Below are 72,089 nucleotides of genomic sequence, written 5' to 3'. Positions count from 1 at the left end.
TTAAACTTAAAATGGGTCAAATATGGTTAGATTTCATGTCTATTTCTTTGTTTGGATTTGATATTATAATCTCATATCTCATATCTTGTTAATTTGAAGGAATGCAAATTTTTATCTTATGTTTTGCTTGCTTTTTCAATTGAAAATTGGGGTTTTTTTCTTGATTGATTTTTCGTCAAAAAAGTCAACATTTTCGACAAACCTGGGAGGCTACGTTTGACGGATTTTATGTCAGTTTTCCGTCACTAATCCGTATTACTGACGGAAATTCCGTCAGGAACGCGGTTTTAGTGACGAATTATAGTGACGTCCATTCCCGACGGTTTTTCCGTCAGGAACCCGTGTTTTCTGACGGATAAAGGCCATTATTGACGGATTTTGGCCGTCAGTTTCGCGCATTTATTTTGTAGTGATCGCTCTTCAGTTTGTTCTCCCAATAATTGCAGACTCGGGTGAAATCCACCATGTAAAGCCTAGTCCTCATTGCAATGGAACGATCATGATAGGAAGGAACATGAATTGGGGGCTCGATCAATCGGAGCCGTTCCATAAGCCAAACCTACCAAAAGCGGGTATTAGACATAAAAAAAAAAAGAAAACAAAAAAAAAAGAAAAAACGAAAAAAAAAAAAAAAAATCGAAAAGAAAACGAAAAAAAACGAAAAAAAAAGAAAGAAAAAAAAAAGAAAAGAAAGAAATGTCTTTTACCTGCAGAATGACGGGACTTCCCAAATACGGTAGGTCACGATTGGCTTTCCTATTATCCAAGCCCAACAGGATCTCTCCTAATCATAAACAAGCTGGGCTCCTACGTAGCTCCATTTGCTCAACAAGGCCCAGAAGACAGGGATCACCTCTCAAGTCTTCATCAACATGCCCTTGGAAGACATACACATGCAACAAGCAAAAACCAAATGCCCTCCGCCTAGCAACATAAGAAACGGTGGGGTCGGCCCTGTTGATGAATCGATCTATGAAGTCCAACATTCGCACTCCCTTCGAGGTCACTAGACGGTCCACCTCAAGTCTAGTCAACCCAAGCAAGTCTCTAAATTTTCTCTTGTACCCTTGCGAAATAGAAGAAATGGCGGGCAAGTGTTCAGGGTCCCACCCACCAATAGCGGCAATTTCTTCAGGAAATGGGCAAATATCGCCTCCAGGAAACGCAAAAACATGGTAATTCGGGTCCCAATAATCAAGACAAGCATCCAAGAACGGTTTGACAACCTTGATGAGTTTTAAAGTCAACAATGATCCAAGATTATACGCGCCCATATCATATTTCTCCATGTTCGAAAATTCGTTGGTCCATTTCTTCAAGCGAATCTCCAAAGTATTCATGATGAAGAGTTTATGTTGAAAATTTTATGTAATAAGACGAAGAAGAGACGGAAGAATTGTGTGAATAAAAGCTCCATCGACGTTTCTATTTATACTAATTTCTGTTTCCAAAAATCTGCGCGAAACAGAACCACACGGAACAGGCGCAAAGACATGTCTTTGTGCCTCTTCAAAGGGACGCAGCTCATGCTGCGCCTCTTCCTCAGCTTAACTTCCGTGATTTTCCGCGTTGGATCTTTCCTAATTCCATGACGAATAATTTCCTATTCCTATGGGTTATTATTTTGGTAAATACGTGAAAATTACCATGTTTCAGGTTTCCTAATTCCGCGGGCACGCATTTCGAGGCGACATCGACATTTTCGCCATTTTACCACACTTGCACATTTTCATTTTAGGAAATAATTTTCATTTTCATTTTAGGAAATAATTTTCATTTTCATTTTAGGAAATAATTTTCATAATTCATTTTAGGAAATAATTCTCATTTCGATTTACATTTATTTCATTTCTTCTAACTTATAGATTTCTGTTTTTTCCTTTTTTTAGGGGGTAACCCTCCCTACCATCCGGTCATTTCCGGCAAAATTTTTTGCAAATTTTTTTTTTGAGTCTTTCGTTTTGCACTAATTAAGGCCATATGTATATACAAACGTACGTTTTGCGTGATTTCTATGTAGATTTCGGCGGCATGACGGCGTAAACCGTCATCTACCAAACCTGTTCAAAACTAACCTGCAGGTACAAGCAACGCAACCCAGCAGCAAAGGCACTCAGACCATATTATATACACCCAAAAAAGGAAAATGTACAATAAACTAGGGGCTCGAGCCCCAAAGAAAGTCCAGAATGTTCAAAATAAAGGTCCAAATGTACAACTGTGCAAAATACAGCCAAAAAAAAAAAAACTACACAAAGCTACTGCTGGTCGCCCTCCAGCTCCGCAACTCTTGTCGCAAGAGCGGCAATCTCGCCGTCTCGAACCTCGAGCTCCCTCAACAAGTGAGCTGTCTCCTCCCGAGACTGGGTCAACTCTCGCTCCAGCTCGCGGTCACCCTGTAAACAACAAATTGGCTCATGTCAATCGTTTCAAGAAAAATCGAAAAATCAAAATTCAAAAATAGAACACCCACAAGGTTCGTACCTGACGGCCTCGACCACCGATAAGTGCTTCGACGGCAGTAGCTCGCAGCCGGTTGGCCACCCTCCATAACGCCACGAACCGAGACGGCGCGACCTGCATTTTCAAAAAGAAGTTCTCAATAATTGAACAAACTCAATCAAATGTGTTCTTACACAAAAAGTTATGCAAAATTAGAGGTTTACCCTCCGAAGCAGATGCTGCCAGTCGTCCAGGCCAGCATCCGTCACAGCCACGTCAAAGTCCCGCAGCTCGGAGATCGTCGTCCTCCCGGTCGCGTCAGTGTACTCGAGGGTCTCGGGGTACTCTGGGGGCTCGATGCCCGCCGCCTCAACCTCCTGCAAAGTCAAATGTTTCTCATTAATCGATGATCTTTCATCATAGTTCTCAAAAAAATCAAGTAAAGAAGGAAGAGTGAAATGCTCACCACTACCGGCCAGTACGCCAGCCTCCCGTAGAGGAACACCGAGTAGTCCTCGTCAGGAAGAAAGAGGGCGTCACCACTAGCGCCAGCCAAGTCCGCCTCCCTCTCTGCCTCAGAAGGCTCCCTGAACATCGTCCTAGGAGGATTGATAGGAACCGTCAACACGTCCTGAAAGCACTGACGAGCCAAGCGCTCGCCCAAGTACCACACATGACCCATCAACGTCCTCAACAGCAGCCGGCTCGAGCTCCTAGGTCGAAGGACCTCAGCCACAAAAGGAGGCGTCTCAGCGTACTCCGCCCAAGGCCTGGGCACCCACTGGGACAAGATAAACAAAGGAATCATTTTTATGATCAATTTAAAAGCAATATAGGAGCAAATGAATATGAGATGCTTACGTTGTCTAGCTGAAGAGCGTTCACGTCCCGCCGGTAGACACCGTGAGAAGAACGCTTGCTCTTCGTCCTACACATCACCCAATCCCTCACCACGGGATAGGCCTTCTCCAGCGGCTCCGTCCTCTTGGGCGCGAGGTCCGGGAAGTAGGAGTACACCCACGCCTGCGAAGCAAGATAGTCAATGACGATCTTTCGTAATTTGATAAGGAAAGGAATTGATTTTGGTCTAAATGAAGGTTCATACCTCCAGCAGTAGTCCAGGTCCGACAACGCCAGGAGAAGTCCCCTTCTCCATCAACTCCGGACGAACTATGGCCCTCATGAAGCGGATGAGGACCGCAAAACCAAAGCGATGACCCGGTCCCAACGCCCTAGGGAGCTCGGGTCGAAAAGGAAGGAAGAAGCTTCGTGACCTCTCGCCCTTGTCTCCGAGGTAAATCGAAGACAAAAACCACCGAGCTACAAACGGACCCTCCGCTCACCAGTACAGGAGGAGGAGCCGTCTCCCTCCCGTCAATCATCACACCGGTAGCCGGATCTTTCCCGCAAAGTAGTCTCGAACGTAGGAGCTGGGCACCAAACCCGACATCTGTGACAGCCCTCGGCGACAAGTTCCGTACCGATCAACCTCCTAGCCTCGGCCGAGTCCACCCTCATGGCAGTCTCCGGCCACTCCACAGCCTCAGTCCCACACGGCAGACCAGAAATCATGCCCTAGTCCTCCAGAGTGACTCCCACCTCACCAAAAGGCATATGAAACGTGGAAGTCATATCCCAGAATCGGTCCAAGAAAGCGCGGACCAGGCTAAGGTTAGCCCGCAGCTTCCTCTTCGCGATACCCCTCCAGGCCTGCACTAAAGAACCGAACGCTCCGCGATCGATCATGGCGCGCTCCTCCGCCGACAGCCGCTCGTAGCACTCCATCGCTGTTGTGTAGCCCGAGAACGACCTGATGTTCCCGACCTCCTATTATTATTTGAAACAAAAGCTATCTTTAGTTTTGAATGAAAATTGAAAGAGATATGAACAAATGAATGAAAGAAGAGGGGTGATGAGTAGTGAATTCCTATTTACCAAGCTCTTCACCGTCCTGTAGGACAGGTGACCCTCTGCAGCCCACAGCCAGTGCCTACTCTCCCAGGTCTCAGCCCACGCAGGAGCTCCTCTCAGCTGACGACCTCCTCGTCCAACGTTGGCCCGTCTCGGGGCCTCCTCCTCCTCAACAGCCTCCTCCTCATGGACCTCGTCTCCAGCAGCCATCACCGCGGCGGTGAAGGCCTGCTCTAAAGCCTCCTCAACAGCAGCAACGTCTATCTTAATGGGAGTCCTCCCAGAAGTAGAAGCCTCATCACCTGCAACATTAAAGCAAATTTAGGCCGCGTCACGTGACGACAAGCCTTGGTTAAGGGATTTTCGAGCCTTTGGAAGCCCTGAAACCGCTCTTTTCTCGCCATCTTTGGCCACATTCTCGCCAACCCGATCACTCATGTGGTAATTTGGGTCAAGTCAAGCCTAATTTGAAGCCTAGTCTTGGGTTCGAGTCGAAATTTCGGCAGCATTTCGTTATAACGGCAATTATGCCCTAGAAAAGTGTCCTGAAAAAGCTGTCACAAACCAAAATTCCGAGATGGTAGGAAGTTTACCCATCATTCAAGGATCAAAATATCAAGTTTCATAGCAAATGGACAATCTTAAGGCTATTTTCGAAGCAATTTACGGTTTAGCTGTGAAACCGTCTCAAATGTCACCCAAAGGCTCAAAACTCAACGAAAATTCGAGACAAATACATGGTTATGTTACTTATACTACCAATTATCCATTTCTAATGTCAATATCACAAGGCAAATGCATTTGGGGGAAAAGCCCCAAATTTTCGATTAATTGGGTCATAAACCCTAATTTTTTTCGATCCAAAATTGAGCCAACACGGAAGATTAATGCAAGAATGAGACACATACCTCGATTAGTCATGATTAATGCAAGCTTTTGAATCAAACCTCGGCGGAAATGGTGAAGATTTGAGAGAGAAAGAGAGGATTTATGTTTCGAACAAATGATTTGTAAAACCTTTATATTATCGCGTTTTTACGCAGAAAATACACTTTGGGGAATAGACGCACCAGGCGCTGCGCCTCTTCCAAGAGACGCAGCTCTTGCTGCGCCTCTTCCTTGTGTTCCCTTCATACGAATTTTCAAAAATTCGTTATGAGTTCGTTATTTGTGGACCCATCTTTGGTTCGCCTCTTCCCCGATGCTATTTTATCCTTGTGGTCCATTTGACGATTTTCTTTCGTTCCGGCCCGCATTTTCCAAGCCAGCAGCAGACTATTGCATATTATTTATTTCTTCTAAGACCTTTGCTTGTCGCAACGAGCATTTATTCCTTCACAGGTGTTTCAACACGCCTTCATTATAACGAGAGTAAGCGGATATACTTTCCCTCTCACGACATGGAGATTAATTCCCGATCATGTTCCCCAACGAGAGTAAGCGGATACACTTTCCCTCTCAAGACATGGAGATCAACATTGTTTCCTCTCAGCAGTTCCCGCCTGTGTCCTGCTACTCGCAATTATTTCTCGAAGACTACCCAAGCAGCCTTCTCTCAGCAGTTCCCGCCTGTGTCCTGCTACTCGCAATTATTTCTCAAAGACTACCCAAGCAGCCTTCTCTCAGCAGTTCCCGCCTGTGTTCTGCTATTCGCAATTATTTCTCGAAGACTACCCAAGCAGTCTTCTCTCAGCAGTTCTCGCTTGTGTCCTGCTACTCACCTTATTTAGCCCCTATGCTTACCCTTAGCTCAATAGCTCCCATGCACCTCCGGAAGCATCTCGAGAAGAAGTCTCAGGTATGGTTTCTTCTTATGGCTGGCGAGCCTCCTTACGTAGTCTAATGGACTTTAAACGACCCTCCCCGATAGTCGGCAGACTCTAAAATGTTCCCGACGACGGGTCCTTGGCTCGGACCCTTGAGCGCCTCGCGTCGCCATAGTCTTCAGGTTGTAATCTTCGATTGACCTGATGGCTATACTTTGACTTTCGCCTTGTCCAAGCCTCAGTCAAAGTGGGGGCTCTGTAGATACCTCATTTCTGCACCTCTCGCAAACCACCCGGTGATGATTGGGCCGCATGTTTGCTACGGGGAACGATTTGTGACAGTTCGTAAGTTTATCGTCAAGTGATTGCTCAAACACTAATGTCTACCTCTTAGTTGTCATCTACGTGCCGTCTGTCGTTTTGTGATAATTAAAGTACATTTGGAGTCCGGGCCTAAAACCGTCTTCATTTTCTGATAACCGTAAAATCCCGAGTCAGAATGTTCTGGAATGTTCCGGATATTTCTATTCCATATTTTATAAATATTTCATAATCTTTATCCTTTGGTAAGCAATTTCCCGTAATATTCACATAAAATATTAAGGAAAACCAAATTATTCCGTCCTACCATAACTTAAACACGGAAATCTTTCTTCCGCAGGAGGAAACCACTTGGGAACAGACGCAGCAGGTGCTGCGCCTCTTCCAAGAGACGCAGTGGCTGCTGCGCCTCTTCCCAGGTCCTTTCCTGCGTAATTTTCGTATCTTTTTTATATCTTTCCGAGATTCACTTCCAAAGACTCTCTGAAACCCTAATTCCTTCACATGATTAGTATAAATAGGAGCCTTCGCTCCTCATATTTCTCACGCGAGTGTCCGCCCTTCTCTTCTCCCTTTGCATTCCAGACCTTTGTTCTTACTTTTTGGCGTCTACGTGCTTGAACATTCGACCACGTAAGCTCGGATCCTTCTGAGTACCAGCCTCGTTTGCATGACCGACCAATTTGACCAACTCCACAATCAATCAACTTAATTAATCTTAATCGTTTTCCTCTTACGAGGGCACTTTCTTTACATTCGCGTCGAGCATCACTAATCGATAACTTAGTTCATCTCGTTTCGTCAAACATCTAAGTCTGAGGGTGTATAATCTCTCTTTATTTATTGTTATTTACTTTTTGTATCATTATTGTAAGGTTTATGTCGAAAATACCAATTAAAACCGATTTCTAAATCCGTGCTTTAAAACCCCTTTTTTACGGATTTCCAGAAGACAAACCGTCGAGAAAGGATGCAACAACTGCTGCGCCTCTTCAAAGGAGCGCAGTTCCTGCTGCGCCACTTCGTGAGGCTGCCGCAGTTCCTGCTTATTTTCTTCTTCATTCGTCCTCTGTAAATTCGTTCGTCTTTTATTTGTTTTCGTTTGCTTTCGTTAATTCTTTGTTACAATCACATAATTATCTCACATTTATATTATTCATCATCATTAACATGTATAATTCGTCATTAAACCCGACTTAAATCCCTTATAATCCAATATTTGCGGGTTTTCGTCATTAAAATCAATCCGGGTTGTAGAAATTCGATTTGTTCATATTGAGTTTCTGGAATTCGATCTTTGATAAATTTTCATCTGTCTATTGTCATATTCGTCATTAATTTGTCGTTAATCCATCATGTTTAGTTTATTTCGTTCACCCATGTCACTAATCAATCGTTCATTCATGTAAATAATCCGTTTAAATCCGTTTCATCTATGTTTTATTGTTTTATGACCCCTCAATCACATGTAAATAACCTATTAATCACTTTCATCCGAGTAAATAATTTAATCAATCATTAAATTTACCAATGAGTATTAACAACACGCAATTAAACTTCACGCGATTCGGTCGAGAACAGACGCGGCAAGAATCTGCCGCGCCTATTCCAAAGGGCGCGCTCTCTGCTTTGTTCGAGGTTGATTTCTGCCTCTGAACTCCGTTGTTGCTTGACCTAGTTTAATTAGCTTACGTATAATTGACTATTATTCGTATTATCACCTTCTGACTTGTTCGTTAATTCTTTCTTTTATTCGTTTTCTAAAATTATCCGTTTTAAAGGTATTTTCGACATAAATCGCCTATCCCAATGTAATTTTCATTATTGTAATTTTCATTATTGAAATTTTCCTATTGTATTTATCATTATTCCTTGTATCATTTGTATGTTTTCACATGTAATTGAACATTAAATCCTACTTCGACCCAATTGAATGCTAATTACTTGTTCACCGACTTAGCCTAATTCTCACATGTTAGGATTAAAACTTGGATGTTGCATTGCATGCATATAACCGACGATATATCGAGTACGAATAATTTCCCTAATCATTAGTAGAGGCCGCTATCGAGGCGGGCGGGATTAGGTGTTCGATCAAAAGAGCTTCCTAATACGTACCCTCACCCCTTACTCCAGATCTCTGTGAACATCCGTGTTCATTGGCATCCACGAGAGTCATTCTAGACATAGAATGCTAAGGGTAACGATTGCTTAATGTTCATGTCTCTACTTTGTGTCTTGACATGACACGAGGTATTCGAACGGTTCCAATTTCCCATAAAAATTGGTGGCGACTCCAACAAAAATGCAAACGCTTGTTCTCTTCCTCCCAAGCGCCCCCGTGGGCCCCCCGCTGTCCACACTCGGATGTGGCGTAGTCGATCAATGTGAACAAGGATAGAAAAAATACAATATATACAACAATATATACAAGTCTACACTACAAAGGAAATGAACTTGTTTTTGGATTTTCAAATTTTTCAAATTTTTTGATTTTTCGAAACTTTTTGATTTTTTTGGGTTTTTGAATAAAAGTTAAGTTAGAATTCCCCATCCCCACAATTGTCCTCAATGGCCAAAATGATGGGAAATTATGCAAGCATGATGCATGAACTCTATACTAAATGCAAGCTACACTAATCTATACTACATGATGCATGGGTTTTTGTTTATGACGGAGAGTGTAATTTAGATTACCTCCCGTTGCGTATGCATGTACTTCCCCAAACCGAGATAGACATTATTTCTAATGTCTTAAAATTGGGGGTAGTTCATGCACACAAGATGCAATGCATGAAACTAAATTGTCATTTTGGATTTTTCAAATGGGAACAATAAAATAAGAACACCTCAATGGGGTCGAGGTGTTAGTCCTTTATGTTGCTAGGACTCTCCAACTATGATCAAGATAAAAATAAATAAAACAAGGAAAGAAGTAGACAAACCTCAAGAGGGTAGGAGCCTCCAAAGCTTGCTAGTCCTCCACCATATCATCATTGTCATCATTTTCCTCCATAGAAGCAGACTCATCACCACTTCCCTCTTCACTTCCTTGCTCACTTCCTTCATCATCTTCATTAGCCTCTTCTTCTTCATCATCTACCTCTTCATCAACACCCTCATCATCATCAACCTCATCATCGACATTCCCATCTTCACCCGGTCTTTCACCCCTAGATGTGCTTGGAAAGAAGACTTCCCTATCCGCCCAACTAGGCAAAGGACATGAAGGATCAAGTAGTCCTTGCCTAGCTAAATGAAAGAGGGGTGGATATTGGGCCAAGTATGCATCTACTCGATCATTGTAAGCTTGTTTATGCATCTCTTGCATAAGTAGAGTCATGTAGTCATTGCCCACTTCAACACCTTCGGGTTTGAACTCTTGATATTTGAATGGATTGGGTGGTATGACAATGGAGGAGGAGGGCTCTTCAATTCCGCCCCTTTGTTGACGGATGATGTACTCGGCGCCTTTTGAGAGTGAAATTAGGTAGTTTGTTCTATGAGCACTCAAGCGACATATCTTGGAAGGCAAAGTGAAAGATCTAGCATCATTGGTGAGCCACCCATAGTTGGTGTCAAGAGGATTATGCTTGACCCACTTGTACTTGTTAATCATGGCATCCATGTCAATGATATGACCCCCTTTGATCGCCACATAGGTGTTATCCTTGTTGAAATTTGGATCAAAGTATATGGCCAAGAGAGTAACTAGACCTCCATTTACGATAAAAGCGGTGCCTTCCTTACCACAATCAACATTGAGCCATCTTTCCACCAAAAGCCTTAGAGCATTGTAAGGCTTAGTGAATTCCCTTCCAACATTTAAGGCCGACTCAAGTAGAACAAAATCGAGCTTTGTAAAGTGATTAGTGTCTTTTCTTGCAATTATAGTATTCCCGATGACCTTGTGCCACACTCTAATGCCCGGATGGTGGACTAATAGAGTGCGACAAGCATGAAAGTTCTCAAATTTCTTCCCGGAAATCGCCTCCCAAAGAGGAGCGGGGTCATATTTTTTGGGCTTCTTATGATAACGAGGTGTATCACTAAGACCTAATGCTTTACTCAAAACATCAAAGGTGATGCGCCTATTCACATTGGCAAGACGAAACTCGATATATGTTCTAGTCTCTACCTTAGTCACTTTCAATGAACTCAAGAATTCCAAGGTAAGGGAGGGGTATGTCAATTCTCTTGTAGTGAACAATTTTCCCAACCCCATGGCTTCAAAGAAGGCTTTTATTTGTTCAAGGACACCCAATTTGTTCAAGGCATCTTCACATATGAATTTGGTGGGTAGAATGGATTTCATAGCATACTTGGCAAATGTATCCCTATGGGAGTTAGAAATGAAAATTACCTCCGGATAGTTTGATAGTTGAGCAATTTCCGGAGTTGTTGTTGTTGTTGCTTCCAAGGGAGGATTTTGTTGTTAAACTTCCAAGTTTGCACTAGCAACCACCATAGCCATTGAAGCTTTCTTTGCTTGAAGGCATTGTTGCCTTTTTGAGAGTGCCTTTGCCTTGAGTGCCTTTGTTGACCCTTTTGTTCTTGCCATTGATGATTATACCAAGAAAAGATTGAAAATCTTCAATTTCCAATTATACCCAAATTGATTTTAAGATGAAAGGATTTGCCTTTGTATTTCAAAAATCGACTCAAAGGTTGAAGATTTTGGTGCTTGGATTGATTATTGTTGGAAAAGGAGTGATTAATTGTTGTTGTAAGGAAGTTTGGATTTGATTTTGTTGAATTTGGTTGAGGAAATCTTGTTTTTGGTGATGGAGAGGATGAGGGTTTTGGGGTTTTGGGGTTTATGGGTAGTGTTTTGAATGTATGAATGAATGAATGAATGTGGGAAGGGTATTTAAAAACACCCGAAATTTTCAAACTGTAGGGGGAATACGAGCGGATTCCCTTCGGGACGCTCGGATTCTGCTCAATCTGGGTTCAAGAAATCTCGCTTAAAGACGAGCGTCTTTCATTGAAGACGAGCGGATTCTTCAGATCCAGGACGAGCGGATTCCCTTAAAGACGAGCGGATTCTGTTACAGGAACTTTTCTTATTTTGCACTGGCAAAAAGACGGGCGTCTTCTTGCAAAGACGAGCAGATTCTTTCAAACGAGCGTCTTCTCTGATGGGACGCTCGGATTCTCTAACAGTCCCAAATTTTCAACTTTGCAGCTTATTTGGACGGACGGTTTCAGCCATAGACGCTCGGATTCTCATAAGACGAGCGGATTCCCCTTAAGGACGCTCGGATTCCTCCTAGTCTACCCGGATTCAGTTCCATCCGTGCACTTGCATATCCCGTGTTATTTTCATTCTTCAAATCCCGTGTTCTTCGTTGTAGGAGCACTACTAAGGCATGAATAGCCTAGGCAATTGCTATCCCCACACTAAGCTAAAGCACTACAGATCAATAAAATCATTAGTCCCTCCCTCACTTCTCTAAAAAATGATAAATATCTTGATCAAAGCATAAAAATCCAAAAATGACAAAAAATGCAATGTAAGAATTAAAATGCAAGCTATTAGGGAGTTAGAAATATTTACAAATGGTGGTTTGGAGAGGACTTCACCAAACTCTCATCCTTAGTGAGATGTCATTGGGGCATGTCTAAGGTGTTCTTGATGTTGCTCAACACCTTGAAGAAGTAGTCAAAAGCTTGTTCATTATCATGATAAAGATCCTCAATAGATCTTTGCTCTTGTTGTCCTTCATGTTGGTCTTTATCGATAGCATTACCAATGTAGGGATTGAAAATCCCTTCAAACTCATCGTCCCAAAGACCACAAACTTCATCTACTTGGTCACTAAAGATCTCTTGAGTTGATAGAGACAACTCTCCCACTTTCTTGTCTTGGCCAATGAGGCCATCTTCTTCATTGCTTGACTTTGGTGAGCTTCTCAAGCTCTCTTTGTTACAATTCTCTTGCTCTTTGAATGGAGCATCATCGACTTTCTTCTTCCATTGGAATTCCGACTTCTTCCTATCATCCTTCCGGCTATAATGATCAACCATAAAACATGGTTCATGCAAACGGGGAGCTCTCATAGTCTTGTCAAGATTGAAAGTTATGCTCTCATCTCCCACTTCTAAAGTGAGCTCTCCATGCTTCACATCTATTACCGCATCTGCGGTGTGTAAGAAAGGTCTACCTAGAATGATTGGAATGTTGGAGTCTTCTTCCATGTCAACAGTGACAAAGTCCACCGGGATGAAAAATTTTCCAACTCTTACGGGAACATCTTCCCATATCCCCAATGGTGTCTTTGTCGATCTATCGTCCATTTGGAGTGTGATATTGGTGCATTTAAGCTCTCCCATCCCTAACCTTTTACTCACCGAGTACGGCATAACACTCACACTAGCCCCTAGATCACATAAGGCTTTGTTGATCGTGGTGTCGCCAATGGTACACGGTATTGAGAAGCTTCCCGGATCTTTAAGTTTTGGAGGTGAACTCCCTTGAAGTATTGCACTACTCACCTTAGTGAAGGCGATAGTCTCAAGCTTCCGGATCGACTTCTTCTTCGTAAGGATGTCTTTCATATATTTTGCATAGGCCGGCACGTGATTGATTAATTCCGTAAAAGGAATTGAGACTTCCAAATTCTTCACAATCTCCATAAATTTTCTAAGTTGGTCATCAAATTTGGGCTTGGCTTGACGACTCGGAAAAGGAAGTCTAATCACAATGGGCTCCTTCTCCTTGGCCTCGTCTTCATTTTTCTTTGAAACTTTTTCTTTTGATGGTTCTCCTGTGGGATTTATCTGTATGCATCCCTTTAAATTTAAGGACTATAACGAATTTATCATGATGAAAGCATGTCATAAATTAAATTGCATAAACAAAAGGGGGTAAAGAGATGACGAAATAACCTTCGGTCCTAGCTTATATGGCCTATGAACAATATCGCAATGATATTCTCCTATCAGTTGCACCCAAGATGATATGAGATATGCACTTGTTCTTTTGCTAGAATCGATCCCCAAATCAACAGATTAATTTTAGGTTTTTTGTGTTTTTCCGATGAGAGGAGGCAAGAATTGGGAAAAAGAATATATATTAGGTCAGAAAAATTCTCCCTTCTCCTCTTCTTATAATCGAAGAAGAGAAGTCCATAGAGAGATTTCTCATCTCCTAATTTCGGCCCATATACCGAGATAATAAGGAGTTTTAATTCCTTATTTTCGGTTTCCAAAAATGTATAAAATGTGTTAAATATAAATTGTCATCTATTGAGGATCGATCCCACAACCTCTTGGTTTGAGTACCCTCACTATTACCACTATGACACATTCATCTTATTGATTAAATATAACTGATTACATTTAAGTACGAATTAACATATTAATTCGTCCAAGCTAACATTACATACATTTAATTAAATATAACTTATTATATTCAATTTACGAATTGACAGTTAATTCGTCTCAACTAATATTATTTAATCTTCATTAAATAATTGTCTCATCAACACATTGACTAACTGTTTAGTCATATAAAGCATCAATGTGATTACATTTCCATAACCACATCTCTCAAACACATCCTATAGGTGTGACCTTTAGGGACCAGTTGATCACCGCCATATGTATGATAATAACGTCAAACTTTCTAGCAAGCCAAACGTTATTAGGTAATCGTTAATCAACTGATAAAATACGAAATATACCCTTGTGAACCTGTAAGAGATTTACAAATGTTATCACACTAATTTGTGGAGGACACAAGCTCCAACAAACTCCCACTTGTCCTCACAAGTGTATGTGCGATAACCAATTCTCATATCCTAAAATTTCTCCCACTCAATGTAAAACAATTTGCAAAATCTGTATTCATAAAGGTCGTATTTTACAAGTGATCTGTATCAAGAGTGGTTTCCCCGACTAGAGAGTAACTTAACTGATAAACGAATCAACATTCGAGCATGGCCATGCATTTCAGTTACAACTCCTCGAGTGGCCCTGAGAAATAACTATACCTGATAAGGGTTGGATATTTTCCTCAACTCGAATCCTGCAGATGTAAGCACAGTATGAAATGACCCAGAGAAAATCTACTTAGCCTCCATTTACGGCAGACCGTGAGAAAGAAACCAAAGTCACCCAAAATTGCTTTAATCTCAAGAGACAGTAGATAGTCAAAATAATCGACTCTAGGAACACAATGGATGTCCTATCCACGACCTGGCACTGAATGTTGTTAAACATTTAGGACTCCATTACGTTGTCACAAAAATTTGTTCTACGAGGTATCGTTATAATCTCGCATTTGTGATCGATCAGTCAACAGTTTGACTTATGGCTCGTTGAACCCACCATCAATCGACTGCACAATATAATAGCCAGAGTTATCAGCTCTTGTAGGCGATTACGGACCAAAACAAAATATAATGTAATTCAGTTCACTTTGTGACGTTCAAAGTTGTCAGTACAATCCACATGAAAAACAAAATATTATATTAATACGATGAAGTTATAAATAGTATATGAAAAAGATAATGTATCAAATTCATAATCAACTATTACAACTCAGGAACACGTTTAATTCTCATGGAAATAACGTGCCCTCCATGCTTATCATACTTCAACGGCTCAGTAGTAGAATCTGCTACAACTTCCTGTTTGGAACTATTCCAGCTGACCGCAACACCATTAAGAGTAAGGACGACTATAGACTGAGATTTCTAATCATCTCGATCCGTTTGGAAGCTAGCATCTGCGTAACCGGTTGGACATAGCTTAGTATCTCCTCCATAAGTCAATACCCAATCCTTAGTCCTCCGTAGGTACATGGATTCTTTTGGTACTGACTCGTCATACTCAATGCATATGCCACGTCTGGACGTGTGCATATCATGGCATACATGATTGATCCTATAGCTGATGCATAAGGAACACGACTCATGCGCTCAACCCCTTCAGGCGTCGTGGGTAACTGAGACTTGCTCAACTACATCTCAGACGTCATTGGAAGGTTCCCCTTCTTGGAGTTGGTCATGCTGAACTTCTCAAGAATCTTATCCAAATAAGACTCCTAACTAAGTGATAACGTCCGTCGTGATCTATCTCGGTAGATACGGATTCCCAAAATGCGTTGTGCCTCACCCAGATCTTTCATCTGGAAATGGTTCTTCAACCATTCTTTAACCGAAGATAGAAGAGGAATGTCATTCCTAATCAGGAGTATGTCATCGACATACAATATCAAGAATACAATCTTGCTCCCCCTCGACTTGATATATAAGCATGGTTCTTCGACCGATCGAGTGAAACCATACTCTTCTATCACCTGGTCGAAACGATGATTCCAACTCCGAGAAGCTTGCTTAAGTCCATAAATGGAACGCTTAAGCTTGCATAATTTCTTAGGATGTTCAGGATCTATGAAACCTTTGGGTTGCACCATGTACAACTCTTCCTCCAAATAACCGTTTAAGAAGGCGGTTTTCACATCCATTTGCCAAATTTCATAGTCTTGAAATGCGGCAATCGCTAAGATTATCCGAATGGAACATAGCATGACTACAGGTGCAAAAATCTCATCATAATGCAATCCTTGCACTTGAGTGAAACCTTTTGCCACTAGTCGTGCCTTATAGGTTTCTGGTTGCGCGTCTACAAAATGCTTTATTTTATAAAGCCATTTGCACTGTAGAGGTTTTACCTTATTAGGTAAATCAACAAGATCCCACACGTCATTCTCATACATGGAGTCCATCTCGGATTGCATGGCTTCGAGCCATAGCTTTGAGTCGGAACAGGCCATAGCACCTTTATAGGTAGCGGGTTCATTACTCTCTAGGAGTAAGACGTCATTCTCCTCGACCATACCAATGTATCTGTCCGGAGGATGAGAGACTCTACCCGACCTCCTAGGTTCCTCGGGAATATTAACCGTGTCATCAGTTGGAGGAACAACTTCCTCCATCCGTTCCTCGGTTGTTGGTTCTGGAATCTCCGACAGCTCGAAGGTTCTATTACTCGTCTTGTTCTTGAGAAATTCTTTCTCTAAGAACGTCGCACTAGCCGCAACAAAAACTCAATCTTCGGTAGGCGAATAGAAGTAATGACCAAATGTTCCTTTTGGATAACCTATAAAGCATGTCTTGACCGATCGCAGGCCGAGCTTATCCTCGTGTCTCCACTTGACATAAGCCTCGCAGCCCCAAACCCGAATAAAGGACAAGTTAGGTACCGTTCCCTTCCACATTTCATATGGAGTCTTGTCGACAGCTTTAGTCGGACTTCGGTTAAGTATAAGAGCAGCTGACAAAAGAGCAAAACCCCATAATGAATCAGGCACTACCGTGTGACTCATCATGGATCGAGCCATATCAACTAAGGTTCGATTTCTCCGTTCGGACAGACCATTCAATTGAGGTGTTCCAGGTGGAGTTAACTGCAAAACGATTCCACAGTCTTTAAGGTGTTGATCAAACTTATTTGAAAGATATTCGCCACCCCGATCTGAACGGAGTGCTTTAACCTTTCTACCCAGTTGATTTTCAACCCTGTTCTGGTATTCCTTGAATTTCTCAAAGGACTCACTTTTATGCTTCATTAAGTAGACATATCCGTATCTACTCAAATCGTCCGTGAAAGTGATAAAATATCTATAGCCATCTCTAGCGGTAATTGACATAGGTCCACAAACATCTGTATGTATGAGTCCTAATAGGTCACTAGCGCGCATTCCAACACCTTTGAAGGAAATTCGAGTTATTTTGCCAATGAGACATGATTCACACGTGCCATATGTAGAAAATTTGAATGCAGGAATAGTCCCATTATCGACGAGTTTCTTCACGCGTTTCTCATTTATGTGTCCCATTCGACAATGCCATAGATAGGTTTGATCTTTGTCACCAACCTTTAATTTCTTATTATTCACGTGTAATACTTCCGTGGTTTGATCTAAGATGTAAATTCCATTCATGGAAACTGCTTTGCCATAAATCATTTCATTAAAAAAGAAAATACAGCTATTATCCTTTATTAAAAATGAAAATCCGTCTTTATCAAGTACGGAAACTGAAATAATGTTCTTAGACAAACTGGGTACATAGTAACAGTTATTTAAAAATAACTCAAAACCACTAGGGAGTTGGATTACGTATGTTCCCTTCGAGACTGCAGCAACTCGTGCTCCATTCCCGACTTGCAGGTCCACATCACCTTTTTCGAGAGGTATGATGTTCTTTAGGCCCTGCAAATGATTACACAGATGAGAACCACAACCGATATCAAGTACCCAAGTTTTCAAACTTGCATGGTTAATCTCAATCATATGAATATAAGATGACATACCAACAGGAACGACGCGGCCTGCTTTTATGTCCTCACGGTACACGGTACAGTTCCTCCTCCAATGTCCAGTCTTGTGACAATGGTGGCACTCAATGTCACCACCCTTGCTCTTTGCCTTGCCCTATGAGCCACTAGTCTCACCGGGCTCACTCTTACCGTTTCCTGGCTTCTTGAATTTTGGCTTACCTACAGTTAGGTCGCCTGGAGCTTTGCCCTTACCTTTACCCTTGTTGGAAATCGTGAGAACATCCTACTTCATGCTCCCACTCAATTTCACATCCTTCTCGGTCTGTACGAGAAGGGAGTGTAGCTCATGAGGACTATTTTTCAAGTCATTCATGTAGTAGTTCGCCCTTAAAAGGGCAAAACCATCGTGAAGAGAATGAAGCATTCGGTCAATGACAATGCTATCACTGATTTTGCAATCAAGTGCCTCCAATTTCTCGACATTCTCAATCATGTTAAGAATGTGTGGGCTAACCGGTTGGCCCTTTTGGAGTTTCGCATCAAAGAAGCGACAGGTATGCTCATAAGTAACGATCCTCGGTGCTTTTGAGAACTCGTTAGTGAGCGTGGTGAAAATCTTGTTCGCACCTTGCGCAATGAAGCGTCTCTGCAAATTGGTTTCCATTGCAAAGATGAGAACGTTCTTTATCGCACCCGCTTCCATAATGAAATCACTATAAGCAAGTGACTCGTTAACTCCCGCATTGGGGCCTGGGTTTACCGGTATTGGCTCAGTTAAGTACTTGAGCTTACCGTCAGCAATGGCAAAGATTATTCCGTAGTCTTTGCCTCCCGATCCGCAAAGTTGGACCCATCATTCTTCAGTCGCGTGTAATGATTCATGTTGTCCATAAAAACTTTCAGCCAGGACTCGCGTCCAAGTGTGGCACTTGGCATTGGGATTTCGTTATTTCCAGCCATTTGTTGTAACAAAGAAAAATAAACGTGTTCTACATCGAAAAGAAGAAGCAATAATGAGCATGTGCATCGATTTTAATTTAAGTCTAATGAACTAGTGTCATAACGCGAAGACTCAAAACATTTATACATTGACCTTCCTCAAGAATTATATAAATGATCCCAAGACTCAATTATCTCAGAAATTGATAAGCCAACCTATTGGCTAATTCTCTTTAGAAATTCTTGGTCGATAAATTTCAGTAAATTCTATCTTTAGTCCATCATAATCACGAGAAACTCTTCGGACTATAATGTTGAGATAAACTAAGTCAACACAAACTACTTACCCAACGTAGAAGGGGTCATATTATGCCTACCGACGAAGAAGGGATTCATAGTTGTTTGCCCTTATAAAGACTAATCTCAATTTCCGTTTTAGAGGAAGATCCCATCAACTTTATTTTAATTCATTTTAAGTGAACTAATATCTAGCATGCGTGAATGAATAAACTAAGATGATGGCTTAATAAACATGTGACATCTGTATATCTATGAAAACTAACATACAACCTATATGTGTCAATTTTCATGCATTTTAGTAGTAGGTGGTTTGGTTTCTAGGCGGAAAATGATGCATAACTATCATGTGAAAGAAAAGCAATAGGAATGAAAACGTAAAAACAATAATAAAATCCTAGTGTGGCCTATCCTATCAAAATGAACATTAAATACAAATTTGGAATCCATCCTTGGACCCGAGAAGCTTGTCTCGATGTTCCATCTTGATCCATGTAGGGGGAGTGAGCTTCAATCTCCATCTTTAGTCTTCTTTGAAAAATACAATAAATAAATTTACATGATAAACCTATTTATTACATTCTAATTTCAAAACCCAAAAACTAAAGAAAAATAAAGGAGATTCGAGATCTCAATTACGTTAAAAATTATGTTCCCATCATTACGAAAACATAATTTGACTAAGGCCACACTAAGTATTACAAATTACAACCGATTGCAAAAAAAATACGTAAATAAATTCATTCAACGATTCATTCAACAAAAATAAAATACATCAACTAAAAATAAATTAAACATACATGACACAATTCCTTAATTATGTTGATTAATTTATCCAAACCACCTATTTAAATTATCAAATTAAGTGACAATTCCTCAATTAATCACATTAATTTCAATCTTAATTCATATTAAACTTGTAATATGAATTTAATCCATCAATATTTTAAACTGCTTTAAAATAATTAGGTATCTATGAATTATGAACCGCTTCACAATAATTAATTGGCCAAAAACAACAAAAAAAATTCTTTAACAATTATCTCGGTAAAAACCGAAACAACCCATAAAAAAAACTTTTCTATCGGTTTTTCAGCAAAAACGAAAGGAAAAATAAATTTTTTTTTTTTTTATTTCTGCCCAACATGAACAGTAACAGTAACAGTTTTTTTTTTTTTTTTTTTTTTTTTTTTTTTTTTGTCGGCAAAACAGCAAAGCAAAAAAAAAGAAACAACCCGTTACTATCTTTTAAACTCGGTTTTTACCTTTAAAAACCGAAACACATCAATTTTTTTTTTATGAACTGCTCACAGTGAACAGTAACCGAACAGAAAAAAATTTTCAACGGCTAAAAATTAAAACAGCCGTCCCAATATTTTTAAAATCGGCATTATGCCCTAAATATAAAAAACATAAAGATGAAGGAAAATCGTTTATAGTTGCTATTAGAACACGATTAGCATATGAATTAATGAAACGTGATTAACCGTATATGCTAAAAACTATATAGAAAAAACGAATTTTATATCGTCAACATGACGATTCCATTTACAATTTAATTTAATCCGAATTAAATCAAAACATCTATAAATTCATTTTATTATCATCTTAACTGATTAAAACAACAATATGTATGAATTAAATGGAAATCAAAACAACAAAAACAAAAAAATAAACAGAAAAAATAAACGGCAAAAAATTTTTTCACTCGGCAATTTTTTTTTTTCAGCCGCACCTTTTTTTTTTTCTTATTTTCGAAACCCTAATGTTGTTAACATCCAATTTTTATGAAAATCATCAAAATAAATTCGTGGCCTTGGCTCTGATACCACTTGTGGGATTTATCTGTATGCATCCCTTTAAATTTAAGGACTATAACGAATTTATCATGATGAAAGCATGTCATAAATTAAATTGCATAAACAAAAGGGGGTAAAGAGATGACGAAATAACCTTCGGTCCTAGCTTATATGGCCTATGAACAATATCGCAATGATATTCTCCTATCAGTTGCACCCAAGATGATATGAGATATGCACTTGTTCTTTTGCTAGAATCGATCCCCAAATCAACAGATTAATTTTAGATTTTTTGTGTTTTTCCGATGAGAGGAGGCAAGAATTGGGAAAAAGAATATATATTAGGTCAGAAAAATTCTCCCTTCTCCTCTTCTTATAACCGAAAAAGAGAAGTCTATAGGGAGATTTCTCATCTCCTAATTTCGGCCCATATACCGAGATAATAAGGAGTTTTAATTCCTTATTTTCGATTTCCAAAAATGTATAAAATGTGTTAAATATAAATTGTCATCTAGTGAGGATCGATCCCACAACCTCTTGGTTTGAGTACCCTCACTATTACCACTATGACACATTCATCTTGTTGATTAAATATAACTGATTACATTTAAGTACGAATTAACATATTAATTCGTCCAAGCTAACATTACATACATTTAATTAAATATAACTTATTATATTCAATTTACGAATTGACAGTTAATTCGTCTCAACTAATATTATTTAATCTTCATTAAATAATTGTCTCATCAACACATTGACTAACTGTTTAGTCATATAAGGCATCAATGTGATTACATTTCAATAACCACATCTCTCAAACACATCCTATAGGTGTGACCTCTAGGGACCAGTTGATCACCGCCATCTGTATGATAATAACGTCGAACTTTCTAGCAAGCCAACCGTTATTAGGTAATCGTTAATCAACTGATAAAATACAAAGTATACCCTTATGAACCTGTAAGAGATTTACAAATGTTATCACACTAATTTGTGGAGGACACAAGCTCCAACATCTCCATCCTTGGAGTTTTGCACAACTTCTTCTTTGTTACTAGCTTCCACAACTTCATCCTCAACTTGCTTCTCCGGTGCTTCATACCTTGTACCACTTCTCAAGTGAATGGCACTAACCGTTTCATGTCTCGGGGGATTACTTTGAGGTGGTAATTGCCCCTTTTGTCTTTGTGAGCTTGAAGATGCTAGTTGAGTTAATTGGGTTTCCAACATTTTGGTGTGGCTAGGATGTTGTTGATGGTGATTTCCTTTGCTTGACTATCCTTTTGCATTTGAGTGAAAAACTCTTGTTGATTCTTTTGCATTTAGAGGACCGCTTTTTGAACATCAAAACCTTGGTCATTTTTTTGATTGTATGGAGTTTGATTTTGGTAACCTTGGTTTTGGTTGTAAAAGGGTCTTTGATTTTGGTTTCTCATGGGAGGTGCGGTGTATGTTGGTTGAGGGTTTTGAACATTTTGGCTTTTGTATGAGAGATTTGGGTGGAATTTGGTGTTCTCATTGTATAGTTTGAATAAGGGGTACCACTCTTGTATGCTTGAAAAGCATTCACTTGTTCATTTGTTCCCCTACATTCACTTTGGTCATGTCCCAAAGTTCCACAGTTCTCACATATCCCACTTGGGATTGATGAAGATGCCGTCATGGCATTAACATGATGCTTTGGTGATTTTGAGGCTTCTTCAAGTCTAGCCATAGCTTTTTCGAACTTCAAATTGATGGTATCAATGTGAGCACTAAGTTGAGCACCCAATTGAGTAATAGAGTCCACTTCATGCTTTCCTCCTCTAGTAGCCTTGCGAGGTCTACTATATTGTGAATTATGGACCGCCATTTCCTCAATCTTATTCCAAGTTTGATTGTCGTCAACTTCGGTGAACATTCCGTTTGATCTCATGTTGAGAATGTTTCTTGAGTCTTCATAAAGACCGTTCCAAAATTGTTGTACCAAGAACCACTCGCTAAGTCCATGATGAGGACATGAGCGACAAATTCCTTTGAATCGCTCCCAAGCTTCATACAAAGATTCTTCATCTCTTTGCTTAAAGCCCATAATTTGAGTTCTTAGCATGTTAGTTTTTTCCGGTGGATAGAACGTTTTGTAGAAATCTAGAGCCAATTTCTTCCAAGAATCAATTCCGAGAGTAGCCTTATCAAGGCCTTTCAACCATAGTTTTGCGGTGCCAATTAGAGAAAAAGGAAATAAGACCCATCGAATTTGGTCTTGAGTTACACCGGTTTGAGAAATCGCATCACAATAGTCGCAAAAAGTCTCAATGTGAGAGTGAGGGTCTTCACTAGGCATCCCACCAAATAGGCTTCTTTCGACTAATTGGATAAACGCAGATTTGGCAATGAAATTTCCGGTTAAATGTTGTGGTGTGGGAGTACCATTAGGTAGGTTCTCCTCGGTTGGTACGGAATGTGATGAATATTTAGGCATTGTGGGTTGATTTTGTGTTGGATTTTGTGTTGGGTTCTCCTCACCTTCTCTTGCAAAACGGTTGATGAACTCAATAGTGTTTGGTTGAATATCTACAACCTCACCAATACCTCTCAAAGTTCTCCTAGCAAGTCTTCTATTGGTTGTCAAAGTCCTTTCAATTTCGTGATCAAAGGGTAACAAGTTACCTTGTAATCTTCTAGACATGCAAAATATCAAACAACTCGAAAATAATTAGAACAAACCTTGAGGAGTTTTACTTCCCCAAGGCAAAGAAAGACACAACTAATAACAATATAAGAAAATCTAAATCAAGTTAACACCGTCCCAAGAACGGCGCCATTTTTGGTCGGACTCACTTGGAGGTTTAGTTTTCGGTACTTGTAGTTAGGAGCACCTAGACCAAAACACAATTTATAACTTCACAAACAACTCTACAATTAGTAAAGAGTCAAGTAAAGGTCGGATCCTAAGGGACGGGAATTGAGATGAGATTTTCAATTGCAACTAGTGGTGTCTAAGGGTGTCACAATTTGGGGTTTGAAGTAGAAGATCACTAAACTAAATAGCAATAAAAAGTAAACAAGCAAGATGATTAAAAAGGGATGTAAACAATTGATAAAAGGCACTAGGGTGTCATGGGGTCATAGGGTTCATGGGAATTGATCATATAAACATATTCTCAAATTATAAGCAAGCAATTATTGTTGTGATGGATCGAGTTGGTTTATATCTTACAATCCTAGGAAAGTTTGGGTCCCAGAGCCGAATCGATTAGATTGTACAACACCTACAAGTCGACTTAATCTTCCCTACTCAACTATATGCATGGTCTAATGAGACTCGAGTTGGTTTATGTCTTACAAGTCTCAATGAAAAGATAGGTGATGGGTAAAAAAATGCAAGGATTCATAGGCTCGCATTTCATCAAACATAACATGTGCATAAGTTGAGATCACAACAAGCAAGCAAATAAACTATGAAAACATATTAATTTAAGCATGAATCATCCCCCATGTTGGTTTCCCCTAATTACCCATTAACCCTAGCTAAGAAAACTACTCACTCATTATCATGTTGAACATGCTAGCAAGGTTGTCAATCATACCAACAAAGTGAAACATGATGAATAAATGAAGATAATTAACAATAATTAAAAAGGGATTAATAGAATTATACCTAATAATGATTCCAATAATAAAGCAAAGAATAATAGAAGTACTTGATGATTGATTGGAAGGTTGTCAATCTCCCAATAATAACCCAAATAATCTTCAATTACCCAAAACAAAGGATGAACAAGAGAGAGATTAAGGAAATGAAACTTGTATTAAAACTTGATTAAATGTTAATTACAAGATTAAAGAGAGATTTGATTGATATTAACTACCCTAAAGATTGCTAAGAAGAACATGCTCTTCTAATTAGCCTAATGGGGTATTTATAGTGGGGATTAGTTACATAAATTAGGGTTTACTAAGGGCTTAAATGACGATTAAGTCCTTGAGGAATCACCGGTCTCAAGGGAGACTCCGGTCTCCTTTTTGCCGGTCTTAGAAAAATATGCGCATCCTTCCTTGAAACTTGTAGAAGACGAAATGGCTGACATACAATCCGAGCGTCCAGGGCACGGGACGGGCGGATTGTGGTGATTCTGGACGGGCGTCCAGCTGTGGAAGACGGGCGGATTGGGGGTGTTTTGGACGGGCGTCCACTGGGGGAAGACGCTCGGATTGCCCCTCTTGGACGGGCGTCTTGTGGACAATCCGCTCGGATTGTCTTACAGCTACTTTCTTCTTATTTTCTTCCTTTTTCTTCATAAAATCCTTGAGGATTTCCTCGGGGATGCAAGGATCTTTTCTCATCATTGCCCATCTACTATAGTATGTATAAAGGCCTTCTAGTCTTGTCTTCTCTTTGATGCTTGGTCATTGAATTCAATCAATTTAGCTTCATTTTGCCATGAAAATGCAAGGTTTGCACTCCTTTCCTACCAAGGAACCAAAACCTCAAAGAATATGCAAAAAAAAAGACTAAAGACAATAAATGACCCAAATATGCACTAAAAAGCATGGGAACAAGGCTAATTCGGGGACTAAATAAGCTCTAATTATGGTCACATCACTAGCACATATTATTTAGTAGAGATAAGGGATAATCTTGGGTGCAATCAAGAGGAGTTGCTTCTATACTTGGAGTGTTTGGAGGATAATCCTAATACTCATCATAGCTCAAGAAAAAGTGAAGGTAGGAGACCTTACTTGTGCCCACAAAACCGAAATTAACAATGTAAGGGACATTGCTTTCTTATAAATCTCTTATTTTGTTATGCATGCATTAGATCTAAAGAATAAATAATTAAGAAGTTAATTAGTTCACTATTAGAGGAGACTAATAATAGGTATATGAACCTAACAAGTGGTATCAGAGCATAGGATGTTGCATGCATAATCGGTTATTGTTTTTCCGAGTTAAAATGTTAACATATAAAACTAAAAATTTGCGATTTATATGAGTAAGCCACAAAATAATTATGCATTTATATATTCTGGTCCTAAAAATTTTTTAGGTCATTTTTATGATTTATGGAAATTTATTGCTCAGTTTAAGGATTTTTGGTCATTTTATTACATTTTTATGACTAAAATGGGAATTAAAATGCTAAAAATAGTTAAACTACGTTTCTGAACTTAAAACCTTTATATGTCCTCACATGCATATTTTACAAGTTGTGTGTAAAATCTTGTATTAATTGGATTAATATTGCATGATTTATGATTTTTATGAGATAAAAATGGATTAAAAGAGGTAAAATGGTTAAAAATACTTAAACTTCGAATCAGATCATGAAACTTTAATATATTGTCACATACATTATTTACACAGTGTATGTAAATTTTGAGATAAAATGATCTCATTTTGCATGATTTATGAATTTTTAGAGTAACAATGGCATAAATAGTGACTATTTTAGCATAAATAGCTAAAATGAATTACATGACATGAGAAAATTATTTTAAGTTGCATAAATATCCTACTTATCATATCTAAAGTTGTAAAATTAATGGGAGTAATTTTTGGATACTTTAGATGTTTTATGAGATAAAACCGATAAAATGCAACTATATTTTCTCAAAATTAATTCGAAAATTTTAACCATAATTTTTGACATTATGAGTGTCCTGGAAATATTCCAGAATGTTAAAAAATTTAAAATTCAAATTTTGAAATTATTGTAATTTAATTTGGATTTATTTCATATAAATGATGATTTTAAGGTCAAAATATGAGCATAAAACTTAAATCAAGTTGAATTATTGTCAAAAATTGAGTGATGACTAATTTTTGAGTGCTAAGAGTGTTAGGATAATTAACTTGAGCTTAGATATGATTTAAGTGTTAATTAGTGATTTTAAAAGGTTATTATCACGCATTTCCATAAAACCGGGTTATATGTACGACATAAGTCAAATAGGGCAATTTGACACATAATTTGGCATGATAGATACATATTATAATGCTGCATATTTCAATTGTTGAATGTCTTTTATTTATATAATTTTGAATTATGTAATTTTATCTTAGTATGACCTTAGTTTTAATCGATATTACCCGTAATGAAAGGGAATATTGATTCAGTTGTAATTTAATGTGATCTCGTATCACTTTTATTTTTACTAGTTTTTCCATTTTAAAAATGTATAATAGGAATAGCTTTGTATTTTTATTATTATTTGTTTTTATGGAGCTTCTTCAAGACGGTGCCATTCGGAAAGGTGATCTGACGAAGAAGGTGTTCTTGGGAGGCGTGCCACTTGAAGATTCAAGGGACCAAAGGAGTTGGTTTCCTAATATGTAATAGATTATTTGATTTTCTATTTTTAGGAAGGCCATACTAGGAATTTATTATTATTTCTTTGCATTTCTTTTAATATGTTGCATGCATTGCCAAAGCCATAACAACACATGCATATCATATCGAGTCATCGATCGTGTCAATTATAATTATCGTAGTTCACCGCTTTAGTTCACTTAAAATGTGATAGATAATAAATTGACAAGGCCTCTCACATATAATAATTGAGAAATAGCCTTACAAAATAGTAGAAACCATGAATCCCAATTTCATAAGGGAGTTAAGCTGGCTTCACCGTAATATAAGCCTTGTTACGTTGGGTAAGTGGGTAATAAAATGTTATTACATCGAAATTTGGATTGAGCTCAACGGATGTATTCATGACCGTAGTCGCATGTGTTCCGGGCTAAAGATGAAAATTAGAGTAATTTTTATCGACCGAGAGTTCTAGAAGTAGAATCGATTAAGAGGTTAATCCACCGAGTTATATTAATAAGGGATGACTCGGCTCACCGTACCCGTATTAATATGAATTTGGATCTCGGAATCATTTATAATAGTTGGGTAGAGGTCACTATATAAATGCAATACTTGTTTACAAGTATTATTAAAACGATAGATGTTTATTAGTTCCTTCACTTCCTATTTTTGTAGTCGAAATCGTTTTTACAATTGCAATGGCAACTCGAATTTCATCTAATAATAATCATACACCGATCACCATTAATTCATGGCTCCAATCATTCAATGAAAAATTCTTCTCGTATATCGACGACCCGATTAGAGTACTACGCTTTAGCATTGGTGAAGATGGGAATCTTTGTCTTTTTACTACTTCTATATCTCCCACTCCCTTACTCATGCCCACCTCTTAGGTAAGAGGATCATATGAGGGGAATATCACAAATTCCAAGATATCCTTATTTGATGAAACAAGGAGAAATATCAAATTAAGTGGGAGTTCTAGCAAGAGTGTCCTTGCAACTGAAAGGAGTATTGGTATTAATAAAGGAAAGGCGAAGATGGGTGAGAAACCCAAATCCGATTGTGAATTGGTAGTTGATAGTGAGACTACCACCACCAAAACCAAGAAGGGTGCCCAAAATCTACGACGAATGTCACTATTTTAATGTCATGGGCCATTGGAAACGTAATTGCCCCAAGTATTTCAAAGATATCAAAGTTGGACTTAATACTCCAAGTGGGACTTGGAAAAGTGGAAAAGCTAAACAAGGGTGATGTGGATCGCCGACAAGGAAATGGAGCTCGGGTAGCCGCCACTTCAAGAGAGATTTATGTACTTGTTTTAGCAAACAACTTTGAGTTGTAATCTACATAATTGTTATTATGTACCCATTTTGTCTAAAACATTATTTCCATTTCTATGTTAGACATGAAAGGATTTGTATTTTGCTGAAAATAGACATGGCTGTGAACCATGTCACTTATCTTTATGATATATACAAGTTTTAGACACTTCAAACTCAAGCAAAGATATCTTCATAATACAATCCAAAAGACTCATAACTAATAATTCAAATGATTTGTACATTTGGCCTTTTTCGATTAGGTTACATAAATGAGAAACGCATTAAAAGGCTAGTGATGACTAGATTTTGAACCATTTGATTTATCAATCATATGGAATATGCGAATCTTGTCTCCTTTGCAAAATGATTCGTACTCCATTTAGTGGTAAAGGAACGCGAGCAAGTGATTCGTTAGGACTAATACATGCCAATGTATGTGGTCAAATGAGCATCGCCGCAAGGAGAGGTTATGACTACTTCGTCACTTTTACCGATGATTTAAGTAGATATGGGTATATATTTACTTGATCAAATATTAAGTGAAGCTTTTGAGAAATTTAAAGAATTTCTGAAATGAAGTAGAGAACCAATTGCACAAAAGAAGTTAAAGCATTACGATCCGATCGTGGTAGTGAAGATCCAAGTAATGAATTTGATTTATTATATATGGTTTATGACCTTGTGTCACTACCCAAAAGATCAAACTAATGTGAGTCAGGTTGAGTTGTTGAACTCACTTTTGGGGAATTTATTTTAATCTGGAGGGTCAACTTGAAGATACCTAGAATAGAGAGTCTATTTAACAGTTGACATGGATAAGACTCGTATATAATGTCTGCCGTAAAAGAGCTGGTCTTTTATGAGCTAATGCGCCAGTCTAGAGGAACTCCTAGTACTCCACTATATATATGTTTGTAACTCACAAAGCTATCTCTTAAGAAAATAGAGGTATTTCTAAGAGATAGAGTGGGAGTAGATGAGATCGTTACAAACATTTCTTACAGTTACTGAGTTACTTTGTGAAAGTAATGGAACTATAGAGTAGGAGTATAGTTGATCGTCACAAACATGTCTTATAGTTAATGTGTTACTTTGTGAAAGTAATGGAACTATAATCTATAAAGATAGAGTGAGAGTATAGTTCAGTGGGAGTTTTGCGCACATGTCTTGTTGTTAAAATATTGCTTTGCGAAAGTAATGGTATTGTCCTAAATTGACTTTGTTACATACAAGACATAGCATTACAATCCGAAGATTGTTACTCAAGAATAGATTCACTTAAAGGCAAGGGTCTCCTTAAAGTGAATAGAGCTTTAGAGTACTTAAATCCATAGATTGACATGAAGATGTTAATCAAGATAAATAATGTTAGGGATTGCCGCATTTCATTTTAATGAAGAATGGCAAATGAGATTAAAATTCGCTTTTCTAAAATGGGAATTTAGAGAAGGAAGTGTTTGAAACACAAAACCTTAGATGAATATCTAAGAATCCTAACATATTATGCGTAGCTATCTTAAGTGATCACAAGATGGTCTTAAGCTAGCATTACAGGATTATACTTTTCATTCATGTGATAATAGTGGATGGTTTCATTCACATGATTGAAGAATCATGAATATACATGAAGTTAAGTGGGAGCTAGAATTATTTTTCCATGTCTTATATGTTGATAACATATTAATTATTGAGAATAATGTACCAATGCTCTCTTCTGTCAAGAGTGAGTGGGATGCTAGGAAAGGGTACGATATATTCTAAGATTTCTGAATCTGTGTGAGAGAATATTGGCATGGGGTTAAGAGTCTTATGATGATAAGATCTTTCGTATCTGTTGTACATCAACAAGGTTGAATGAGTTATTCATGATGATGAAAGTAGAATTACTATGATGGAGTAATAGTCGTTCACTGAACTTATTAAGTTGTTGACTACATGAAATCGTTTGCTAATGTTTCCACCATTAGAATGATCACGTATGCCAACAGACACACATGCCATGATGTGATATATGCCTAGGGCATGATGAGTCAATAACAAAATAATTCCCATGATATGGCTTGAGAAAGCCTTAAAGAACAATTGAAGACTTGTTCATATGTTTGAATGATAAACTAAGTTAGGTGTTGAAGGGTTGCACAAACTTTAGTTTCCAAACTTAAAGGGATTTGTTGAAATCCTAGGATGTCTTATTGACTAAGGAGTAAGAGACTAAAAGGGTGTTTTAGTTTCGCGCATTGCAAATTCTACATGATAAAATGGTCAACATATGGATTAAGGGTGAATCCCTCTACAAAAGACCTTATCACAAGTTATGTGATAACAGTGGGAGCATCTTTCAAGTTAAAGAGCCCAAGTCTAGTAAGAAGACTAGACAAATACTTAGAGATAAATTCAAGATATTAGAAATAACATTGAATAGAAGGAAATAGTAATTGACAAAGTTGGAACATATGGATATAGGGTATATCCACTTGCCAAGCTTTTATTGCATTTCAACTGGTGTTAATAATACACTAAAGATTATAAGATATGAAGTAGTAATAGTGTATTGACTATTCATATGTGATAATCGCATTTATCGTTTGAGTTTTATTAAACTCGCCCGTTACCTTGTTGTATTCAAATGGGCTGTAGAGACAAATTGAACCCCATTAAAGTGAAATGGATTGACATGGTATTCGCCCCTAGTTACTTATATGAGGTGACGTCTCGAAGTGACTAGAGTGTGATGCGATTGATGGCAAGTTCAAGTGCCATAGAGTCATATGGGATGACTAGTCGATCACATAGGCAGACTGTATGAGACACTTTGTCGGGCAGTGACCGCTTATAGAGTTCTGGTAATTCATAAAGCCTGGTCGTGGCAAGAGTTACTATAGTATTCTTATGAGTCAATTCTTTTGACTAGAGACTATTCGCCCAAGTTGGCCCAAATTTCTGATTAGTTTTGATTTATACTCTACGACTTCGTAAATGAAGTCAAACTGGGTATATTTTGGGTTATGATGAACTGTGGCTGAACAAAGGGAATAGTGCAATAGGAATTTTCCACCCCTTGTCAGGGTTGTTTGAAATCTCAAGGCCACTCGATGAGTAGTTAACTAGAAATGCGTGGCCACGCTCGGAAGGTATCTATGGTAGAAAATTCCGGTCAGACAATTACTCTCCAGATCGATGAAACCACTCAAGATATGATCAAGTGCAAATACGACCTGCAAGACACCTTGCATTGAGTGGGAGATTGTAATAGGAAAAGAGAATTGGTGACGCACTCTTGTCTCGGAGAAGTGTGAGATTGTTGGAAAATGTGTCCTCAACAATAGTGCCATCACATGATTTAATATCATAATTAAATCTCATATAAAGAATATGTAAGGGATGATTCAATTATATAATCAACTGATCAACATTAATCGGTAACGATTGGCTTGCTAGAGTTTGACGTTACTGTCGTGGGACGGTGGTGGCCAGTTGATCCCTTAAGGTCACACCTAAAGAATGATGCCCTTATCTGTAAAGTTGATTAATTGTATGATGATACAAGTTAATCAATTCCTTAAAATTGAACAATTCACTTGTGAGAGAGAATATTGATATCTTATTGTAATGGGACTAAATAAGATTTATTTTAGTAATTGAAATACTTTATTACTAAAATTGTTTATTGTTTGTGAAACAATAGAGATGAAAATGAATGGTTAATTATAATTACAAGATGTTGTGAATTATAATTATATGACCCATTTTATTTATGTGATCAAGTATCACTAGTTAATTTGTTGTATATAATTTAATTAATTTATAAAATGATATTTATATGATAAATATGTATTAAATTAATTAATAACATGTAACATACTACAAGTGACATATTGTGTGACAATTGACAAAATAAAATGGTCGTCCATTTTATATAAGTGGACCGAAATGTAGAGGGTTTAGTGGATGGTGGTGATTTATTTTAATAAGCTAAAATAACATCATCATGACACTACTTACCTAGCCTTACATGCCTAAGGTTTTGATAAGAACAAAAGGAAAAAGTGAAAGACCATATATTGGTCCTCCCAGACACCCAAAACCGTGACCCTCCTTTATATATGGAGTGGGTGTGCTCTATGTTTACTAGTGTAGTATTCATTTCATTATCTCATCTTATCATTCATACACATCTCTCTTCCATAATTCATTTTTCTCCAAAAACTTGAGAAATGATGATCTAATTTGTTCAATGAGATTACTAATAGTGTAATATATGAGTATTACTAATCAAATTTAAGGTAAACTACTGAACAAATATCTAGCACATATTATTTAGTAGAGATAAGGGATAATCTTGGGTGCAATCAAGAGGAGTGACTTCTATACTTGGAGTCTTTGGAGGATCATCCTAATACTCATCATAACTCAAGAACAAGTGAAGGTAGGAGACCTTATTTGTGCCCACAAAACCGAAATTAACAATGTAAGGGACATTGTTTTCTTATAAATCTCTTATTTTGTTATGCATGCACTAGATCTAAAGAACAAATAATTAAGAAGTTAATTAGTTCACTATTAGAGGAGTCTAATAATAGGTATATGAACCTAACACGTTTGACTATGTAATCTAAGCTTTCGTAGACTATATATTAAGCATATGAGCATGGTATCGCATACATGTTTTACGATCCCCTCTCATTTTCTCCGGCCTGATTTCACTTTTTTGGTTAGTAAATAAGTAGCCTACTTAATTAAATTTGTGTGGATATTATTACTTTTAAAAATGTTGTAAAGTAGTTTGTGTGGTGGTTTGATATATTGCCTAAATATGGGGCCAAAATCATTATATTTGTTAATTATAATTGTCCAAGTATACAATAGTTTAGGTTAGTTGTTGTATATAAATGAATGAGACTATGAATGAACAAAAATGCATATATACTAAACTACAAATTTAATTTTAATCAACAATAATCTCGAGGACAATCTGCCTAAACAATTGTATTGTCCGAATTCGCATATTGCGACTAATTCATAATTTTTGAGCACCTCAATTTATAAATGAGTTAATGCATATGGCCGAGTAGTTCTCATGCAAAAACTTTAAATATCGTAAATTTGCTAAAATGGTTCTAGTAAACCGTTGTAAGTTGTAATTCTGTGTTGGCCTCCTTGAGATATTTGTGTTTACAATGGACCAAAACATGTAAAGGCCGATGATGGAGCGAAATGTCGTTGTGGGGTCTGCATGCATGGAGCTTTTTTATAAACATTGAAGACTAATTATCTTCGTTTAATAATCATGGGAATGACATGCATACAAAAAATTAAATCAATGTCAAGTTACAAACGCTCATAATATAAGCACACACTAAAGTAAGCCAAAGGCCAAAACCAACCAATATCCCTGATTCCCTACCGAAGATTTAACCCTAAAACTTCATAGAAACGATACCAATCTCACCTGTCGCTTCTAGATTAATCTGCTTCCTTGTTGGAAAAAACAATGTAAGTGTTAAGCAGAATATCTACCGCCGCTAGGATTTGTGATTGGCCACATAAGCTTACATAGCTTTTCATCATTTTTGACATCCAATTGTATGTGCCTTGGCATTATTTGTTGATCTTGTTGTCTTTCAGTGGCATTTTCAGCCAACTCCAATACCAAAACAAAACGGTATTCAAGGACGGCGGAGAGTGAGAGAGGTAAATAGTAGAACTTAAGTCAGGTCTCTGAGCATACCTGCCCTTCTCTAGGTGCCAATTCTATCCACCAGGAGATGTAATTCGACTTTAACGGACTGTGAAACGGACTTTTGTTTGCCCTTTACCACGCCCTTTCCTCCAATAACCTACCAAGACAATACGCAAGAGAATTTAATTTAATATTTTTTGATTGATTATTCAAAAAGTATGATGAATCGTGAATGAATTATCAAGCATTGGGTTAGTGATGCTTCATAGTTATGGTATTTTCACATAGAACAAAGCAAATGGGTGGAGTAGAAGTTAAAAAATGGCATCATGAAATACAACAAATATTATCTACAAGTGTAATTTACCCAAAACTTTAAAATTAATACCTCTATGAAAAAAAAACCACAAAATAATGATATGGTGGTTTGTTTCTTCATCATAGTTGCTCCCAGGGGTGGAATTAGCCTATTTTTACTAGGGCTATAGTCATAGATGAATTGTTAAATAAATTTCAGTGCATTAATATTGCATAGCCAAATTGTAGCATAGATGGTAGTCTTGAGGAGGGTAAGCCTCCAGTTTTAGCTGTCTTTATTATTTTTATTGCATAGGAATGCATTCGCTCCTTTTTGAACCTTTTTGTATTTGAATGCAAGTGGCACCGTCCCGGTACGTCGAGCTGTGGAGGATGGCCAACCGGCTGCGAGCTACGGCCATCGAGGCACTCATAGGTGGCTGGAGACGACATGTTTGAACCTCTCATTCCCTTTCTTATTTATTTTTTGACATTTAGAATTTTGTTGCAACAAAATGTTACTTCACTTTATTAAAATGAGGCATTTCTTCATTTATACGCAGAGAGAGCGTGACGTGGAGCGCGAGGTGGTGCAGTCCCGGGAGGAGACGACTCGTTTGTTGAGGGAGCTTGAGGTCAGGGATGCCAAGATCGCTGCTCTTGAGGGGACCGTAGCTGGACTAGCTGTTGTTTTTGTCGTCTTGTATTCGCAAATGAGAATGAATGAAATTAGGGTTTGTTGGAGTTTTATATGGACTTTTATTTTCAGAATTAATCTTAGCCATTGATTTTGTTATAATCTAATGGCTAAGATTAGGACTCATGGACTCACCTAAGGAAGGTGGACTCATTTGAACCTAATTATATATATATATATATATATATATATATATATATATATATATATATATATATATATATATATATATATATATATATATATATATATATATATATATATATATAGTCAAGTTCAAATGAGTCCACCCAAATAGGTGAGTCCCTAAGTCCTTATCTAAGCCATTGATCTTCTAAGATTGATGGTTGAGATTTGAAACTTTTAAACAATATGTGAATGAAAATTTAATTCTTTAGCATTGTAACTTTAAAATTTTAAAGTCATTTTTAAACAAAATTTTAAAATTTAAGTATTTTTGAATATAATTATAATTTTTCAAGTGAAACTTTAACGCTTAAAAGTGTAACTTTAATTTTTTTAAACCATTTCTAACAAAAAAAAATTGATTTATGAAATAATGTAATTATAACTAATATTTATTTAATTTAACTGATTTTTGACTGTAACTTTAATGGTATACGAGTGCAACTTTAATGCCTAAAAATGAAATTTTAATTTTTTTAAGCCATTTTTAATAAAAAAATTTTGGATTTATGTAGTAAAGTAACTGTGACTAAAATTTATTTAATTTCCCTCATTTATGGACGTAACTTTAATATTTACGGGGTGTAACTTTAATGTTTAAGAGTAAAACTTTAATGTTTTTTAGGCCATTTCTAATATAAAAATTGATTTTATGTATTAATATAATTTTAACAGTTTATATAACTTTAATTATAAATTATGAAACTTTAATCATAAATTATGAAACTTTAGTCTCTTGGGAGAATAACTTTAACGACTGAAATTTTAGTCCATGTCACTGTAACTTTAGTACTTTAATAGTGAAACTTTAGTCCATATCGGTGAAACTTTAGTCTGAACCACCACCATCGCCACCAACTAATAACAACAACCACCTCCTTTGTCACCAACCTGACCCACCACTACCTTTACCAACCACCACCAACACCTTTACCTTTACCAACCACAATAGATCTGAATAAAAGAAAGAAAAAAAAAAAGGAGGGAGGCGGCAGCCACCAACCGAACACCCCTACCAACACGACATCACAACAACGACATCATCCAACAAAAAAAATGAGAACAAGGGCGGCAACAACCACCATATTTCTGAAAAAGAAAAAAAAAATAGAGAGGGGGAAGGGAAAGGGGCGGCAGCCACGAATCGCCACCAACCATCCCACCTTACCCACCACTACCACTCCCACCACTTACACAACAGCACTAGGTGCTCAGACACCCACGACCCACCACCACCACGATCTAACACCACTAACAAAAAAAAGCAAATCTGAAAACGACAACCACCACCAAACTCCCGCTGTAAATCGTCCACTGAACCAAGATTTGCGACAAAAAAAAATCCCAGATCTGAACAAAAGGAGAAAGTGGAAAAAGAAAGGGCAGTGGTGGGCCGTCGTGGTGGCGGCTGCATGAGCAGAGGAAGGGCAGTGTGGTCAGCGTGGTGGCGGCAGAGAGAAGAGGGGATGGTTGTGGCGTATTGTTGTCTGTGGTGAGAAAAGGCGGTGGGGGTAGTACCCTGTGGTGGCCGCGGTAGTTAGAGAGGAGGGAGAAGAGGAGATATGAGGGAGTTAGATAGAGGAGGAGGCAGAGAGAATGAATGAGGGAGTGAGGATGAATTAGGGTTTGCTTGTTTTTATATCTTCCCTCTTTTTTTGTTTTAATCTTAGCCATTCATTTTCTATGATCTAAGGGCTAGAAATAGGACTTAGGGACTCATCTAAGAGTAGAGGACTCACTTGAACCTAATTCTATATATATATATATAAAGAGAGAGAGAGAGAGAGAGAGAGAGAGAGAGAGAGAGAGAGAGAGAGAGAGAGAGATACAAAAGATTCTACCAAATGGCTCGTGCATCGCACGAGCATTAAATCTTGTATATTTATAAAAGAGGCTTTTTTTCAGCGATTCTAAACTGTCCACATCATCAAAAAATCAATTTAGGAAAGTATCATAAATAGTATTTTTTGATATAAAAAATAAAGTAAAAAATATTTTAATTATTATAATACATATTTCCTAAATTATATTCAAGTGATTTTTCTAATTTTTATATAAAAACTTTTTACATTTCATTTGAAGAGAAAAGTATTGTTAAAAAGATTATGAAAATAGTATAGTTAGATTCGTGGTAAAAAATGATATCATCAGAGTATATATTTCATATTATTTGCACATATTAAAGATGAAATACTTTTTAGTATTTTATATGTTCCACATTGAAAATATATAAAAAATAAAATTGTCCACATCGAAATTTACCATAAGGTGGGGTGATTCTATGATTATAAATAGAAGGCATCCTTGGAAATTATTTATCAACTCAAAATCTTTTGAGTCTCTCAAGTATTATCTTAGAGAGTTCTTAAGAGTTTGTAATTTTGTATCATTATCTTCACAATATGATATAAAAAATATTGCGGAAAATGTTTTAATTATTATAATAATATTTCCTATATTAAAATATGTTATAGTGCTTATAATGTTTTAATTATTCAATTTAATGAGAATGAGAATATAAAAAAGAGTTCTGTATGATTTCATTACATGGGTAGCTCTAGGGACTGCCAACACACTCATAATAAAATGCTACAAAAATATTTTCCTAAAAGACTCATAGGCCATAACGACTTATGTAGTCTTAATACCAAATTTATTTGTATTTTATTATCACGAATTTTTATTTGAGACGGAATTATCGGTCTTCAATCTTTTTTTGTTTAAATAGGTACTTAAATTAAAAGCCTTTAAAAAAGAGTTCATACATTAGTTAAGGGGGAGTAAGAGGTCTGACTCCAAAGAACAAATCGTTATTAAATTGAGTTGGATATCGAACTAGATGCGAAAAAGATGATGTACTTCTTATTATTTAATATGTCACACATTGAATATATATATATATATATATATATATATATATATATATATATATATATATATATATATATATATATATATATATATATATATGGTCGGGATCCAGTGAGAACCACCCATATAATGAGAACCGTGAGAACCACCTTAATCTAATGCAATAGTAGACGCGCGCGCAAAATCACCTACCCTTAAACATTCTAAACTCCGTCATTTGTCCTATTTTCGTTCCCTCTCATCATTCTTTCTCTCTCCTCGAATATCACCATCTTACCAACACCATTTTATGCGCGCCATTGATCCTCAACTACTGATCTATAAATCTCTTAAACGATCTACCTATTCGACGCGTCCTTCATGAATGGAACCTTTTTTTTCAAGGTAATATTTTGAAATTGCTGATTAATTTGTTGAATTTGAAAATTAGGGTTCGGTAATTTGAGAAATTGTTTAAATTTGTTGAAATCGTGATATTGTTGGCTCAGTTTTATGAATTAGACAGGTTTTACAATCGTCAAATTATTAGCTACGTGCATCAAATTGTTGCTATGTGCGTCAAATTAGGGTTTATAGTTTGATCTGTTTGTAATTTTTCAATTAATCGATTAAAATAAGGGTTTATAGTTTGATCTGTTTGTAATTTTTCAATTAATCGATTAAAGTTGTTGAATTTGAGCAATTAGGGTTTCTTAATTTGAGAAATTAGGGTTCGGTAAAATTAGAAATTGCTTAAATTGGTTGAAATCGTGATATTGTTGGCTCAGTTTTATGAATTAGACAGGTTTTTACAATCGTCAAACTATTAGCTACGTGCATCAAATTATTGCTATGTGCATCAAAATTTCTAAATTTAGTTTTAGTAATAATTCCCTGATATGATTTTATTGTCAGTTATTTAATTTTAAGTCGTTATTGCAGCAATGACATTCTTAGTTCAATGGGGTCGCGTAGTTCTTCTAATGTCATTACAAATGACATTACAAATAAAGGACAGATGGATGAAGTTATTGCATCTAAATCCATATCAGAAATATCTGCCCTTAACATTGATGTTCCTGAAATCGTACAAGGTACAATTTTGTTGAACTGTTGAATGATCAGATACTGTTCTATATAACCGTGTTGTTGTATACTTGAGTTATCCAGTAAATCTAAATCCTAACTCTACTTTAATTTCATCACATTTGCAGATGACGTAGTAGACGAGGCAGAGGTAATAGAGGATGCAGAGGAGGAGGAGGAGGAGGCGTTCGGTTCAAGCAACATGAATCGGATTTTTGGTTGTCCTACCCATCTCAAGCCTGTTATTGGTATGGTCTTTGATAATCTTGAACTCGGTATTGCCTTTTATGAAGCATATGGAAAAGAATGTGGGTTTGTGACTAGAAAAGGCTCACAAAATAATAAACAGGGTGTCACTACACATAAAACTTGTTTGTGTAATAAGGCTGGAGAATGTGAAGCCAAAGGCAAAAAACACCGTAGGCAAAGGACTAGGGTAGGTTGCCTTGTTAGGATTAACTTTAAACGAATTGCTAACGGTAAATACCAAATTTATGGTTTTGTTGAAGGGCATAATCATATGCCAGCTACACCATTAACAATGGTACATCTGACGCAAACGAGAGAATTGAATATAGTTCATAAAAAAATGATAGTTGACAACTCAAAGGTTAACAAAGGTCCAGTTATGACCTATAGGATGTTTAAGGAGTATGTTAGAGGTTATCAGAATGTGGGTGCTTCATTGGAAGACTTTAAAAACTTTTCAAGGGATATCAAAAAGTTCTTGTCAGAAGAGGATGCTCAAATGCTTATTGAGCATTTTATGAAAATAAAAACAATGTGTCCATCCTTTTACTTTGACTTTGAGGTAGATGAGAAGGGTAGATTGTCACATGTTTTCTGGGCTGACCCTATTAGTATAAAAAATTATTTGCTATTTGTGGATATGACATCCATTGACACTACCTTTAGGAAAAATAAGTATAGAATGATATTCGCCCCTTTCACAGAGGTGGATCATCATAAGAGATGTGTGACCTTTGGGGCTGGGCTTCTTATTAATGAGAGCAAGGAGTCATTTGCTTGGTTATTTACGAGATTCCTAGAAGCTATGGGGGTCGTTATCCTGTGTGTATAATAACTGACAAAGATTTGGGGATAGAAGGAGGACTTAAGAAAGTCTTTAACGATAAAGTGCAACATAGATATTGCATGTGGCACATATTGAAGAAGTTGCCAGAGAAGGTAGGGCCTGTGATATGTAGAGAAACTGAGTTTTTGAAAGAGATAAACTTATGTGTTTGGGGCGAAGATGTGGAGCCTGCTGAATTTGAGGAAAGATGGACAGCCAATGTGGAAGCTCATGGGTTGTCGGATAATGAGTGGCTTCAGGGAAAGTATGGCATTAGACAATTTTGGATTCCAGCTTACTTCCGTGACTTGTTCTTAGAAGGGTTGATGAGAACCACCTCGAGGTCCGAGTCAAAAAATCATTTTTTTAGCAATTTCACTAATTCAAATTTGACCCTTGTTGAATTTTGGATGCGCTTTGAGAGTGCAATGGATACGCAATGATGGGCTCAATCAAAACTGATTGCACAATCTAAGTACTCGTTTGCTGACTTGGCTACTCCTCTAGACCTAGAAAAGCATGCAGCCGAAACCTACACTCTGAGAATTTTCGAGGAGTTCAAAGTGGAAATAAAAGCAGCATGCTTTACATGTGCCATTGCGGACAAAGAAAAAGATAAGAATCATGCAATTCTCTACATAGACGTCAAGGATCGTGACAGAAAGAAAGCCTATAAGGTGGGTTATAAGACAGCTGAAGTGAAACTAGTATGCAATTGCAAGAAATTTGAACGACATGGAATACTTTGTCGACATATTCTCTGTGTCCTTAAAGATTATGGTTTTGAGAAAATTCCAAGCGAATATCTACTTAATAGGTGGAGCAAACTAGCAACCTGCCAGCCAATCTTCAATTCTGATGGGCAGTTTCTTGCTGATTGCAGATCAGTCGATGCACAAAAGAACAAACTGATTGAATTGTTGTCAGAAATGTTCACTTGTGTATCACTAGTTGAACAGAGTCCTGTTAATTGTGATGAGTTACTAACCATTTTACGCGGGTTCAAGGAAAGGGTACTTGCAGAAACAACACGTAGTGTCGCTGATGATGGTGGTAATAGTAGTATTGGAAAGAAAAGGGACAAAAATGCGGAAATTGGAATGCTCTTGGGTACAAGTGTGCCTAGCGAAATTACAATTTTGCCTACAAGACAATGCAAAAACAAAGGCTCGGGAAAAAGAATGATTTCACAAAGAGAAAGAGCGGGGGAAGTCAATAAGAAACCACTAAGAAGATGCAAGGCTTGTGGGCAGATGGCGAACCACGACAGCAGGAATTGTGACCGACCAAAGGATTACTGACAAATAGTCGAGTATAAGTGATGTGTCTTATTAACGCAAGTTTTCTATTTTTACCCTTTTTGTTTCCCTCTAATTTTTATCTTTGCTGACATTTGCTTTCTTATCTGTGATATTGAAGTTTTTTGCGAGGAATTGGACTTGTGCAGCGGAATTTTTGAGCATCATTTTAGAAGTCAACACTTGTTTTTAGGATTATTTTTTTTCATTTACAATTGTTTTGTAATAAATGTAACGGGAGTCTTCCGGATTTTTAAATTGTATATTTGAGAAGATGAAATTGTGATTCGATTTAAGAATAGAAAACATGTGTTTCCCTGAGCAATTCTGGCATGCACATACGAGCTCATTTTATGCACGTACGAGGTCATTTTATGCACATGTGATAATTGTTTCTCCAAATTTGGTAATTAAAAAGCTGAAACATGTGATCATTTTATGCCAGCAATAAAATGTGATTAGTTGAATCATCATCGTGTACGACAAGTCGTTTAATATCATGCACATAAAAGGTTATTCCATGCACATAGAAGGCCATTTTATGCACAGATAACCCAAATGGGATAATTCCCATGAGATGGGTTAATTCTCATTACAACACTTTTTTTTAGGATCATTTCAAGTCTCAAGACTTAAATGTGGGTTTTAATTCTCATTTCAAGTCTCGAAACTTAAATGTGAGTGATTATTGAAGAAGTCGGGCTAATCCTATCAGCACTTTAGGCACGGCCCAGCACGGCACGCTCAAAGTACCTAGGAGTTGGTTTAAAGTTGAAGAATTAGTCAGGCACGCTCAAGCACGACACGAGAATGACACATGCCATGACCGAGCATAGCCTAGGCTATCTCTAAATAATGCAAGTATTTTTGTTTTGAAAAATTTCATGCATGTAGAAGGCTGTTCCATACACATATAACGCCTTCTCATGCATGTAAATATACAAGTTACTTTGGGATTTTAAAACAACACCACCCTGACAAATGGGGTAATTCTCATTACAAGTCTCATTAAAAAAGGTCATAATCTAGTGACATAATTGTGCCCCACCCACACGGTAAAAAAGGCTGTTCCATACACATATAACGCCTCCTCAGGCACGCTCAAGTCTCGTTAAACGGACCCGAAAGTCGACAAATTACATGCACGTAGAAAGGTATTGCATACACATACAACGCCTTCTCATGCACGTAGGAGGGTCTTTCATACACGCAAAGGTTACTTGGAGTACCTACACATATGCAACCTACAAATTTACTCCACCTACAAACTAATGCCTGCCCAAATCAAAGAATCAACAAAAGACAATGAGAAGGTTCTCTGCCACTCCCGTTTGCTAAGCACGCAAACTCTCACCATATTCATGCAAAAATAACACCTAGTTATAATCCTACAAAAAAAAGGTAGGGAAATATTGTTACGTTTAAAGTCACTTGGCATCAATATTGAAAGTCTTGTAGTTAAAAGATTGGGAAATAATAGAAACAAAATTAGATAAAGCATTCGGAAGATATTGTTATTACCGTTCTCTTGTTTTCCTCCCATCTGATAAGATCTACAATCATACTCTCGCCATATTCATCCAAATTTTGCATATATATTTGACAACAATATTGAAAGTGTTGCAATAAAATATGCCGAATAATATTTGACTAATATAACTTGGTTTAGACATCATTACCTCGTAACAAGTCTAATCGGACCATAATGATTGACAACTCAAGTTTTCTAGAAACTTCAGCAAATAGACTCCGCAAGAATACCTTTTGAAATAAGGAAATTTGTTAAACGCTTTAAAATGGTGTGTATCCCATCGAAAATATTAAAAACGAGTAGAGTATAATTTAAACATGTAAGGTATCCATTCTTTTGTCGAGGCACATCCACAGTCACAAACGAAAAATTGTTTATTTGCAACAGCTTTTTGTATCCTGGAAAGTCTCTTGCAATAATCCCCAAAGCAGGAAATAACTACAAAACACCAAAAAAAGAAAAACACAATAATATAAAAGCGAAAGAAAACCAACACAAAATTGAGGTAACAAACCCCTAAGGCATATGGATATAATCATACCGTTTCAACTAAAAATTTACATCTTGTGTCAGGACTCCTAGGCCAGTTTGAGTCAAGTATAAAGTTGGTCTTTTTAACAAAGTCAGACACGCAAGCAAACCAATGTTCACGGTCGACACAGTAAGGGAAGAAAGCCTGCAAAAACACCCATAGGGAAATGAAAAAGTGAGGGGATAATTACCAGTTTGACGGGATAATATACAAACAGGTTAGACAGGATAATTAATTAAGTTCTTTCTTGTGCAAGTAGTAAATTCCGTCGATATAATAATATAAAAAAGTGACGGGATAATTACCAGTTTAGCTTTGGTTGAACTTTTGGGCAAGTACTGAAGCTTAATGTACTGACTTTGAAAACTGTTTTTAGCGACAACAGCCTGAAAGTTGAGAAAATTTGTGAAAAATGTTGGTAATTCCAAGTAGAAACATTAGCGGTTACTAAGGATGAATATGAATACCTTGATTATTGTCGGAAAGTACACAAGATTTGGTCTTTCAAGTGTTAAACGAAGACCAACAAGGTCAATTACCATATCCATGATCCATTTTCCTCCAAACAAAGTCGACATTCCTTCTTGGGTTACTTGCAGCCATGGAGTGTCTACAACAATGTCACTAATATTGCACATATTGTAATTAGATGCACACAGAACAACAAAGTGGACAAAAACAACTCAAAAAGATGTTATATGGTCAGTGATAACTTACTCCTTATTTGCCACATTTGTCCTAATAAAATTCATCAAGTGTTCATCTGTATAGGGCAAGTCTCGTGGAACTTCATTCCTGGGGAGAAAAAGGAAAAACACAGAACAATTACATAACTATAGCACACTTTTAATAAACCAGGAGTCATCATATAGGAATGAGAAGCATTGTTGGTAAAAGATTTCTAATTACCGAATCACACAGCCATTCTTGTAAGCCTTTGCTTTAGACGTCGCTTGATCTTTCACGATGTTGTCTTGCCAAGTCAAAATTTCATTTCAAACCCTCACAATGTAACGCTTCACATCAGTTCTCTGAACAATGATATAAAGTGAAATCAACAGTAGAACCTACACATCTAATACACATACCTACATATCTAATACACATACAAGGCTGATTCATGAACGAACAAAGCTAATACATGCATGTTGATGGCTTCTGGCGTCAGGAAATATAGAAACACCAACTAAAAATTTGACTTAAATAATGGAGACTTACGTCCTTGAGCAGCTTTAAAGTATACCGATACTTATTCCCATTGTACGTCTCCATATGTCGCATCATGTAAATTCTAGTATCACGCTCGACAGAGACTCTTTTATTCGGAACATACTCTTTGGCTACTACAAAATATGTAGCATGCAGCTTTGGAATCATGGAAGAAAGCTTTGCACTTAATCTGCTTTTCATTAGACAAGAAGACAATGCCAAGCAAATAAGTTCGTTATATAGAAATTAAATCAGACATTTAACATACTTATTGACAAACGGTGTGAAAACATACCACATATTGAACATTGACATATAAATCTACACAACCTGGATCACACGGGTGTATAACTTCACACAAGTTATGATCAATATCAAAACAATGAAGAAGTGGGCTGGGTGTAACAACAGGGAAAAAAACCTGTCAAACAATGGTTAGTTGGATTTGTATATTATTTAATTATGTATTTTGAAAACTTTTAAAATATTGAACAACTTACCAATTTCACGTCTCTATAGTTGATATCCAATGAGGCTATCTGTTGTTTCAATTAGGTGACCCGTATTAGAGAATAAAAAGGTACAAGTTGATAACTTAGACCAAGAAAATTTAAATATCAATACATCAGTTGTTTCAGTGAGAAAGAGACGGGAAATTGATCTACGATCTCTTAACCTGTTTCCATTATTCAGATAATCACACCACACATTGATCACGTCGATGTTAACGCTACCACCAAATAGCAAGGTCTTCATATCATATCGTGTAAGAATCTTGCCGGCACGGCTGAACAGAACTTCGCTACAAAAATAAAACCTTAGTGTTATAGAAAGAAAATAAAACACATATACCGATTAAGAAAAAAATAAAAGCAAAATTAATAGACTAATACATACCCTTCATCTAAGTCAGCAGCAAATGCATAGTCACCCATCAGTTTTTCAGACTGACTCAAGGCATCCATCACGTTCACATTTCGTATGAAAAAAGGTGAACGAAAAATGTCAGGCAACTCAACTTTTCTCTTACACTTCCGAGTCTAGGAGGGGATGGTTGGGGACAGTTCTACAAGCGGAGAAGAAAGCATAATTGGAGATTCATTCAATGACAGTTGTGACGAGATAAGTATTGGTGATGCAGGGGATGGATTAGAAGGTGCAGCTGATGTGCTTGCACGGGGAGGGGAATGAATAGAAGGTGCAGCGGAAGTGCTTCCACGGGGAGGGGATGAGATTGAAGGTGTAGCTGTCGTTATTACACGGGGACGGGATGGAATGACAGGTGCAGTTGACGTGCAAGCATGGGGAACATCACACATATTACCAGACCTCTGTGCTTCGCGGAACTCTTGAGATGTATATAACGCATCCTCACCGTGAAAGAGACCGAAAGATGGTCCCTCCATGAGTTCCTTGTCCATCTTTTCCTTCGTAACTTGGTGTTCTTTAAATGCCTCACCAACACGGTTATATGCACTATTTAGAATCCCCTCTAAATCAGCCAAGATGTTGAGATCGTTGTAAAACTCGTCAGAGTCCATATAATCCACATACTTCTTCCCCTCCTCCACTTTACCCTCATCCTTTCTCTCCTCTTCCTCCATTTCATGGTCATCTTTCTCCTTGACCTTCTCAAATTTATCATCAACCCTTTTGTCGTCACTGCATCATCAACCCGTTTGTCAGTTTCAGACACGGGTGCTTTATAAACAAATTTGTCTTCTACACGCCCCTCTCCAAAACCATTTGCCTCATGTTTCTCCATCTTCACCCTCTCTTTGATATGTTCGTCAGACCGATTGGCTAACAAAGAGAAAGATCGAACGACCGGTCTTGTCTTGAAAATGACTCTATCCAAGTAGATAAGACAGAAAATGAGAATTGGTCCCTTAAAGGACCTACCAGGGTCTTTAGCTGCTGCCTTTTTCCAGGAAATGACATTTTCAATCATGTTGACTCGTGCAAACTTGCACCAATTAAATTTAGGTACATCGACGGATCGGACAGCGACTTAATATACGAGTCTTTGGGATAATCACTAGCTACCCCCATCAACAGAACAGAAGCAATATATACGAGAAAATTCCTCTTAAAATCATCTCCAACATCCCGCTGCTCAATCATCTTCTCTAGTAAAACCTTCTTGGTAATATCTGTGGTACTAAATTGCTCCTTAAATCTCTGGACAGCCTCTAAATAACCCTCTTCTTTACAGTACCTCCCAACTTGATTGATATCTAATGGACCCATAGGAATTCCCGTGACAAGGTAGACATCCTCATCTGTGATAGTCAAATCCCCATTCATCAACGAACAAGTGAATGGATTGAAAGACTCCATAATCCATCTAGCCAAATGGCCATGGATTTCTTCCGACTGAAGTTTTAACAGCTTTCCAAAACCCATGCTCTGAATAGCTTCAATTTGCTTCTGAGACGGGTTCGACTTGATTAAATTAATTATCAAAGAAGGACTCATCCTAGTTACCAGCGTATCATAATCTTTACCACACTTCCTATGTGGACTTCCTTTCCTACTAGCAATGCTGCTAGCATCTTTCTTATCAGTAACAGTGGACGCTCTCCTTTTCTTGGTAGATGGTTCTTCAACATCTTTCGGTAAGACATCCTCATTAACTGGTATTTTAGTACGAGGACTCACTCGACACGGAACAACTGTTTCTGTTTTAGTAGCTTCCTTGTTAGTTGTTTCTGGTTTAGAAGCTTCCTTGTCAACTGTTTCTGTTTTAGTAGCTTTGTTGTCAACTGTTTCTGATAAGACGTCCCCATCATCTGTCAAATGTTAAACAACATCAATTAGGTGATATACAGAAGTTTTTAGTGCAGTAATGTTTCACCATTTCACCTAAAATGAGAAATTTTAGCATTAATGTATCAACAGAAGTTGCATCAAATAGCATAGCAACAAATGTAAAATTTTAATGCACATATAGTGCTTTATCATACATGTAGAAGACTATTTAATGCACATAGTATGCTTTTTCATTCATGTACAAGGTTGTTTTAATATAAACACCCTAGAGGGGTCGAGTGAACACTTTTTTGGGGACGGGATTAAATGTAGAAGGCACCCTAGAGGGGATGAGTGAACCCTTTTTTTTTGGGACGGGAGTTAAAGTAGGGGGCGGCTATCCTAAAACGGGACGGAAAAGGGTTGAGAGTTGGGGCGGACCGCTACCGCGGATCCGCCTAATCCAACCCTCAACCCTTTCCTTTCTCACATTATCGGCCGCGAGACCAAAAGACACCCTAGAGGGGCCGAGTGAACCCTTTTTTGGGGACGGGTTTTAAAGTAGGGGGCCGGCTATCCTAAAACGGGACGGGAAAGGGTTGAGGGTTGGATTAGGCGGACCGCTACCGCGGATCCGCCTAATCCAACCCTCAACCCTTTCCCTTCTCACATTATCGACTTCGAGACCAAAAGACACCCTAGAGGGGCCGAGTGAACCCTTTTTTGGGGACCGGAGTTAAAGTAGAGGGCCGGGTATCCTAAAACGGGACGGGAAAGGGTTGAGGGTTGGATTAGGCGGACCGCTACCGCGGATCCGCCTAATCAAACCCTCAACCCTTTCCCTTATTTTTCAGACTTGTGGAAGACTGTTTAATGCACATACTCTGCTTTGTCATGCATGTACACGGTTGTTTAATAAACATATGTTGCCGCGTATCCTAAAACGGGACGGGAAAGGGTTGAGGGCTGGATTAGGCGGACCGCTACCGCGGATCCGCCTAATCCAACCCTCAACCCTTTCTGTAACACCCCCATACTCCAAGTGCCTTACCAGGACCACCCAGGTATAAGGATGCTACAATCTCGGTTACCCGAGGCAATGATAATCAAATAAACAATAATGAAAAAACATTTAAATAGAAATACTTTAGCAAAAGGCTACAATCCAAAAACAAAACCAAAATACGAATACATGTTTCAAACCAACTGTCTAATCAGCTAACTGAAATGTTTATCAACTACTAGCTACAACGGAAGACTTCTATCATCAGACCGTGACACATCCCAGCTATCCCAGTAACTCGACTCATACCTGCTCAATAACTGCTCACATCCCCGAATGGATCACCACAGTTTTTAAAACATTAAACGGGGTCAGTACTAATCACACAATTTATATAACCAACAAGATAAAGAAACAACACACTCACACACACACACAATCACCCACTCCAATCAATCTCCAACCGATCGTCCACTTGGACCAGCCACCGCCAGGGGGGACCGCAGCCGTACCCACCAAATCCCCGCTCATCATACCGAGCGATAACCCTGTCCCATTAATGTGCACATCCCCTCCCGTGGCGGGTTCTATGGAGGGCGAAACTAGGGCGTGAAGCCACTCCCACAAGTGACTCCACTCAGCCGAGAACGCATCTCGAGAACCAGAGACAAACAATCAGCAATCACAATACAACATCAACAACCGTCTCAATCAATCAACAATCACTAACTACAGCACAATCACCACACATTATGTAATTAATACTGAGTAGGGAAACCCTACCTGGAAAGTACAACACAATCAGACGATCTCACAGCTGATATCAAAATGCTTCCTCTGCGAATCCTCCTCCTAACATACAAACATATAATCACTACCAATCATACAATACAACAAAACCCCCAATTCCCAATATTAGGGTTTAACCAATCTTAAAGAAATACTATAAAAACAGTATGTAGATCTTACCCTCGACGCAAGGATCACAACGGTACAAAGAAAGGTGAAATCCGACCTTCCAAACTCCGGGATTTGCCAACAATGCGATTAAAGCGAATGACGTAGTTTGATTTCTCTTTTCACAGTAATTAGGTTTTGAAAGTGTTTAAAGAACAATGACGGAAGTTATTATGTACTTAATCGCATTATTAACAAAACCCGAGAAAACAGCCCCCCGTAAACCGGCTACTCGATCGAGTAGGTGAGGTACTCGATCGAGTGCCCCCTTACTCGATCGAGTATCTGCGTTACTCGATCGAGTACCCAACAGGTCAGAAACTATTTTAAACTGCAACTCGCCCTTACTCGACAGTGTAAGGCCTACTCGATAGAGTACCCAGAGACTCATAAATACGTAGTATTACAGTCTTCCCTCCTTAAAAAGAACTTCGTCCTCGAAGTTCAAACCACAACAAAACAAAGACACACACTACGCACTCCGGACTCAACAACCAAAACAAAACTCAACATAAAACATGTTACTAACCCAAACTCAACCCGACTCAACGACAACAACCATACCGACATAACATAAAATAGGTATAAAAACGTTTAAAGACTCTTTGCGATCATCTCCTACTCCCCTAAAAGAAACAAGGTTACGTCCCCGTAACCATACATACCTGATCAAAAAGGAATGGGTAACGCTCTCTCATGGCATCCTCTGCCTCCCATGTAGCTTCCTCAGTCTCGTGGTTAGACCAAAGGATCTTAAGCAAAACTGTCTCACCACTCCTAGTCTTCCTAACCTTCCGGTCAAGAATCTGTTTAGGTACCTCAAGATATGATAAGGACTCATCTAGCTCTAAGCTCTCTGCCTTTAACACATGTGACGGGTCACTCACATACTTCCGCAGCTGCGATACATGAAACACATTATGCACTCTCTCTAACGCAGCCGGTAAAGCCAAACGATATGCAACCTCCCCAACTCGCTCTAAGATCTCATAAGGCCCGATAAACTTCTGACTCAGCTTGCCTTTCTTCCCAAACCTCATAACCCCGCGCATAGGAGACACTTTCAGAAGAACCTTATCCCCAACCTGAAACTCTATATCCCGGCGATGTAGATCTGCATAACTCTTTTGCCTATCCTGAGCTGCTCTCATCCGTTCCCTGATCATCTTTATCTGTTCAACCATCTCATGTACCATCTCTGGTCCTAGAACCACTGCCTCAGCATTGTCATCCCAACATATCGGACTCCTACACCTCCTCCCATATAAAGCCTCAAACGGTGCCATGCCAATACTCGTGTGGTAGCTGTTGTTGTAAGAAAACTCTATCAAATCCAACCTCTGTTCCCAGCTACCACCAAAGTCCATCACACAAGCTCGTAACATATCCTCAAGAGTTTTGATCGTTCTCTCGGTCCCGACCGTCTGTCGCAGGATGAAAAGCTGTACTCATCTTCAAAGTTGTCCCCAAAGATTCCTGCAACTCTTTCCAAAACCTTGAGATAAATCTCGCATCTCTGTCAGACACTATGTCCTTAGGGACTCCATGTAACTTAAGCACATTCTTCCGATAAGCCATAGCTAATTGTGCTTTAGTCCATGTATCTTTCATTGGCACAAAGTGAGCTGACTTGGTCAGTCGATCCACTATCACCCAAATCATGTTGTTACCCTGTTGACTCTTTGGCAAACCCACGATAAAATCCATAGAAATGGATTCCCACTTCCACTCAGGTACCTCTAAAGACTGAATCTTACCTTGTGGTCGTCGCTGTTCCCCTTTTACTCTCGGGCATGTCAAACAACGGGCCACAAACTCCGCTGTTTCTTTCTTCATTCCAGGCCACCAAAACGTGTTCTTCAAGTCCTTATATAGCTTGTCACCACCTGGATTTACTGAATACGGTGTACTATGTGCCTCTGTGATGATTGTCTTTTTCAGCTCCTCATCATTAGGGACACACCACCTACCTTCGAATCTCAAACTACCATCTGTATGAATAGAGAATCGAGACACTGTCCCTTTCTCTACTTCAGCTCTCCACTCAACCATCTTAGGATCCAAAGCCTATTTACCTCGAATATCATCATAAAGATCAGGCTGCACTGTCAAATCTCCCACAACATCCCGTCTCTGCATCATATGTATCCCAAACTTCCCCACCTCATCTCTCAACCTCATCAAAGATAGAGCTGTACACAAGGAATGTACACTCTTCCTACTCAAAGCATCTGCAACATTATTGGCTTTCCCTTCATGGTAGATAATATCCATGTCATAATCGCCAATCAGCTCCTTCCACCTCCTCTGTCTCATGTTCAACTCCTTTTGAGTGAAGATGTACTTAAGACTCTTGTGATCCGAAAATACCTTAAAGGTCGCCCCATAAAGTTAATGTCTCCAAATCTTGAGAGCAAACACCACTGCACCCAACTCTAGATCATGTGTAGGGTAGTTCTCCTCATACAGCTTCAATTGCCTAGAAGTATAAGCAATCACCTTACCGTTCTGCATCAACACACATCCCAACCCATTCTTTGAGGCATCTGTATAAACCTCAATGTTCTCGATCCCTTCAGGCAATGCTAAGATAGGAGTTGTGGTCAAACGCTCCTTTAATGTTTGGAACGCCGTCTCAAAACTCTCATCCCAATGAAACCTGTTCTCTTTCCTCATCAAGGCTGTCAAAGGTCTAGCTATCTTGGAGAAATCTTTCACGAACCGTCTGTAGTATCCAGCTAAACCCAAGAAACTCCTGATCTCAGCAACATTCTTTGGTGCTTCCCACTTTGTCACTGCCTCAATCCTTGCCGGATCCATAGCTACTCCCTCCTTAAAGATCACATGCCCCAGAAAAGCAACTTTCTCTAAACAGAACTCACACTTGGACAGCTTAGCATATAACTCATGCTCCCTGAAGGTCTGCAACACAATCCTCATATGCTCCTCATGCTCCTCCTTAGTCTTGGAGTAGACTAAGATGTCATCGATAAACACCACCACAAACTTGTCCAAAAACTGTCTGAAGATTCTGTTCATCAAGTCCATAAACACAACCGGTGTATTAGATAACCCAAACGGCATCACCACGTACTCATAATGACCAAACCTCGACGTGAAAGCTGTCTTTGGTATGTCCATCTCTCTAATCTTCACCTGATGGTACCCCAACCTCAAATCAATCTTGGAAAAGACTGATGCACCACTCAACTGATCAAACAGGTCATCTATCCTTGGCAAAGGATACTTGTTCTTCACCGTCACTCGGTTCAGCTCCCTGTAGTCTATGCACAACCTCAAACTCCCATCTTTCTTCTTCACCAAAAAAAGTGGTGCTCCCCACGGTGATACACTAGGTCTAATGTATCCCTTCTCTATCAGATCATCTAACTGTTTCCTGAGCTCCTCCATCTCTTCAGGATCCATCCGGTACGGAGCCTTAGAGATTGACCGCATCCCCGGTTTCAACTCCACCGTGAAATCCATCTTCCTTTTCGGTAGTAACCCCGGAATCTCCTCTGGAAAAACATATGCAAACTCTCCCACCACTGGTATCTGATCAACTGTTGGAGTCTCTATCCGATCATCTCTCACATGGCACAAGATCAAAGGACATCCCTTCTTCAGATAAGACTTCAAGGTGACAGCTGCAATCAACTTAACTTTGGGTCTGACCACAAACCCACGATAAGACACACTAACACCCCTAGGCCCTCTCAAAGACACTTTCTTTTGATGACAGTCTATCTTAGCTTTGTACTTTCCTAACCAGTCCATCCCGACTATCATCTCAAAACCGTCAAAAGGAAACTCTAGCAAGTCTACAGGTAGATCAACTTGCCCAACTATCATAGATACATCTCTAAACAACCTCCCACATGATACAGACTCACCCGAAGGTATAAAAACTTTCTCACTTACAGACTCATATAACCTCAAACCCAACCGTTTAACATGACTCGAAGATACAAACGACTGAGACGCTCCCGAATCAAACAAAACAAAGGTATGAATACCGTTAACAAGAAAAGTACCAGTGATAACATGTGCATCATCTTCAGCTGCTTTCTTGTCCATCATGAACAGCTTTCCATTGGTCTTCTGTCCACCTCCCTAGACAGTACTGGCTGATGTGGTCGGCTTAGCACCCGACCCCTGATTGTTGTTGTTGTTCGTAGCTCGTTTCTGATAATAATTACCGCCATTGCGGTTACTTCCACCCTGATAGCTCTGACTACCCCGGTTAGACCATGACCCAGACGGTCTATTGCTCATATAACTCTGTACAGGTCCCTGAGAATAGCTCCCCCGAGCCGATCCCTGAAAAGCTCCCGGTGCACTCGTGCACTCATGTCTCTTGTGGCCTACACCGCCACAGCCATAGCAGGTCATCCCCCAACTACCACTACCACTCACACGGCCACGCCCAAAGGAAGCCCCAGCACTGAATCTTGACCCAGAAGAAAACCCTCTAGCTTGGGTGTGGTTGCCTTTCTTATGACTAGATTTGCCACCACCCTCACTCTCAGCCTTTCTTTTCTCACTCACTCTCTTCTGAGCCATCTCCACCAACCTCTCAGCTCTCCCAGCCCTCTCATAAGCTTCCTTAACATCGGTAAGGACTCCCACGGGTAACTTATCTATAATCTTGGGTGTCAACCCTCTCTCAAACCTCAGCGCCATGTTCTCCTCACTCAAACCCATATCCTCAGCATACCTAGACTTCTCATTGAACTGCTTGTAGTACTCAGCAACTGACATATCAGATGTCATCTTAAACCCATCAAACTCCTCCCTCAGCTTACTCCTCACATGCTCCGGTACAAACTCTTTCCTCATAGCCCTCCGAAAATTTTCCCAAGGTATAGCAGGTAAGCCCTGGTTCGCATACATCTCCCTAGCACTCACCTTCACCGTATCCCACCACTTGCCATTTGCTTCTCTCAGGTAGAACGCAGCTTGTTCTACTCTCGTATCGGTCGAGTAATGAAAACCGACAACCGTCTCATATAAACTATTCCCTAACCTCGTTCAAGTTTCACCCTTGGTAACATGTAAGTGTATCATCCCCAGCGGAGTCGCCAAACTGTGGACATGGGCCACCCACGGCGCGCGCGGAAGGGCTTCTAATGAGCCTGCATTTGTGGAGTTGCCACCAATTTTTATGGAAAATTGGAACCGTTCGAATACCTCGTGCTATGTCAAGACACAAAGTAATGACATGAACACTAAGAACTCGTTACCCTTAGCATTCTATGTCTAGAATGACTCCCGAAGATGCCAATGAACACGGATGTTCACAGAGATCTGGAGTAAGGGGTGAGGGTACGTATTAGGAAGCTCTTTAATCGAACACCTAATCTTACCCGCCTTGATAACGGCCTCTACTAATGATTAGGGAAATTGTTCATAGTTGATATGTTGTCCATGTAATGCATGCAATGCAACAAACACAGATTAATCCTAGGATGTGAAATTAGACTATGTCGGTGAACACCAAATTTAGCACTCAATTGGGTCAAAGTGGAAGTTAGATTCAATTACATGTGAATATCAAGCAAATTAATCACACAAAATAAATGAATGAATTAAAAAATAAATTACAATAACTAAAATTACAATAATTACAAAGGATTATCTGATCTACGTCAAAAGCACGCTCAAAACGGTATTTTGAAAAAGGAAATAAAATAAATAAAATAAAAGTAAAAGTATGAAAATATGTCAGATTAGAGGTGATAATACGATTAATAGTCGATTAATTATGTAATAAGAAGCTACGTCAAAACGAGAAAGATTTCAGAAACATAAACTATCCCAGAACAGGCGCAGCATCTGCTGCGTCCTCAGGAAGAGACGCAGCACTTCATGAGTCTGTTCTTCAGTTGGGCTCTGTCTGTGAAGTCAGAACCGTGGATTGTTAATATTCGTTGGTGAATTTATGGTCGATTATTGATATTAGACTCAAGTTGAAGTGATTTAACAGATTACATGCACACTAATATTGTCGTAAAACGGATTAAAGATGAGGATTTACGGCGGTTTACATGATTAACAAACACGTGTCGGATTTATAAAAAGAACGAATTGAGACTCGAAAACAAAATAAATTGAATGAATAATATTTAAATAAACTAATGTACAAAAGATGAATTCCAGAGAATCGATATGCACGAATCGAACCTCTAAAATCCGGGTTTGAATAAACGACGAAAACCCGCAAATATCGAATTGTAAGGGATTTAAGTCGAATCATATGTTATAATTTGAATGGAATTAAATAAAATATGATTATATATTAATATGAACGAAAGAAACGAAATAAATAAGGAAAATAGAAAATTGCAGAAGATTGAGGAAGAAAAAGAAGAGCAGGAGCAACGTCAACCTCAGGAAGAGGCGCAGCATGTACTGCGACTCTTCGAAGAGGCGTAGCTGCTGCTGCGTTCCTTCTTGACTTCAGATCTCCTATGTTTTGCAAATACGGTTTTAAAAGACGGTTTTTAAAGACGATTTTAAACGTGCTTTTGATATAAACCTTACATTAATGATACAAAATCAAAGTACAATAAAATAAAGATAGGATTTACACCGTCAGACTTACATGTTTGATGAAACGAGATTGACTAAGTTATCGTTTAGTGATTGGTCGACTCGAATATGCGAATATGAAAGTGCCCTTGTTAAAGGATTTAAAAGATTGATTAGATTGATTAAGTGGAGTTGGTCAAATTGGTTGGTCTATGCAACGTGACTGGGATTTTGAATGATCTGAACTTACGTGGTCGATAGATCAAGCACGTAGGCGTCGAAAGCAAAAGCGTGGTCTAGAATGCAAAGAGAGAATAGAAGGGCGGACACTCGCGTAGTAAATATAGAGGCCGAAGTTCTCTATTTATACTAAACACACGAAGGATTTTAGGTATGGCACGGATACAGAAACAAATCACGGAAATATTATGTAAAGCGTGAAAAGAGGGATGGGGAAGAGGTGCAGCTGTAGATACCTAGTATCTGCACCTTCCAAAAACCACCCGATGATGATCGGACTGTAACGTGTTTTTGATATGCGTGCGTGGAATAGCTATACATGAAACGGTTTAATGCACTACTCGAATATGAAAAATGATTTCAAAAGTTTTCTAACTTTATTTGCATTAAAATAACACTATTTAGAGTTAAAACCGTCTTTGGACCCAAACCCGACTCGGCAACCCGCAACTCGAGTCAACCTGAGTCAACCTGAATCCCGAACGTCAAAAATAATGTCATGAATGCCTTTATCATGTCATTTCCATTAAGATGACCCTAATTAGAGTCAAAACCGTCTTCGGACCCAAAACCGACTCAGAAACCCGCAGCTCGAGTCAACCTGAGTCAACCCAAATCTCGAATGTCAAAAATAATGCCATGAATGACTTTATCATGTCATTTCCATTAAAATGACCCTACTTAGAGTCAAAACGCCCACCGAGCCAAAAACCGACTCGAAATTCAAATCCCGACTCACACGGGTCGAACCCGAATCAACTACACAAAACACCTACCTCAAGTATAACCCAAAATCATCTTATTAGATGCCCATATTGTTACACGACATCTCATTTGGTTAACACAAATAAAACCAACCAAAAAATAGATAGAGTAAAGGCCACGTCCAAATTGAAAGGGACAGTACACCTCTTTCAGTCACTAGTTGGCTCGCGCCTAAAGCAAGAGTCTGCTTAGCCTCTAAGCAATCTCGGCCAACCTACCATCCCACATTTCTCTATAAATACCAACCTTCACACAACACAATTCTCACGCGAGTGTCAGCCCCCTCACCTCTCTCTTAGACTTCTAGACCCAACTTCCTAAGTCACAAAATCGACACGTGTTTACGACCTACCGATCGTAAACACAAGCCTTACACATATTGTTTGGTACCGTCCCCGTGCATTCGACCGACCCATTCTACCAACTCAATTCATCAATTAACATGTTTTAATTAACATATTTTCAAAACAAAATTCTTTTTTTAGGCACTCTTTTAAACTTCTTTGATCGTGAGTAGTCGCTACGAAAAACGTCTCTAAAGTCGTTTACATCGCAAACATCAATATTCGTAAGTTTGAGGGTGTAAATAACTCATTTATTTCATGTCTTTACTGTTTTTATGAGTTTATATACATGAACAATGTATAACACGATTCAAATATAGGTTAGACGAGCCAAAACTGAGTTTTGGCCCGAGACAGAAGCCCTTTGCTATGCAAAGAGGCTCGCGCCTCTTGTGGATCTCGGGTCAGACTCAAACGTGTTTATTCTCGTATTTTCTCTTTATTTCATTTCTTATTTGCAATCGGTTTTCACCATTTCAAATGTTCCAAATCATTGTTATGACAAACTTTTTAACCATAAATCATAATCACCCTTAGTTCCATATACCATGACGGTTAAATCCGTGACTCGGTGTTGTTAATTGGTTAATTACATTTTAAAGGAAATTCTTTTCTTTTTACCATTTTAATTCATTTTTATGATAAACATATTTTGACCATTACAAAAATCATCCTTAGTTCTTTATACCATGACGATTTATTCCGTGACCCGATGATATTATTGGTTAATTACAAATTAAAGGGTTTTTTCTACTTTAAACCGTTGTTATAACTTTCCCACCAAAATTTAGTCACCCTTTCCAAAACGGTTTTTTTTACTTTAAACCGTTGTTAATAGTTTTCACAACGGGTTTCTTAGAAAAACCAACCGTTGTTAAAACCTACTACAACGGACGCTTTAAGAACGTCCGCTTTTTTATATAACAACGGTTTTTAACCGTTGTTATAGCCTGTATCTGTAGTAGTGTTTAAGCCCTTTTTATTTTATTTATCATTTTTCTCATTTATTTACATTTACAAACATATTAGTCATAATTCATAAACATCCTTGATTCTTTATACCATGTCGGTTTAATCCGAGTATGATGACAAACTTGACTAATTACAAATAATTGAACTTTAAATAATTAATTCAAATCTGATAAGTGCATATTTTATATACTTTCATCCCCTATATTAGCTTCATTTTATTTGTTAATTAGCACTTATCATAGTGTCATAAGCTAATATTTGATGTTCTAGTGTATTTGCTTGTCTTAACATGTTTTTGTAGGAATCTAAGCATTTAGAGGCTTTTTCCTATCATTTTATACACTAAGTTCATTAAGCTAAAACAAGACCAAGTGTTGGACTAAGCATGGAGCATTGGATTGGGTTTTGCATGAAAAAAATTGATGAATTAATATGAGTAATGCAAATGTTGCCAACAATCAAAGTCAAAGCCCAAATGTTCAAAGTCCAAGTCAAGGTGGAAAGCATAAGATTCCAACATGCTTAGGATGCTTTTTGGGAGCTCTAAAGATCATAGATGGAGAATTTACCCGGGTGCATTAAGGGTCATTAATCACGCTCTTAGGATTCCTCAAGCAATTAAGGGAGGAATTAAGAGGAAATACCCGGAAACACACGACCCCGATCGGGGTGGGGTGGCCCCGATCGGGGTTGCATGCCTCTTGGCTTTTACGTTATGCTCTCCTCTCCTATAAATAGGAGAGGTATTCCAAGGCTTTGATCATCCAATTTTTACGTCTCATTTTAGTTCTTCATAGCCTTAAGCAATATAATCTCTCAATAGTTTTCATATTAGTTTACAAATTAGTTAATCTTGTAGTTATTAAACATTTGGTTATTATTACATTTCAAGCATTTGGTTCTATTTGTTTCTTCCATACAAGTTATTTCTATTAAGGTATTTCTATTTCTAGTTTACATTTTACATTGCTATTTAGTTTATTATTAATCTCAATTCATTAGCATAATTTCCTTTACATGTTATATCACCTAATTTGTTTAGATAATACAATCATGTTTATCACTTCTCTTAATATAGTTTACAACTTACATCTTAATATGAGTAGCTAAATTTTTAGTCTAAGGGCTAGGGGAGCCATGCATAAATTTAATATATAAACATGATAGAATAAGTTAATAATAATATTGTTCATATTGCTTCTATCACATGCTTGCTTTGTTACGTTTAATCTTTGTTTAAGGCCTTATTCAAATGACTAAGTTTGTTCATTCATTCTATAAGTCGAGAGGCACGGAATTGAATTAGAATAAGCATGTATAGTAGGACAACCTAGTCATGGACGAGAGTTTCTCTAGAACCCGGTCTATGGTTGATGCTAATGCCGCAAGGTGGGTATCTTTAAGCCTAAGCAATTGACAATGTTATTAGTACCGAATTTATCATAATCATATCTTTACTTTTGCATGTGTGACCCGAACCCCTTAGACTCTCTTTTATTATATAATTTACATCATTATTGTTATTAATCACCAAATAATCAAACCAAACCAAATCGTAATCGACTTTGATAAAAATCTACCCATAGCAATTCACGAAGTAATTCCCGTTTCCTTGTGTTCTACCCCTATTGCTACATTAACTTGTTGTTTAGGGTAATTATCTTTGCATAAGTACTCGATAAGCCTATCAAATTTTGGCGCCGTTGCCGGGGAAACGGTTTTATTACATTTTGAATTGTCGATTTTTATCTTGTTTTACTTTGTCTTGGGGAACACTTGTTCCTTGAGACCGTTACTTATCATTTTCCTAGAAATTGTTGTCTTATGCCCAGGTCCTCTCGTAGTGGAGAATTGCTTTCACCGGATTCCGAGCCCGAGAAAACCTTTAGGAGAAGACGACGATTTTGGAAGGAAGTGAAAGAAGCCACTTCTCCCATACAAGTTGAAAGTGCCAGAAAGTCTTACTTAGACGATCTAGAAGTTCTTGAAGAGGAGGAGGTTTCAAGTTCATCATCTCCACCACCATCTACTACCAAAAAGATGGTGAAACTTTCCGATCATTCAAAGCCCACCGCGGCCATGCTTCCGGCCGGTATCACCATCACTCAAATCACCGCGCCGGAATTCGAGATCAAACCGGCTTTCATTAGCCTTGTGGAGAGAAAGCAATTTGGAGGAAGTCCTTTGGAGGATCCCAATTTGCATGTGCAAAACTTTTGTGACTATTGCTCCATGATCCGTCAAACGGGCGTCACTCAAGCCCAAATAAAGGAAATACTTTTCCCTTTCTCTTTAAAGGACAAGGCCAAACTTTGGATCAATAGCCTTGACCGCACCACCTTGGGAATCACCAATTGGGAGACATTGGCTCTTGCTTTTTACCAAAAGTTTTTTCCACCGGAGAAAACTCAAACTTTGAGGAGCCAAATCACCGGATTCCGTCAACAAGCTCTTGAGAGCTTATATGAGGCTTGGGAGAGGTACAAAGAGCTTCAAAGACAATGCCCACATCATGGGCTAGATGATTGGTTTCTTGCAATAACATTCTATAATGGATGTTGTGCCGAGTCCCGAAGGATTCTTGATTCCGCCAACAATGGGCGGTTTGATCAAATTGACACCGACCTTGCTCATGCCACGATCGAATCTATGGCGATCCATGATGCACAATATGTCAATTCCCGAGTTGTGACATCTAAAGGTAAAGAAGAATCCTCCAACAACTCCGTTTTGCTAGCCCAAATTGCCTTTCTCCAACAACAATTGGCGGAAAGAGATGCTAAAGATTCCCTTAAACAACTCAATGTCGTGTCTTCAACAAGCCAAATCAATGTTTGTGATGGTTGCGGAGGTGCGGGTCACTATGCCGCTCATTGCCGAGCCCCCATTGAAGAGGTAAATGCTTTTCAAGCTTTTAGACAAAGTTCATATCCACCGGGTACATTTTCCAACACCTATAACCCGAATTCAAAATTCCATCCGAACTTGTCTTACACTAGCAATAATGTGCTTAACCCTCACCCCCACCACAACAAAATGCCTATGTTCCTCAACAACAAAAGTATATCCCTCCGCCGGGTTATCAAAATCAACAAAGGCCCCCACAAAACAATTACCAACAAAATCCACCATAAAATGGCCAACAAAACAATCAAGGAGTTGGTAAGCTCGAGGGAATGATAATCCAAATGCAAAGGGAATTATTGGCTCAAATTCAAAAAAATGATCAAGCTCATAGTGCCGCGGTCAAGATGTTGGAACAACAAGTGGCTCAACTAGCCGCTTCTAGTTCTCAAAGGAAGAATGGTCAACTACCTCCCCAAGGTGAGCAACCACATGAAACTGTTATTTCTATTTCCTTGAGAAGTGGTTCAAGCTATGATGGGCCATCCATGACTTTGGATGATGAGGTGGTTGTTAAAAAGGCTAAGCTTGGGGGAAATGACAAAAAGAAGGCTAGTGAAGAGCCTATTGTTAAAGATCGTGTGCCATTTCCTCATCGATTGTTGATGCTTAAGAGGAAGAGCAAGCTTGATGCCAAAGATGTTGGGTCTCCTATGCCAAAAGAAAGTGATGAGGTGGTTGTTGAAGAAATCTCTCCTAATGCTAAGGAGAGTGATGCCGTTTCAAGGAAAATGGATGCTCCCAAAGAAAATGAGAAAGAGATAGTGAAAGATGTGGAGGATGCTCCTACCAAGGAAGTTGTTCAAGTACCATTTCCACATCGTCTAGAAAAGCACAAGGAGGAAGGTAAGTTTGCTAAATTTCTGGAAATGTGTAAGAATTTACAAGTCACCGTCCCATTTATGGAATTGCTTACCCAAGTCCCATCCTATTCAAAGTTTATGAAGGAAATCCTCTCAAAGAAGCGATCCTTCAATGAGGTTGAGACCATTGCTTTCACCAAAGAGTGTAGTGCACTCTTACAAAACAAGTCTCCCCCGAAACTTAAGGACCCCGGTAGCTATTCTATTCCTTGCACTATAGGCAAATATACCATTGATAAGGCCCTTTGCGACCTAGGTGCTAGTGTAGGTGTCATGCCCTATTTCCTTTGTGAAAAACTTAACATGGGTGCTTTAAAATGCATAAGTATTACATTGCAAATGGCGGACCGTTCTTTAAAATGACCCTTAGGTGTCTTAGAAGATGTTCCCGTCAAAGTTGGTAAGTTTTTCATACCCGTTGACTTCCTCATACTTGATATAGCCGATGACTCACAAACCCCAATTATATTGGGTAGGCCATTTTTACGCACCGCGGGTGCGTTAATTGTTGTGAAAAATAGGAGGTTGACGTTGGAAGTGGGTGATGACCGGGTTTCCTTTAGCAAAAACAACACCATTAGAAGCCCAATGTTACAAGAGTCTTGTTATTTATTTAGCACTGTGGACTCTTCTTATGCCTCTACTACGCTTGAATCTTTACTAATGGATCCGTTGGAGGACGATGTGTGGGTGTTGTTTGTTTTGTAGGTGATGATGCTAAAGGCACTAATGCTAGGAGTGCCAAGAGGAAAAGGAAATTTTATTTGAACAATTTCAAATGGTTGTGGAATGCGAAGATAGCAATGAAATGGAGCTCGGTTGGTGGCAAGCTCAAGTATCAAACTTGAATCAAATAGCTTCTTACGTCATGCGGGACGTTAAACCAGCACTTCTTGGGAGGCAACCCAAGCTTTTTATTGCTTTTATTTCTTTTTGTTTTTAATTTTCTACAATTTATTGTTTTTTATAGATTAGTAATAAAATGTTCGACTCGATGATGTTTCTTTTTGTGATTTTTAGGTGAAAATGAAGGAAGACGAATTGGAAGACAATATGGCACGCTTCCCCATGTCACGACCCCGTTCGGGGACGTGGTTTTCAAGAAACGAGAAGGAATTAAATCAATGCGGAAAAGAGTCAAAACCTGAAGAGGTGGTCAACCCTGATCGGGGTTGGTGGCCCCGATCGGGGTCATGGTTCTGTGACTCCCTGGCCTTTGTTTTATACGGGTAAAAAAAAAAGATAGATTTCTTTCTGTCTTTCAAGCATACCCGACGGTACTTATTTCCTCCTTTCTCTCTCGTTTCTTCGCATTTCTTCACTAAAGCTCACAAAGAACCATCTACATCCCCCCGAATTCATGCTAGCTTGGGGGAGATTAGCAAATCGAGTAAGTTTTTAATTGCTTTGCATTTTTGTTTAGATCTTGCATCCCATTAAACATAACCTCTAGTCCTTCTTGTTTTGTGCTTTGAGCCATTTTTATGGTTTGATTGGGTGATTTGGATAGTTGGCACATTGAGGACAATGTGATGTTTACCTTGGGGGCAGATATTGCATTTGCATATAGTGTAGCTTGCATGTAGTGGCATATAGTGTAGCTTGCATGTAGTGTAGAAATTTTGAAAATTTTTGAGAGAAATTTTTGCTTTGTGCTTGCTTGTAGCCTACTTTCCTCTTTGCTTATCCTAATAATGGCTTATTGCTAATGATTTATTTTTTCATGTTGGGATATTAGCTACATGGGGATGTCTTGACATAGTAGCTGGCAGATGGAGAATGAACCGAATAGGCTTGATCTTGACTTGTGGCAAGCTACAAAATGGTAAGGTAGAACCTCCTTTAAGGCTATTTCATCTTTATTTGGTCTCACTTAGGTGAGTGTAGGTATCTCCTTATAATGTGTGTTACATCAAAACGCACAAGTATGGTTCTCATGTCATCTCTTGGTAAGCATGCATTCACTTGTTATAGCATTTTGGAGCCATTCACATGAATATAATTGCCTTCTTGACCCCTTCACAAACAAATTTTCCCTAGCTACATTATAACTTGCCTACCTTGTTGAGCTAGTAGCTTGTTTGGTCTTGTTTGGGTGCTCAATTGGGATTTGTTTCAAAGTTTGAATATCATGTGAGCTTGGTCTTAATGCTCAAGAAAGAAAAAAGAAGAGAAAAAAAATGAAAAAAAATGAAGATGGAAAAAATGAATGAATGAGAAAAAGCATGAAAAAAAAAAGAAGTATGCATTGAAAAGAAAGAAAAAAAAAAGAAGAAGAAAAGATGTGAGAAATTCTCAAGCATTATTCATATATTTTGGAGGATTTTCTCATGGTTTGAATTGCAAACTTGGGTTGGAATTGGGATTGAGTACCTTTACAATTTGGTAGTTGCTAGCTTGACTTAGCTCCACATTACCATAATTCATTTGTTCCCCCTTCTTACCCATGTTTATTGCCTTCTTCCTACCCATTTGGCTTCTTTATCATGCTTGCATTTGATTGTTTTGGCTTACTAGTTTTTATTGATTACCATATTAGATTGTGGGCACATTATTGTAAGTTGAGGATAGTTGAGTGTTTATTCACAAAAAAATGTCCTTTCACATATAAAAGAGTTTGAGTGTCCCGTGAGAGTCCATAAGTCAAAAGATCATGCAAGAGCTTAAAGGTTCATTCAAAGTTTTCTATGCTACGCCGTCATGTAAATCTCAACCATGCTTTGCTTTATTCCTTGCCCATGTTGTTTCGAGTTTCTAAATCATTATGCTTAGCTTGATTGGATATTGCAATTGATGGGATTTGGTTTCTTGCTTGGGGACAAGCAAGGGTTTAGCTTGGGGGAGTTTGATAAGTGCATATTTTATATACTTTCATCTCCTATATTAGCTTCATTTTATTTGTTAATTTGCACTTATCATAGTGTCATAAGCTAATATTTGTTGTTCTAGTGTATTTGCTTGTCTTAACATGTTTTTGTAGGAATCTAAGCATTTAGAGGCTTTTTCCTATCATTTTATACACTAAGTTCATTAAGCTAAAACAAGACCAAGTGTTGGACTAAGCATGGAGCATTGGATTGGGTTTTGCATGAAAAAAATTATGATGAATTAATATGAGTAATGCAAATGTTGCCAACAATCAAAGTCAAAGCCCAAATGTTCAAAGTCCAAGTCAAGGTGGAAAGCATAAGATTCCAACATGCTTAGGAAGCTTTTTGGGAGCTCTAAAGATCATAGATGGAGCATTTACCCGGGTGCATTAAGGGTCATTAATCACGCTCTTAGGTTTCCTCAAGCAATTAAGGGAGGAACTAAGAGGAAATACCCGGAAACACACGACCCCGATCGGGGTTGCATGCCTCTTGGCTTTTACGTTATGCTCTCCTTTCCTATAAATAGGAGAGGTATTCCAAGGCTTTGATCATCCAATTTTTACGTCTCATTTTAGTTCTTCATAGCCTTAAGCAATATAATCTCTCAATAGTTTTCATATTAGTTTACAAATTAGTTAATCTTGTAGTTCTTAATCATTTGGTTATTATTACATTTCAAGCATTTGGTTCTATTTATTTCTTCCATACAAGTTATTTCTATTAAGGTATTTCTATTTCTAGTTTACATTTTACATTGCTATTTAGTTTATTATTAATCTCAATTCATTAGCATAATTTCCTTTACATGTTATATCACCTAATTTGTTTAGATAATACAATCTTGTTTATCACTTCTCTTAATATAGTTTACAACTTACATCTTAATATGAGTAGCTAAATTTCTTAGTCTAAGGGCTAGGGGAGCCATGCATAAATTTAATATATAAACATGATAGAATAAGTTAATAATAATATTGTTCATATTGCTTCTATCACATGCTTGCTTTGTTACGTTTAATCTTTGTTTAAGGCCTTATTCAAATGATTAAGTTTGTTCATTCGTTCTATAAGTCGAGAGGCACGGAATTGAATTAGACTAAGCATGTATAGTAGGACGACCTAGTCATGGACGAGAGTTTCTCTAGGACCCGGTCTATGGTTGATGCTAATGCCGCAAGGTGGGTATCTTTAAGCCTAAGCAATTGACAATGTTATTAGTACCGAATTTATCATAATCATATGTTTACTTTTGCATGTGTGACCCGAACTCCTTAGACTCTCTTTTATTATATAATTTACATCATTATTGTTATTAATCACCAAACAATCAAACCAAACTAATCAATCAACCATTAATCTACCAAGGTAAAATTCAATCCATAACAACTAAATAATAACTCTCATCTCTTTTGGGTTCGACCCCTAAGTACTACATTCATTTGTTGTCTAGGGTATAAATATTATCTTTGCATAGGTGTGCGATAGCCTATAAAAATCAAACATTTTTGTTTTACACATTTTACTATACTTTTCAAACTTGCAAATCCGACAACGAATATTACTAACATAACAGTAGTTATTCCGAGTCTGGCAAACCATAATTGCAAATCATTAATCACAAAAAACGGTTTTAAACAACCTTTTTAACAACTAGCAGACACCCCCTTGGGTCGGCTCATGGCTCGCGCCCCAAGAGGCCGCCTGTTTTCACATTTCAAAACCTGGACAAACCTTGTTCCCTCGCCAATAGGCTCGCTCCCCAATGGGGTTTCATGGCCCTGTTCTGTTTCGTTTTTAGCACTTGTCTAAGACGATCCCGAATACGGTTAATCCGAATATATGACGGATCAGATTCACAAGCTTACATTTTATACTTTATCTTTTAAACACACCTTTTTCAAATAAATGGATCGTGTTAAGCATCATAATCCGAATTTGGTAAATGGATGTTTAATTTCTGTATTCACATGCAAATCAATCTAAATCCAACTTTGACACCAATTTCTTGGTACATGGATAAACAAACCAACTTAGGAAATTATCATATGTTAGGTTAAGACTTTTGGATGTGCATTCATTCATTTTAACCGTTTTATCAACTTTTGCACTTAGACAACCACGATCGATCAGTAGAGGCCACTAACGCGGGCGGGATTAGGTGTCCGATTAAAGGGCTTCCCAATACGTACCCTCACCCCTTACTCAGAACCTTTGGATAGTGGATAGCCATATCTAGGGCGTACGAGAGTCATTTTAGGCATATAATGCTGTTGAACCATATAGATATATGATTAAGTTTTGATAATGACAAGTGTGTGCTTCGTTTAATATATACTCTTGCTTGTAATCGTTTGTTTAGTCTTTGTTAGAATAACTTAGGATTACAAGTTTACCAAGTAATGTTATAGCTCTCTTAGCTATAACATTGAAGATTTGTGAAGCACCATTCAAGTCATGTTATAACAGCTTGAGCTATAACATTGAAGGTTCTTAAAGCATCATAAGCAACTGTAAAAAGTTTCAAGTATGATGATCATTCAAGCAAAAGGCTAGATCAAGTTTTTAACAAAACTCAAGATGAAGAGCTTTTGGTCAAGATAAAGAGAAGATCCTTTACTGAAGATCTCCAGGAAGATTAGTTAGTATAAGTCTTCATCTAATGACGGTATCTTAAGATAAGAGTATTGGGAAAGTAAAGTTATAGCTATTTCATCTATAACTTTACTAACCAAACTTAAAGTTATAGCTGTTTCTACTATAACTTTAGGTAGCATTTTAATGGCACGATTTTAATAGTTTTTAAAATCATTTTTCAAAGGATAAAATTCTTTAAATATATTTCGAAATCATTTGTGTATATAGTAGAGCTGAATTATGGGTTGTTATAATGGATGACTTGCATATCCCTATTGGTTAGTAAAACGACTTATGGGTCGTCATGCTACCTAGGGTTTGCTAGTCTATTTAACCTAACCCTAATCCATGAAGATAGGTTTTTATCCAAGATGGGCACGGGCCTAGGGTTTCAGCCGTGAGCTGCAAACCAGTGGGGCGTGTGAGGTTGTTGTACTTAAGTAAACTATCTAATCAAATCTAGCTTATATTTATATAAGATATTTTCCTATCTTTATAATATATGATTTGATTTGTTTACTTATTCTAACTTCTTAAAAGATATAGTTTTAGGTAACAAATAAGATTTACTTTTATCTTATTTACCTAAACTATAATATCTTGGATTAAATTAGGAAAGAGATAAAGATTTATCTCTTGTAATCTTTGCCGCCTATCTCACGGCATCCTAGGGTTTTCACATCGTGGAAACCCTAGTTCCCTCTTCTACTATAAATACAATTGATCATTCCTTGTTTAAGCAAGCTTTTCGAAATACAACAATCTTTGCAAAACATATTTGAGTTTAATTCTTAATTGTCTTATTGTTTTGTTTTTGAAAATATTGCGAAAAGTCGTGCTCATCAAATTGCTTATCTTTCTTAAGATTACGTCATAAGATAATAGTACTTCATATTGTTTCTTACTCGTTCAATTGTGTGAACACTTAGAAGAACAATCAAGTGCTTTCTTAGTAACTTAATATAGTCAAATCGAATATCTAGTGATATTCAAATCGAGTTATAGTTAGAGTTAACTATACGAGTTGGGTTGATAATTTTGTAATCCGGAGTAAGGTACTAAAATTATTAATCGAGAATAGTGGACGTAGGCTTCGACGTGTGAAGCTGAACCACTTCAAATATCGTGTGTCTTTGCATCTTTCGTTTCAGTCATTTCATTACGTTCATAATCAATTGGTTAATTAGTTAAAGTTTAATCAATAAACTTTAAGTAATTAATTACCTTGATATAAAATAAAAAGTAGGCATAATTTTTAAATACTCAATTCACCCCCCCCCCCCTTCGAGTATTTCGGGTGTGAGAGACTCTTCAATTGGTATCCGAGCCTCGTGCTCTTGATTGCCTAACCGCAAAGTGGCTAGATCCGTCTATCTTTTTTATCTTTTTATTTTATCTTTTTCCGCTGCCTTACATGTGTGAAATGGATTCCAAGTATCTTAAGTGTCCCGTCTTTGATGGGAAGAATTATGGACTTTGGAAAAACATGATGACACACTACATAAAAGGACATGATTGGGAGTGCTAAACGATTATAAAGAACGGACCACATAAAATTTTGGTCGCATCTTCGGAAGGCACTACCTATGAGAAGAAAGAAGAAGACTATGTTGAGGCTGATTACAAGAAGGCTGAGAAAAACTCGAAAGCGATAAGCCTGTTACAAAACGGCATGACATCGACTGAATTCGATCGTTTTTCTTCTTGCACTTAAGCTAAGGAAATATGGGATGGTCTTGAGTTGGCTTATGAGGGAACATCGGCTGTAAGGAAATATCGCATTGATTTGCTGATTCAAAAATATGAACTTTTTAGAATGGAAAATAATGAATCACTAGATAGCATGTCAGCACGATTTTCTACTATAGTCAATGAGCTCAAAAATCTTGGTAAAAATTTTAACTCCGAGGATATTGATAGAAAAGTACTTAGGAGTCTAACCAGGAAATGGCGTCCCAAGGTCACGGTTATGGAAGAAGTCAGAGATCTCACTTCCCTTCCCTATGCAGAACTTATTGGTGCTCTCATGGCCCATGAACTCGTCCTGGATGACGATGAGGCCGAGTCCAGTAATAAAAAGAGCATGGCTCTATAAGCTTATGCTAAGGAAGAAGAAGATGTAGAAATAGAGGACGAAACGGTCTTGTTTGCTAAACGTTTCAACAAACACATGTTCAGAAATAAGCAAGCAAAATCGCTCAATAATAATAATAAGTTCTCTAATAAGAAAATTTCAGAGTCAAAGAATACGTTTGCTAATAGAGGATGCTTCAAGTGTGGAGAATCCGGTCATATGATTAAAGACTGTCCCACATGGGAGAGAATCAAAGACAAAGCAAAACGGGAGAAGACCAAGAAGGAATTCAAAGAAGTTATGATAGCATCTTGCTGGGGAGATCTCGACCCTGAAGACGACGAAGCATCAGAAGAAGAAGAAGAAGTTGCTAACCTATGCTTAAGCAACGTCAGTTGATGTGACCATCATTTGCGCACATTTAGTCCCCTAATTGAGCCTATTTTGCATACTATTATAACATTCTATGGCCATTTTATCCGTCAAAACCTTCCTATTTGCTTTTCTATCGCATTTCATATGTTTTGTAGAAAAGAAGATAATAAGGCGGAAATTCCCATCTTTCGTGCATATTTGGAAGCTACCTGACGACACTGAATGGACTAGTATGAAGAGGAAGCAAAGACTAAAGACCAATCCCGTAAGAATAAAATGGGAATGAGCAAAAGGGAAGAAAAGAAGGAGAATCATCGTTTGTAGAACAATCCGAGCGGATTGTCTCCAATCCGCCCGTCTCCGCACTACACAATCCGAGCGTCTTGCTTTGAATCCGCTCGGATTGCCCCGCCAGAATCCGACCGGATTGTCCGTAATCCGCTCGTCTTCTTCTCCCAGAATCCGCCCGTCCCGACCACAATACGCACGGATTCCTCCCCAGCACAATTTCGTCTTCTCCAAGCTACAAAGAAAGAAGCCCTTCCTTCGAAAAATACCGGCTCCTCCTTGCTCAATCTCAAAAGTGTAATTACTAGTTTAGCCCTTAGTTAACCCTAAATGCATCCACCTAATTTCCACTATAAATATCCCATTTTGTAATTAATCAAATATGTAGTTTTGAGGGTAGAAAATCCTTCTTTAGATTAGATTAGGAGTAGATTAGAATAGATTACTCTTTAATCTTTCCACAAATTACACATTAATCTCTCCTTAATTATTGTTCAAGTTTATTATTCAAGTTTATTATTGGGTAATTGAAGATTATTGGGTTATTATTGGGAGATTGACAACCTTCCATCAATCAATCAAGTTTCTTCTATTATTCTTGCTTTATTATTTGGATCATCTTAAGTTGGTATAATTCCTTTACTCTTTAATCTTTATTGTTCATTTCCTCATTCTATTATCATGTTTATACTTGTTGTGATGATTGACACCATTAATGACATATTTCCCATGATAATGAGTGAGTAGTTACTTAGCTAGGATTAGTGGGTAATTAAGGGAAACCAACATGGGATTGATTCATGCTTAATCTAATATGTTCACATGATTAAATTGCTTGATTGTTGTGATGTCAAATTTATGCACATGTTATGTTTGATGAAATGCTAAGCCTATGAATCCTTGCATTTTTACCATCTCTTATCTACTCAACTTGACTTGTAAGATATAAACCAACTCGAGTCTTGTTAGACCATGCATAGAAGTTGAATAGGAGGAAAGTAAGTCGACTTGTAGGTGTTGTACAATCTAATCGATTCGGCTCCGGGACCCAACTCTTCCTATGAACCGTAAGACATAACCCAACTCGGTTCCTCCACAACATTAATTGCTTGCATATAATTGTAAACATGTTTGTATGATCAACACCATGAATCCCACATGACCCCATGATATCCTAGCACTTTTAATCAATTGTTTACATCTTTCCTTTTATTGCTCATTCTACTTTATTGCTTTTATTAGTCTAGAACACAACTACAAATCCAACCAAATTGTGACACTAGCATAAATTGATATAGATAGACTTAGAACCCAAAGCACACCGTCCCATGGATCGACCTCGACTTACCGCTAACTAGTTGTTTGTTGAGTATTATAAATGTGTTTTGATTGGATGAGTGACGACCTCGACCGGATCAAAAATGGCGCCGTTGCCGGGGATGGTGCTATGTGATTAAGTTCTTACTTGTTTGTCTATTTTGATTGTGCTTTCACCTTGAGGAGCTTGTTCCTCAAGGATTGTTCTTACCATTTTTGTGTAGTTTCTATGCTTGTAGTTGTTTCCTTGTCTTAGCTATGATGGCTCAAGACTTGACGTATGGAGTATGTGGTGGATCTTTTGAGTATGACTATGGGTATGGGGAGTTTGAGGAGCAAGTCAACACAAACCTACCTTAC

General features: G+C 38.1%; 2 protein-coding genes and 2 non-coding genes across 4 annotated transcripts; 3 read left to right on the top strand and 1 right to left on the bottom strand.

Moving 5' to 3' along the window:
• The first annotated feature begins 22,752 nt into the window (after nucleotides 1–22,752).
• LOC141638586 (small nucleolar RNA R71) lies at nucleotides 22,753–22,859 on the top strand. The gene has a single exon (XR_012542133.1). It is a non-coding gene; the product is annotated as a small nucleolar RNA R71 (small nucleolar RNA).
• Nucleotides 22,860–39,068: 16,209 nt separating this feature from the next.
• LOC141638456 (protein FAR1-RELATED SEQUENCE 5-like) lies at nucleotides 39,069–40,274 on the top strand. Its single transcript, XM_074447870.1, has 2 exons — nucleotides 39,069–39,201; nucleotides 39,322–40,274. Exons 1-2 carry the CDS (start codon nucleotides 39,069–39,071, stop codon nucleotides 40,272–40,274), a joined length of 1,086 nt encoding a protein of 361 aa, XP_074303971.1.
• A 74-nt stretch (nucleotides 40,275–40,348) lies between these two features.
• Nucleotides 40,349–41,569, top strand: LOC141638455 (protein FAR1-RELATED SEQUENCE 1-like). The gene is made up of 2 exons (XM_074447869.1): nucleotides 40,349–40,571; nucleotides 40,776–41,569. The coding sequence occupies exons 1-2, from the start codon at nucleotides 40,349–40,351 to the stop codon at nucleotides 41,567–41,569; spliced, it is 1,017 nt and encodes a 338-aa protein (XP_074303970.1).
• Nucleotides 41,570–60,813: 19,244 nt separating this feature from the next.
• LOC141638595 (small nucleolar RNA R71) lies at nucleotides 60,814–60,920 on the bottom strand. The gene has a single exon (XR_012542142.1). It is a non-coding gene; the product is annotated as a small nucleolar RNA R71 (small nucleolar RNA).
• Between the last annotated feature and the right edge of the window lie 11,169 nt (nucleotides 60,921–72,089).

The sequence above is a fragment of the Silene latifolia genome, unplaced genomic scaffold (genome assembly GCF_048544455.1).
Source record: "Silene latifolia isolate original U9 population unplaced genomic scaffold, ASM4854445v1 scaffold_20.1, whole genome shotgun sequence".
Classification (NCBI taxonomy): domain Eukaryota; kingdom Viridiplantae; phylum Streptophyta; class Magnoliopsida; order Caryophyllales; family Caryophyllaceae; genus Silene; species Silene latifolia.
Note: the sequence above shows the minus strand (reverse complement) of the source record. Positions and strands in the feature narration are given on the sequence as shown.

Coding starts and splice junctions, on each gene's coding strand:
- LOC141638455 (XM_074447869.1), top strand. CDS start 40,349: ATGTGGCACATATTGAAGAAGTTGCCAGAGAAGGTAGGGCCTGTGATA. Junction 40,572..40,775: donor TTGGATTCCAGCTTACTTCC/GTGACTTGTTCT, acceptor CTACTCCTCTAG/ACCTAGAAAAGCATGCAGCC.
- LOC141638456 (XM_074447870.1), top strand. CDS start 39,069: ATGGGGTCGCGTAGTTCTTCTAATGTCATTACAAATGACATTACAAAT. Junction 39,202..39,321: donor TGTTCCTGAAATCGTACAAG/GTACAATTTTGT, acceptor TCACATTTGCAG/ATGACGTAGTAGACGAGGCA.